We start from the raw sequence: 72,089 nt of genomic DNA on the forward strand, positions 1-72,089 counted from the left end.
TCGGATGGGCTGGGACAGGTACTCGGGTACTCAGGCTGACAGGTACTCGGGGACTCAGATGGGCTGACAGGTACTCAGGTACTCGGGTACTCAGATGTGCTGGGACAGGTACTCAGATGGGCTGACAGGTACTCAGGTACTCGGGTACTCAGATGGGCTGGGACAGGTACTCGGGTACTCAGATGGGCTGACAGGTACTCGGGTACTCAGATGGGCTGGGACAGGTACTCAGGTACTCAGATGGGCTGGGACAGGTACTCAGATGGGCTGGGGACAGGTACTCGGGTACTCAGATGGGCTGGTGACAGGTACTCGGGTACTCAGATGGGCTGGTGACAGGTACTCGGGTACTCAGATGGGCTGACGGGTACTCAGGTACTCAGATGGGCTGTGATGGGTGATAATAGGTACTTTGATGGGTGGTGACAGGTCCTCTTTATTGGGGGGGGCAATCAGTGTGGTTGGTGTGTACACTAGGCGGTAACGAGATGTTACCGCAATCTCCTCCTCACACACGATCAGTGTGTGAGGAGGAGAACCCGGTAACATCTTGTTACCGCAGTTTGTTTACATTCTGTGACCGGCTGTGACTGGACACAGAGGGTCACGTGGTAAAGAGCCAATTTCATTGGCTCTTTACTGCGATCGGGGTTGGGGGTGACAAGTCGCATCCCCGATCGCCGTTCTGCACGCGCCCTGGGCGCGTGCACAAGCCCTCTAACGGCACAGTATATGAGACTGGCTGTGATTGGACACGGCAGGTCACACGTATCGGGGGGGTGGGTGAGGAGGAAAATCCCACAGATAGGGGATGGGCTGTGTCCGAGGGACACACCTCATCCACGATTGCCGCTCTGCGGGCCCCTGGGGGCCCGCAGGAGCGGCAAAATACCGAGGCCATCATATGACGTCCACCCAGGATGGGAGATCCCATCTGTGGCCGTCATATGACTATGGCCCGGTATTGAAGTGGTTAAGATGTACAATGACCATGTAGATTTATGGGGCTTGATTTACTAAAACTGTAGAGTTCAAATCTAAAGCAGAGCTGCACAGAAACCAGCTTCAGCTTACAGTTGTTTTTTTCTCTAAACTTAATTGAACAAGCTGAAATTAGAAGCTGATTGGCTATCATGCACAGCTGCACCAGCTTTGTGACTCCAGTTTTAGAAAATCAACCCCATGGTATAATTTGTTCTGTACAGGCAATTTATAGTAGAATTTATATTCACACTCAAGTTATCAAAAGTTTCTGTTTCTTTGAAACATACGGCATGCCACATGGCACTGCACATGCCATCACCACACAATCTCCGAAGGCTAAAAACTGACACCTGCTAGAAATGGCAATGCATGCCTATGACCTAAAATAAGTTGCTTACCCTCTAAGGACAGGGTAGGTGGATCCATGGATGGGAATTAATTAGCCAAGACACTGCAAACTTCATCATTTGTGAATCTTCCATTACAAGGTAAGGCAAACAAATGACAATTGAAAGAGTAAAATTTAAGCACATCAGTTTGATGAAGCATACCCTCACAAATGGTTATCATAAAAAATTGTACGCAAACAGGAGATTCTAATCATGTTATAAGCAGAATACATACAAAGCTTGCTATATAAATCAGAAAGCTTAGATTTACAACCTCCACATTGTTAATGGGCTGAACTACCACAGAGAAGCCTTGCTAAGAGCCCAGTAACCTGAAGCAATAATCACAATGTACTTGGTTTCAGTTTATTTTAGGAACTGCAACTCTGAAAGTAAAGGTGGACCCCAATCTAGCCTGCCCAGGAGGCTTCATTGCTCCCTGCTGGCTTCACACCTTGATCCATAAAGAGGGATTCATTGGGAGGCTTACGTCTTCCACTCCTGCAGCCTGTACTGTTCACTGGCCCAACACCGCTCTGATGTCAACCCGGAGTGTGGACGCCCGCACTTTTAAATGGCCACACGGACGTGCACATTCAGTGCACTGGGAAGTGTGTCACCATCTGGTGCTAGAATGGAGCCAGGGCTATCTTGTCATTCTCAGCCTACCTTACAGGGGACCTTCCAAGAAAAATAGAAGGACCGATGACCATCACCACATCAGAAGGAAACAAAAAACTATGACATATCCTCCTAAATGGTCGGAAACACAAAACTACTGGGATGAGTGGGAGGAAGGGGCTTTTTAATCTCTTTCTGGTTTATTTTTTCCTGTTGAAGGCAGAGACAATCACCTTACAAGTAGCTGTCCTGGAAGATGATTTGGGAAAAACAACTTTTAATCCTAATACACTCTTGTAAAGATGAACATTGATGATGATCCTAACTGCATTTACTGCCAAACTTCCCTCATTCGAACCTAATCCCTCTTTCTTTCTTTCTTTCTTTACTGCTTAACTGTCCCTCTTTTTGGTCTGATACATAGAACTCTAAAAAATTATCATGGACCCTCTGTGCAGCCTGCACACATCAATGGCTGTGTGAAAGGCAGGTACACTAGCAAAGGTAATTTGCACCAGAGGAATGTTGGACTCACAGGGGGACAGGAGTATCTTGCAGAGCTGAAATACTGGATTTAATGAAAGGCAGGAGTACTTGCAGAAGTTGCTTACAGAACAAGGTGTCGGGTCACCTGAGACCAGGTGACAGATACACTCCGTAGGAGTCAGGAGTGCACCGCTAAGGTAGTGGACCCTAGGATTGACTGCTACAGATTGAAACCTGGGAGGTTCAGCAAGCAAGTATACTGGATCACTAACACAGATCCCAGTGGGAGCTAGAGCTTAGATTTACCAGGGTGTGGAGTCTAAGAGCCAGCAGGTGTTCACCAGAGCCTCTAGTGGTGAGGATGGACTGCACTGCAGTCTGGCTCCAGATCACGGCCCCTAGGGTCGCACAGCTCATGCTCATGGTAGACTACAGGAGAAGGAAGCAGCAGGCTGGAACAACAAGGATAGTAAGGGATAAGGCAGAGGTCAGGGCGACTAGCAGACAGGAACAACAGAGTACACGCCAAAGGTTCAGGGTCACAGGTAAACAGGAATAGTCAGGGACATGCCAATAGGTCAAGGTCACAAGCAGACAGGAATAGTCGAGAGCACGCTAAGGTCGGTAACAGAGACAAACGTAGCGCACACAGCAAGCAGGAACCAGGAAGTCAAACACACACAATGGTTGATCAGCACTGTTGGCTTGCAGTGCACAGGTTAATATAGTGTTCCCTGATAGGGCCTGGGGTGGAGCCATGCTTAGAGGAGAGGTTATAAAAACAGCCAGGTGAGAGTAGCTAGTCTCTTAGTCTGAACACATGAGGAGAGGTAAGCTGACAGAGAAAGATTACTGCATAACCATGACACAAGGGAGCTGGACTGGGATCTGGACTCCAGCTACAGAGTGGTATTGAGATGTGCATAGTGCATGGAGGATACATAGATACAGTTGGAATACATGAGGAGTTTCTGAATAAATAGAATGCCCATTGGCACCGCAGTGGAACCCAGTGTGCCTGCATGAAGGTAAGAGCCCTTAGAATGACAGACAGGGGTGTAACTATAGGGGGCGCAGCAGTCGCGACCGCAACTGGGCCCTGTGATGCAGGGGGCCCATGCAGCCCCCTCTACATATGGCTGGCAGCAGCATAGGCAGCTAGGGGTACCAGTGCATCATGCACATGGGTGGCTGGAGGTGGAGGGTGACTAGCAGAGCTCCATGCACGACTATCGCACTGGCTGCTCTTTAGTTGTGCATTCCCCGCATGACCTGTGTCCTCAGCCGGCTCCTCAGAGTACCCCTCTCCTGCTCCATGCATTGCGGCTTAGTCCGATGTCTGTTCTCCCCAGCCAGAGTCCCGCCCCCCCTGAGTCCGGCCCACACTGCTCTGCATACTTCTCCTGGGTAAACAAACTTTAAGCACACAGATGCAGTGCAGGCCTATGAGACACGGCTCCCCGGAGGACACTGCAGGCTTGTCTGCCAGCCCCCCTCCTCCCCCGTCATACACAGATGATGAAAGGTCTTTCTGGGAGATATGCTGATCGCCCGTCCAGCATACTGGATGGAGCCCAGGTCAACATGGATGAGTGCATGGCCTGCAGCTTGGTCATGGTGAGTGAGAGGACCCCATCCCCCACACACCATTACATACCCCCTCCATCTCCCCCTGGGGACAGGGACCCCTTCTCACGTGGGGACAGGGACCCCCACCTCCCCTGGGGACAGGGACCCCTTCTCACCTGGGGGCAGTAACTTCATCTGCCCTGGAGAAAAGGACCTCATCTCTTCTGGGGACGGGGACCCCATCCTGCCTAGGGGCAGTCCCCCTATGGGGCACCTAAAAATTAAAAAAAATAATAATAAAAAACTACTGATACCAGTGGTGGAACTACAGGGCTCACAAAGGTCATACCTGTGACCACGCCCTGGAGTTCCACCACTGGATTCGGAGAGAAGGGCCCTGGCTGGGGTTCGGGGGGGCCCTTCATGGTTTCTTGCATCGGGGCCCTGAAGGTTCTAGTTACACCACTGATGACAGAGGTGCAAAATCTAAGGATCTTCTTTGTCTTCATCAGAGCACCTGAAGATAGAGATGGGTTTTGCTGTGGGTGATTCCCAAGTTGGGGTCCTCTGACTCAACTGAGCAGACAGCTATTGGAAACTGAGTGCTGATATGCAGGTAAGTGTCACTTGCAGACACTGTGATCACTGGTCAGTAGATAGTACAGCCCAAGCTGGCAGGAGTGCATGGAACACACACAGAGGCACTGGGGCAGATGGGAGTGCAGAGAGACACAGGGATTACTAGAAGCAGGCTGACATGCAGTGGGACACAGAGCAGGGAACAAACTGGAAGTGAACAAAAGAAACAGAACAAAGTCCCATGTAGACTGCAATGCTCGGAGATTAAAACAGGTGCTGGGATTTGGATTGCAGGAGGGAACAGTCAGAGTCACTGAGGAAAGGCTGGACTAAATTGGGAAAGCTGGAAGTACTGAGATAACACTGGGAAACATTATCAAAGTCACTGTGAACATGTGATGTTCTAGCTATGGTATACTCAGAAACTCTGACTTTTGGGGCTCATTGGAAAACAGGTACACAAGGAAACTCAAAATCATATGGACATACTGATGGATAGAATGCTAGCTGTTGCTCAAACAGTGCCTGAATGAATGAGTCCAGCTTAAAGCAGAACTGAACCTAATATCCTTTTCAGCCAAGGAAGCTGCCATCTTAACTTCTGTTTGATCGGCAACTACCGTGCTGTTGCACATGTGATCAGGTATGACACCAGCCATTTGTTCGTTTGACAATTTGTTTGAGGACAGAAGAAAACATGACAGTTGGCAATCCTGGGATTCCAGGAACGTAACTATTTTTTTAAACTGTTAAAGTGTAAATTTAGTCAGAAAATTTAATGTTGGTTACCCCTACACTTCATATTCCTGATATGTGCCTCTTGTACCATGCCTCATACATGCCTTTTACTTGTATGAGACAGTATTGTGCTCTCTTTGTATTGCTTCGTTTGTGTGAAATCCATGGTGTTCCTGCCAGTCCCTCTGCATTCCTATTAAAAACCGACCACACTAAGCTAGAGAACACACTGTGGTCAGTTCTCTAGCTAGCTATGCTGGAAACTCAGTGTACTCTCCTCCAAAAAGGGAAAAAAAAATTAACAGTAAACTGGGCTTATATAGTGAAATGCAGTATTTAAAAACCCATCTGACTGTTTAGATGTTGAATTTTAGAAGCAGTGGCAAGCGTGCTCATCTCATAATCTGATAGAATACCGCTGCTTTGAAAAATCAACATCAAAACAGCCTGAGGGATTTAAAATGAGTGTATTTCACTATATAAGCTCTGTTTACTGTTAAAAATAAGTGTAAAATGCAAGACGCCACTGAGTGTAACAAGATTTTTTTTTGCCGCCTTCTCACTGTATCCTTTCTGGAGTGCAGGGTATAGCAAGATGGCAGCGATGAAATGTCACTTCCATTACAAATTCTGATGGGTTGCCTAATATGACGAAACACGGGCGTAACAGAAAAACTTTGCAAGTTAGAGCTATTGAACTACATGTACCTGCAGGTCCTATCAGACACATCGAAAACAGATGAGCAATTTTTTTATGATTGTAATAATTGTTAATCTACCAAAACCTTTCATCCAACCTGTAAATTTTAGCAGGTTATTTTGAGAAGCCAGGATAAGGCAAAGGATTGTTTAATTTAAAGTGCAACTTTACCCATAACAACTTGAAAAAAAAAAAAAAATCTTTAGCAAGGAACATCCATTCCTCATTAAGAATGATGGTACCAAAATTAGTGTGTACTGTCAATTGCCTCCAGCATTGCTCCTATTTCTTCTTGCTGGAGGCTGCCATTTTGCTGAAGCCCAAAGGCCCAGCAGAAATTCCTAAAGCAGAATTAAACCCATCAATTTGCCGTTTTTTTTTTTAAAACTACATTCCTGGAATGCTGGAAATGCAAACGGTCACATTTGCTTGTGTCCTCAACCAAACTATCAACCATTAAATGGCTGGTGTCATAACTGATCCCATGTGAAGCACCATGGCAGTTGCAGTCCATACAGAAGCAACTTCCTTGGCTGTAAAGGATAGGAGTGTATAATTCTGCTTTAAGGCTGTCAGCAGATTGGCCTCTACAAACCCAGCAGCACCTAAAAATTGAGAGCAACTGAGCACGTGCAGAGCAGGGTGTGACCGTGTATTAGTGGGTTTTACACAGTATAGGTACTTTTTGTAATGTTTTAGATACCTGCAAAAGGGGCCAGCCTGAAGTGATCTAGCAGGACTTCATTTTCTAAAATAAAGTTCCACTTTAAAAAGAAAAAAAAAACTAAGAATTTGTGGGTTTAACCCATTTTTTACATTTCATTAGTGTTCCATATAACTGAGAACATATCCCACTTTCTGTGACTAGGCCGTGTACCCAACAAATTCTCCCAGTTCTACAGAGCCTATGCTGGTAACACCATACCTCCCAACATTTTGAGATGGGAATGAGGGACACCTACTAGCAAATGTATGTAGGCATAGGACACACCTCCTGCCACACCCCCTTAAAGGAGAATTAATCTAAAAAAGGTTAAATAAATCCACAACGGCTTTTTTTTATTTTTACTACTACTATTCCTTTATATTGGCTTTTAAAATTTACAAATGCTGCAATTTATCATTTAGATTTAGCACTGGGAAACAGTTTTTGAAACATAAAAAGTGCATTTTATATACATAGATCAGACCAAAATGAGGGACAAATGAGGGGGAAAATTGACAGAGGGACTTTGCTCTAAATCAGGGACAGTTGGGAGCTATGAGTAACACTGGACCTCATAAATAAGAATTTCATCTATATGCAATGGGAAGAATAAATAAAACGGAAAATTGTATCATACTTACCTTAATTTTCCTTTCCTGGTGCCTATCCATGTCAGCATACTGGTGATAGAGATCTGCCTCGACTCCTCCCTCAGGACTAGTGAATAGCATAAATTAAAGTCATAGTCCCTTTCCCAACTCCCAACATTCTCCGTAATATAGAATACCAAGGGTGGGAGCATATGCTGCCATGGATAGGCACCAGGAAAGGAAAATTACGGTAAGTATGATACAATATTCCATTTTCCTGGTGCCTTCATGGCAGCATACTGGTGATAAATAATTAGCTGACACAGGTGGGATAATACTTAACAATAAATGTTTAATTACAAAGGGACATTGCCGCCTGAAATGCCCTCCTTCCAAGCTCAACAGTTGTGAGAGCTCCTGGGTCAATATGGTAGTGTCTGAGGAAAGTATTGTGAGAAGACCAGGTGGCAGCCCTGCACACCATCTTCAATGAAACATTAGCCCTTGCTGCCCAGGAAGTTGAGACTGCCCTTGTAGAATGAGCATTCACTAGGGATGGCGGCTCCATATTCTTCACCCTGTAAGTCTTCTGGGTTAATTTTGCAACCCAAGATGCCAAAGTTCTGATGGAAGCTTCTTTGCCCCTGTATTTACCGAATGCTACAATGAAAAGTCTTTCCGAGTTCCTGAAGGGTCTGGTGTCCTCTAGGTAGGCCCTGAGCACTGTGGATATGTCCAGCTCGTGACAAAAATCCAAATCTGTTTCAGTAAATACTGGTAGTGCCCAAGGTTCCAAAAGGTGGCTTGGAGTAGCGACTTTAGGTGTGAACCCCCAAAGGGGACGAAGCTTTACTCTATCAGGGAAAAAAGATGTCTTCATCACCTATCCCTAAAAAGTGAAGTTCCAAAATCCTTTTGCCAGCTGTAATGGCTAGCAGAAAAGCTGTTCTCAGTGTCAGGTTCCATATTGCTACTTGTTCCACTGGAGCAAAGGGATGGACAGATAAGACTTCCAGGACCAGGGACAGATCCCATTTAGGAAAGGACCGTCTGACAGGTGGGCGAATCTTTAATACTCCCATGAGGGAAGCGACTACTAAAGGCTCCTCCCCCCATCTTTTATTGTTGCGGCAAAGATTGTTGCTACTTGCACTTTGACGGAGCTTAGACCAAGCCTCAGATCAAGTCCTGTCCGGAGAAAACCTAGAACATTTGATGTAGAAAGAAGGATTGGATCAAATTAATTTGTGGTAGCAAATGACAAGAACGTGCCTCATATTCTTGACTATATGGTATTGGTTGCCGACTTTCTGGCTCTTAGGAGGGTTGTTATGACCCCTGGGGAACATCTTAGGGACTCAAACCTTCGCCTCTCAACCTTCAGATTCGGAGATTCAACTTCTGGGGGTTTGGATGAACTAGACTGCCCTGTGCCAGAAATTGAGGGGAAGGAGGGATCCTGAATGGAGAGCTCACACTGAGGCGCATGGCTAGAGGGAACCAGGGTCTCTTCGGCCAATATGGAAGTGCTGCCAGTACCTGGACCGCCTCTCTGAGAAGCCTTAGGAGGAACTTGAATATTAATGTCCAGGGAGGAAAGACATACGCCGTGGTGAACCTCTAGGGGCATGACAGGGCATCCACTTCCTAGGCTTGCATATGCGGCAGGGGAGAGAAGAATCTGGTTAGTTTGGCATTCTCCAGAGTGGAGAACAGGTCTACCTGAGGGGGATCCCAAAAGGTTCGCAATTTGATGAAAGACATGGGGATGAAGGGCCCACTCGTTGTCCAGGAAGTTCCTTGACAGCGTGTCCGCTTCCGTATTCAACCTGCCCGGAAGATACATCGCTCTAAGATCTAGGAGGTTCTTCCCTGTCCAGAGCATGATCGGCTCTGCTTCTCTGAGGAGTGACCTGCTGCGAGTGTTCACCTACTTCTGCAGATATCCAACAGCTGCCCTATTGTCCAGGCGTATAAGTATCCTTTGGCCTTTGATTTGAGATGCCAATGAAGGCAATTCCAGGAATGCTGCCCTCATCTCCAGGATGTGCTCCCCAGCCTTGTCCGCTTGCGTCGGACGTAATTGTGATCCAGAGGAAGGAACCCAGATGATGAGGTTTGGAGAGGTTTTCTGGAAAGGTCCACCAGTGAAGACCCCTGCGCATTGCTTGTGTCAGCAGGATCATCTAAGTTGTTGTTTCTTCCGCTGCGCCAAAAAACCCGTCCTGAAATACCTCAAGTGCCAATGGGCCCAAGGAATCATTGGTATGCAGGCACACATTGTGCCAATGAGGCTCAAACATTGAGAAGCCGTCAGATGCGGGCTCCAGATGATCTTGACCATTCTCTGGATGACGATCCTGATCTTCGGAGAAGGTAATGATACTGTCCCCTCCTGGGTGTCGAACATGGCACCCAGATAGATCATCTGCTGTGTAGGTGCAAGTTGACTTTTTTCAGAGTTTATCAGCCACCCTAGCTCCCTTAGAGACCAGAGAAGAATGTCTCTGTGGTATACCAACTGATCCGGATTGTTTGCTAGGAGGAGGATGTCGTCTAAGTAGTGGTATATCCTCAAGCCCCTCTCCCGCGGGGGAACCAGAGCAGATATTAGAATCTAGGTGAATACACTGGGTGAGGTGCACAGACTGAATGGCAGGGCTTGAAACAGCAGGTGAGTCTGTCCTACTGCAAATCTTAGATACTTTTGAAAGGCAGGTAGAATTGGAACATGTAGGTACGCATCCTTCAGATCTACTGAGATCATCAAATTCGATGGCTGAACTGCCTGGATAATTGTTTGCAGAGACTCCATCTTGAAGCTTTCGGAGTGTATATACCTGTTGAGCCTTTTTAGATCTATCACAGGCCTCCAACCACCTGTCCTCTTTGGGACTAGAAATAGGGTGGAGTAGAAGCCGGTGAAGCGCTCTGCCAAGGGAACTGGCACAGCCACCCCCTGAAGCTTGAGTGACGTTACAAAGTGTTTTAGGGCTTGAGCCTTCAGCGGAGAGGATGGAATCTCTGTTTTTTTTAAGGAATTCTGAGGTGGAGGATGAGAGAAACCCCAAAAGTATCCCCACTGAATTGTAGACAGGACCCAGGGATCCTGGCATTGATCGGCCCAGAGTGGAAAAAATAACTTTAGCCTGGCTCCCACCGGGAGTGTCTTGGCTAACCTGGCATCAAAAAGACTGCTTCTGCTCCTGTGAAGCCGAAGGGTCTTCATCTTTCTGTTCACAAAGGATGCCTGAGTGCCTTTCCAGGGTCTTCTGTTGTCTCTGGGTTGTCTTGATTGTCTAAAATCCCTAGGATTTGACTGGTGGAACCTATAAGAACCCCCTCTGGATCTTCGCATCCTTCTGTCCTGGGGAAGCATACCGGACTTTCCTCCTGACAACCTGTAGATAGCTTTATCCATCTTCTCTCCAAATAATGCCTTACCATCGAAAGGGATTTTGCACCAATTTTGTTTGGAAGTTAAATCAGCCATCCAAGGTTTCAGCCCCAAAGCCCTCTTAGCCATTACTGAGTGCAGCATGGACCTTGCTGAGCACCTAATCATGTCTATGGCCACTACCCCGACGAAGTCTGCCAATAATCTGATCTCTTCTAAGGCTTTAATTATATCCCCTTGGGAACATCCTGGCACAAAGCCGTCTCAATATTATCAGTCCAAGCTCTGATGGCATTAGACACAGAGGTGAGGGCGATTGTTGGCTTACACACTGCTCCTGCGTTTAAGTGGCTCCTCTTGAGGTCCAGGTCAATTCATCTGTCAAGGGGAGCCTTGAAAGAAGCAGAATCCTCCATTGGCAGTTATATTTTTTGCGAGTCGCACCAGACACATCTACTACTGGCATGGAGCTTAGCGACTGCGTTCCCGTCTCTGGTAAGGTATATAGCTTATTGAAACGGCCCAATGAAAGTTTTTTAATCAGTCTTTGACCACTCGTTTTGAATGACTTGAATAATTTCACCCATCAACGGGAAGAAAACCTGCTTCCTTTTGAGGAACGGGAAGTAGCTTTTGGATTCCTGGGGAGGTTCTTCTGTGTCCTCCCAGGCTATCGGAGTTCTGACTGCCTGGATGAATGGTTTAATCAAGGAATGACTCAAGCCAGAAGGATCTGACTCTTCTGAAGAGTCCCCCGAAAAATCCTCAGGTAGAGAATCTCTAGCCGGTCGGCCTGACGGAAGCAGAGGAGTACTGACTGCAGAAGGACCAGGAAGATTAGGTTCTGTATCCTGAACCTGGGACATCTGCGGGCCTGGCTAAATGGGAACCAAAGCCGCAAGCTCAGAGAAGGAGTCCTTTATTGTACTTTTCAGCAGATCCACAACCTGTTGACTTTCTAGCTCGTGGCTGGATGCATAGTCCGCAAAACAGTCTTTACAGACCACTTTGTTCGGCAGCAGAGTAGCCCCACAGGTCCAGCAATTCTTTGTATAGGTCCTAGGAGAGGGCTACGATTTAAGAGATCCACGTTAGGCCAACTCATGTATAGTTGGTCTCATACCTAATAGAAGTGTGAGGATCTTTGTTGCGAGATGAATGGCTCATTGTGGAGTTGGGCATAAGGATCAGCTGCGGAAATAGCAAGAAAAGGAAATAGAATGTTTCCTCCTTTTTTTTTTTTTTAAAAGAACGCATACCCTGTTTCCCCGAAAATAAGACCTAGCGTTATTGTCTGTGATGGCTGCAATATAAGCCCTACCACCCAAATAAGCCCTACCCTGTTTCCCCGAAAATAAGACCTACAAGGACTTTAACTAGGGCTTATTTGGGGAGTAGGGCTTATATTGCAGCCATCACCGACAATCACGCTAGGTCTTATTTTCGGGGAAACAGGGTAATATATATATATATTTTTTTTTTTTGTAAAAGGATACCTACCACAGAGCAGCATCGGAGAAACCTAGCAGAGTACAGGCAAGGAGACTCTGACAGCTAACCCTGAAGCTGACATTAAATACCTTCTAGGTGGGAGGGCTAATCCCATGAACCACCACTGAGAGTTAAAACTTTTTTTTTTGTTTGGAAGAAAGGACAAAACTGGCCCTTTTTCCAGAAACCAAGATGGCCACCGCATTGCCAAGCGGCCATGCATGCGCCTGCGCAGAAGAGCCAACACCAAATGGTTTGGAAAATAGACAGACAGACCTCCCCCTCGCCCCGGATCGCACATTCGCAATACGGCGGCGAGGACACCAGCCAGCTTTGTTACTTCTGCCGGGCTTTTCTAAATAGGGGAAGACATGGCACCCTCAGCCCCCCTGCTGTACAAGGATCAAAAGAAAGAAGGGAGCATAATGAAATAAGACATCGGCCAGCATCAAGCAGAACAGAGGTAAAAATAAAACTTTTCAAAAGGAAAGAAAAGGGGAGGTAAGGTAATGGAAAAAAAAAAAATAACATATGCTTCTAAAAGTGAAAACCACAAGCCTGGGAAAAATAGGAGCTCATCCTTTTGCGACTCCTCTGCATTCATCATACCCTGTTTCCCCTAAAATAAGACCTAGTGTGATTGTCGGTGATAGCTGCAATAAAAGCCCTACCCACCAAATAAGCCCTAGTTAAAGTCCTTGTAGGTCTTCTTTTCAGGGTATGAGGAAAAAAGGGAGAATGTTGGGGGGAAGGACTATGCCTTTAATTTATGCTATTCACTAGTCCTGAGGGAGGAGTTGAGGTGGAGCTCTATCACCAGTATGCTGCCATGGAGGCACCAGGAAAAAGCTTTGTCTCAGCTGCAGCGCAGTGAATCATTTTTTTTAAGCTGTAATGAACAAATAAAAGCTAGAAGCTGATTGTTTGCTATAGACACTGGAATGAGTTACAATATAACTTGTCACAGACACTTTTTAGTATCATCTCCAATATGTCAGCTTCTATATATGAATTACTGTACGTTTGCTGGCTGTTTTGGAACAGTGTGCCCACCCCATCACGTGAGGGAGAAAAAACAATTTACAGGGTCCATTCCTTTCCACCTTGAGAATATTAACCACGTGCCAACTAGCCGCCGCAGTTATACTGCAGCAGAATGGTACAGCTGGGCGAAACATTATGTAGCATTGCGTCACCCTGTGGCCACTAGGGGGCGCGTGCCCCCCAAGCCGATGTGAGTACCCGATGGTCTCGATCACCACTGGGCTCCCGCAATCGCCGCTAAGACCCCGGAACTGTGTGTGTATGAAAAGCCATATGTTATCTTCCCTACACAGTCCCCACCCCCCTTCAGTTAGAACACACATTAGGACACACTTAACCCCTTCACTGTCAGTGACATTTTTTACAGTAATCAATGCATTTTTAATTGCACTGATCACTGTATTAATGCCAATGGTCCCAAAAATGTGTCAAAATTGTCTGACGTGTCTGTCACGATAAAAAATTGCTGCTCGCTGCCATTACTAGTGAAAAAACAAAAAGGTTTAAATGCTATCCCCTATTGGTAGACACCATAACTTTTGCGCAAACCAATCAATATACTCTTTTTGGAGGATATTTATTACAGCAAAAAGTCAAAAATAATGTGTTTTTTTTTTCAAAATTGTCAGTCTTTTTTTTGTTTATAGCGCAAAAAATAAAAACAACTCAGGTGATCAAATACCAGCAAAAGTAAGTTCTATTTGTGGGATAAAAAGGACCTCAATTTTGTTTGGGTGCAACATCGCACAGCCACGCAATTGTCAGTTAAAGTGATGCAGTGCCAAATCGCAGAAAGTGCTCTGGTCAGGAAGGGGGTAAAATCTTCCAGGGCTGAAGAGGTTAACTAGCAATCCCTATACAAAATGGCAAACTAGTCTTTACTTGATGGTCGAGTGACCCTCGACACACTCCTTTACACCTATGTAAGTTACACAAAGGTGCTGCTATAACTTTTGTTTAAAAAAAAAAAAAAAATCGAACACTATCAACACAGAAAGCAGAAAACAAACTTCTTAGACTATGCGCACTAAAGCATAGTACAGGAAGCGGAAGGGCGTGTATGTACAACAAGGCCCGCCCATCAGCCTCTCCTGAAACGTGTCAGTCGGCAGCGCTGGATAGGAAAATTGAATCGTCAACTGCCATCTTTGCTGAGGTCAAGGCAACCCATGCAGACGAGTGACTAAAATATAGCATGAGAAATATTCAGTCAAAGTAGCTCAATCAGTTAATATACCTAAAACACTTACATAGGTTTAAAAGGCAAAGCAAAGCGTATCATATATATGGATAGTTATTTGCTGTAGCGTCGTTTCTGCCCTTAACAAACATGGAGTGAGCTGTTGTCGCGAACTTGACGTCATCATTATTAGACGTTCTCCCCATCGCTGCTTTACGTGCCCGTACTATTCCAGGGGCTGAATATGGCGAATTCCGGGGCCGCAGCGGGCTCCGGTGCCCTGGCTTCTCTGTGGAGTGATGTGAATAAAGCTGGACAGAACGGGGACTTCACGAGGGCTCTGAAGTCTATCAATAAGAGTAAGTGAGGGCAGCCTGCACTGTCCCATGTGTTTGTAAGGCTTGTGACAGGTAAACATTGATCTGTTGGTATGGGTTTGGGGTAGCACAAATTTTACTTCAGGGTGTTCAGTTATAGAACATACATTTAATAAAATAGAAAGGAGAATGTGTTTTACTATTTCATGTACTTCTGCTTACTGCAGAGTCATTGGAAAGTCACATCATGCCTAGACTGCCCTGCATTATGTGTCATGGTATGTGGATGAATTGTGCAGACTCTATGGAAGATAAAGCTTGGAGGTTTTTATTTACAATACCACCTTCACCATGTAATCAGCTGGAAAAAGCAGATCTGCCCCCGCAGAATGAATGGACCCTGCGTTGTCCACATTGTGCGTTGTCCACATTGTGCGTTGTCCACATTGTGCGTTGTCCACATTGTTTTCTCTCATAATGGTCAACAAAACAAATGCACTTGTACCTTTTTGGGTTTGGCTTTATAGACACTGATGCTGGACGCTGGCTTCTGCCTTTGAATGCAGTCTGATCACAGTAAGAGCTGCAATCGGCCTGCTTTTCTTTAAAATGGTTCTTAAAGTGGTTGTAAACCCTTTACAACCACTTTTATACTACAGGAAAGCCTATAATTAGGTTGACCTGTAGCTACACTGGATATCTCCTAAACCTGAACTTTTTGGGCTGTATCCCTGTATTTGCATGTGGACACATCGGACATTTTTGGGACCATTGTCAGTTATACAACGATCACTGCTATATAAATGCACTGATTCTGGTGTAAATGACACTAGCAGTGAAGTGGTTAACCAGTGGGTGGCAGTGTAGGGGTTAAGTGTTCCCAGGGGTGTGTTACTCACTGTGGGGGGGTTGGGCTTTCATTTAGTGAACACTGATCTCTGCTCCAATCACATGGAGCAGAGATCAGCGTCACTAGTTGCTAGGCAGAATGGAGAAATGCTGTTTACAACGGCATTTCTCCATTCAGCCATCCCGTGAGACGATCGCGGGTATGCCCGCGGCGATCGAGTCCGTGGGACCCGCGACTGGACTCACGGGGTCCCGATGGCGGCACGCTCGCGATGGAGATTGGACGTACCTGTACGCCAATATGCCTGCCATTCTGCCTACGTACATCGGCGTGCGCTGGTCGGGAACCGGTTAATGTACAGAAAAAAACGCGGTGTAGAAACAGATCAAAGGCAAACTGCATAGGTATGTACTGAGCCTTATGCTGGCCACACCGATCAATTTTGAGATGAGAATATTCATATGAAAAATCTTTTTACATTCGCTGAATGAAAGAATGTTTAAAGTTTTCACTTACTATTAACATTCTGTTTTACAATGAATGTAGTTTCTGAATGAAAACCACATACACTGTCTGAAAATTCCTTTGACCAAGAAGTTTTCGATTTGCAAATTTTCCTGTCACTCGTTGAAAACTAATGTCGATTTGACCCCACTAACCATTCAAAAATCAAAAAAAAATTCTTAAAATTACTTTATTTTGTATTTTTTTGCAGGAAGACCCTTTTTGTTTTGTTTTATGGCCAGCATATGATATATTACAGTTCTGTTGAAAATCTGCAAAACAGTCTTTGACTTCTCCTCCTTTTTTTTTTTTTTTAAAAGATTAGTCTGATATTTACCAGATTCAACCTCTAATAGTATATACAATATCTCTCTCCTAAAAGCATATACAGTATATATCTTTTCTCATAGTGTATCTCTTCTCATCATATATAGAGTATATATCTTGTCTGTTATTCTCAGAGCGGATTAGAGATTTTGTTCTCAAAAGATATAGTTGGTTATTTATATTTACCACTGCATATAAATATTTAAGATAAAATTGCCTTTTTTTTTAAATTTTACATATTAACTAAATTTATGCACCACACTTTATTATTATTTTTTATTGTTTTGATTAATCATTAATAACCTTAATCAGCCAACTAATCGATTATGAATATAATCGTTAGTTGCAACCCTAATGATGATCGCAAAGGAACAAAGCAGCAGACCTAGGTGATCTTGCTAGAGTCAAGTACATACTATTAGAGGGATATGCTTTGTTCATGTCCTAAGGTTTACAACCACTTTAAGGTAAAAGGCGGGGGGGGGGGGGGGGGCACTAAATGTCCTACACACACTTATCGGACTCCCCTCACTGCTCTAGCTCCATCCTGGCTGCAGAACCACTCTTCTATCTTCCTCTAGTCACATGAGACGCTAATGCCACGTACACACGATCAAATTGTCTGGCAAACAATCCAGTGGATAGTCCGGCGGACTTTCAACCGAACGGACTTGGCCACGCACGGAAAGTCCGGCGATTTTCTAGCGCGATGACGTACAGCACGTACAACGGGACTAGAAAAAGGAAGTTCAACAGCCAGTAGCCAATAGCTTCCTTTTCGTACTTGCTTCTGAGCATGCGTCATTCTTAGTCCGCCGGACTAGCATACTCACGAACATATTGTCCGCTGAAACCTAAGTCTGGCGGAAAGATTGGGCTGCATAACTACTTTCTAAGTCCGCCGGACTTTACGCTGAAAAATTCCACTGAAGCCCACACACGATCGGACTGCCCGGTGAAATGCGGTCTGGCGGACTAAGTACGCCAGACAATTTGATCGTGTGTACGCAGCATAAGAGTAGCAAGAGCCATAGGCTACTGTTGCTGTCAAACTCCTGTGGACAGCGGGCTTTGCTTTCCAGCACCGCGTGTTCTGTTGAGGCACACAGGCCAGCTCAGGAGTACACATGTGCCAAAGAGGTATGGGACCATTTTGTGCAATGTCATTGCACAGATGAGATTAGTATAATCCTCCTCCTTTTTTTTTTTTTTTTTGGTTCACACAGACAGCAGGAATGTTCAGCTGAACTTGCGTCTTTTCATTCCCGCATGTTGGTCCCGGTTTCTGGGATGATTTCAGGGGCATCTATGTGGGTTTCTGCACAGATGTCTATTGAAATTGCACCCCAAAGTTGCCAAAAGTAGTACAGAAACTACTTTTGGAATCGCTGTAACATGTCAAATCGCTGCAGTGTGAGCTAGGGCTAACTATCACTTTAGGTAGAAATTCAGGAATGTATTGCATACTTATATTGGTTCTGCTTGGTACAATGCATGTATACCTGATGAGCCACTGGGAAAGCTGCAAATTGCTATTAGTCGGTACTGCTGCAGCGAATGGTGGCAATCTTCCTTTGAGTGGCTGCCCCACTGCACACTAATCCCAGGGGATTTTAAAGAATACAAAGTGTTCTCTGAGGTAGCATTCCTGATTTCACCACCTAATTTCTACCTAATCCTAACAGAATGCCTTGTATTCATTGAAAACAATTCTAAGATGTTCTAATTGTTGTCAGTATGCAGAGGGGAAGATGCTCACACAGGACCCAGAAAATCGCAGCTATCACTGTAGTAGCAGTGACTATGACAGGAGTTACAGCAACCCTTTTTATTTATGAAAGATGCATATGAAATAGGATCTAAGAATGAAGGACGGGCAGATAATTGCTCCGCCCATTTATTCATAGGTTCTGTTTCATTCATTAATGGAAGTTGTAGTATGGCTTCTATGGAGAAGCTGGGAGGGAAGGGTGGGCATCGTGATGGGAGCCTCTGACAGCTCGTTGGTTGTAGTAACCCCTGCTGCACTGGAAGATTACGGGCGGTGGTTTTAAGGTGCAAAAGGATTTTCAGCAGCAGAGGAGGAATCAGCGCAAGGAACATCCCTACTGATTGTAATGCTAGGGAGTTTTTTCCTCCTTTTTTTTTTTTCGTTCAACCCATCATGTTAAGGAGGGGGGGGGGGGGGGGGCGGGTTCTGTGATGTTGCCGTACTAACTAAGTGATAGTGAGGCGATCTCCCCTGTTGAGACTCCTCCCCGGCAGAATAAAATGATCACAGCCACTTCAAGGGCTGATCTGATGCTGATTTTCCAGCTTGCTTGTTTGATAAAAGCTGATTGCTTCTGTTTAACCGGCAGATATTCAACCCGTGTGTACCACCCTTGACTTGTGGCCCTTGTGCTGATTTTTCTGTTTTGTGATTTTTGGCTGCACTTAATAATTCTAATGTACATATTGCGATTGTCTTTACTAACAACTATTTTGCAAAAAAAGTCTACATGAGTGAGTTATGCATTTGGAAGAAACTCCCAAATTTGTAACACCTTTCATGTCTTTGCTGCTTTTTTTATTTTGGTATGTTTTTGTCTTTTGCATTTAGTAGTAACTTATGAGTTTCTTACTTTTTGTTTCCTTCCAGTATTGCAGGTGGCAAAGGATGATGTTAAAGCGTTGCACTGTAAAGTGGTTTGCCTTATTCAGAATGGAAGCTTTAAAGAAGCCCTTACTGTAATTAACAACAACACTAAAGTGCTAACTAGGTAAAGTCTTACAGCCTTTGTGAACAGGATAAATAATATGTTTGTTGTAATAGAGCAGTTTACAGAGTTTTATTTTACGACAAGTCTGCATATCTTTGCTTTGTCACTATGCTGATACTATAGATCAGTGATGGTGAACCTTGGCACCCCAGATGTTTTGTTTTGGAACTACATTTCCCATGATGCTCATGCACTCTGCAGTGTAGTTTGGAGCAAATTTTATTTCCAAAACATCTGGGGTGCCAAGGTTCACCATCACTGCTATAGATAGCCTCATGTACCTTTTTTGTATTGTACTGTAATTGTTGCCCCCCCTATACATTGTAAAGCACTGCGTAAACTGTTGGCGCTATATAAATCTTGAATAATAATAGATGGTTAGTTTTCATCGTCTGTCATGGGAGACAGTTTGTTGCAAACTTTATACCACCAAATGTGAGATTCTAAACACAAACAGCTGCAGTGTGTAAAGTATAACTGAAATGTCACAAAATAAAATGGTGTGTAAACTAACAAACTTTTCTTTGCTCCTTTTTGGCCTTTTATAACAAAATCATTTTTAATGGTTTATTTATTGGTTTGATAACATGGTGTTGCCAGATATTTTGAGATGTCCTGTGTCTTCTCAACATTTCTGCATTATCTCAGAGGTCTTCTAGTTATCTTGGACTACAGGATTACCATCTTTTAATGTTGTAGAGATCTAAGAATAGAAATATTTGTGTAGTTTAGTAAAATATGCTGGGCAGACGACAACACTCAGTTCACTAAAATGCTTTTGTGTTGGCAGCCCACAGCAGAGCTTAGGAGCTGAGTGCATGTTTAATAGGGGAGTGGGTATTCTGTACTTGCAGGGTTTTTAAAGGATAAGCATGCTGTGCATTACCCCCCCCCCCTATCTCCCCACACCTACTGTAACTTTTCAGGAACTGCAAGGCTTTACCCACACAACAGCATCACTCATTCACTGCGATCTGTGAATGAATAAACTACAGGTCCCGACTGCCGCCACAGCAGACGGCTTAATTTTCTCAGTGAACTGCCAGGATGCTGATGAGTGCCCTTATAGTTCATTGACACCTCCTCCAGCTTTGTAACACTCTGCCTGTATGGAGGTAAGGGCAGGCAAGCTGGAGCCAGTGTCTGCAGGAGCCCTAATCTACTGATCATGGGTACAATGCTCTGCAGGCAAATGAGTGTTTGTTTATTTTCCTGCAAATATTAGAGAGAGAGATACTGCATTTTGTTTTATTTTGTATTGGCCTACACTTCCCCATTATAACTGCTGCTTTGAGTACATCTTTCCTTTTGTATACTCAAAAAAATAAAAAAAATACTCTCCATGGAGACAAGCTGCTCATTCAGTTCAATCAATTGGACTCTAGCATAAACAAAAAACACACTATGCTGTCCTAGAGTATAGCAGCATAGTGTGCTAAACCTACTTTTCTGCCAGGGCTCCCTTTCAGTTCAAAGAATATATGGCAAAACTTCATTAAAAATAAACCTTTTCAAAATCTTTTACAGCCTGTGATGGCTGGTTATTGTAGGCACAGAGCAGCTATTCGGACCAGCGCTCCTTAGTGCCACTGGAAGGAGCACTGTCCTGTTCATTTGGGCTGCACGTACAGTGTGCACTCTTTCATGCCGCAGCCAGTGATGTAATTATAGGCAACAGGTTGTTTCACCCTCCTAGGGGGTGCTAGTTGCAATGCCTGCTGTATGCCAATAATAAATTGAGACGGCCATCTTGGGCTATGGAAGACTTTGTTTTTGGCCTACGTCCTTTGAACTAATGGAGTCCTTGCTGGAAGGTAGGTTTAGCACACCTTGCCACTATACCCATATGGGGCAGCGTAGTGTGATTTTTTATTTAAGCACAGGAGGACCAATCCTTTACAGAATAAGCTACACAAAGCCCAGTCATGTTGCCAGCCTTATTACGGCATGCAAAAAGCTCCTTACTTTGAAATAAAACTCTCTAAGCCCCTGTACACACGGTCAGAGATTTAGACAACCAAATCCGTCGGATTTTGTCCGTCGGATCTTGTCCGAAACTGTTGCATACACACGGTCGGACAAAGTTGTCGAAAAATCCGATCTTTCAGAACGTGATGACGTCATTTCGTTACGATGGGACTACATTCAGGTTAGTAGCCAATAGCTTTGATGTAGGAATTTTGATCTGAGCATGCGTGGCACTTGGTCCGATCAAAATTCTCTGCACATGATCGGTGTATGTCCAATCGGACCAGTTTGTCGGAAAATATTTCCAACAAGTTGGAAAATTGGGTCCGACGGAATCAGTCCGATGCATACCACACACAGTCGGATTATCCGACCTATTTATTCAATCTACATGCAGATTTCTCTGAATTGATTACAAGAAAATGTTAAATAGTGAAAACTTATGTCAAGCTGCAATGTGTGTAGTCATCAAACTACTATTTTTTGCAGCCTGTCTATAAAATATGGCCAATTTAAAAAAAAAAAAAAATTTTTTTTTTCTTTATTTTGTAAATTTTCTCTAGTGACATAATAGCCTTTGAAAAGGCCTACTGTGAGTACAGATTAAACAAAATCGAAAATGCTTTGAAAACCATAGAAAACTCCCCTCAGAAGACAGATAAACTAAAGGAACTCCAAGGACAAGTAGTAAGTGTCCTTTTTTTTTTTGTGTGTGTGTGTGTTTGTTTTTTTTTTTTATTTATTTTTTTTTTTTTTTGTGATTTACCCACGTTATCCTTTATTCATGTATTTGAATTTAAATATTTACATGTATAGTAAATATTTTTTACTATTAAGCTGTATAGGTTGGAACGTTATGAAGACTGCTTATCCGTTTATCGGGATATCATTCGTAATTCACAAGATGACTACGATGAAGAAAGACAAACAAACCTTTCTGCTGTCGTTGCTGCTATGAGTCTTTGGGAGAAGAAACCAACTGTAAGAGGCTTTCTAACTGTGTGTGTGTGTGTGTGTGTGTGTGTGTGTGTGTGTTCAGTATATTTGGACACTGGCACAATTTTTTTGTATATTTTATTTAATTTTTTTCTTCAATTATTTACCAAAGCATATTCAAGCTATAGTTATATAATGGAAATGTGCTGAAAGAGCACACTCAGGTTTAATTTGAGGGTATGTACATCCAAATCGGAGGATGGGTGTAGGAATTACTGCTCTTAAGCATAGCCGCCACCCTTTTATCAAGGGACCAAAAGTAATTGGACAATTTGAATCAAAAGTTGTTTCATGGCCAGGTGTTGGCTACTCCTTCATTATTTCTTCATCAATTGGGCCCCTTTCACACTGGGGCAGTGCGGCTGTCGGCGGTAAACCGTCGCTATTTTTAGCGGCGGTCTGCGGGCGCTAGTGGGGTGTTTTTAACCCCTGCTAGCGGCCGAAAAAGGGTTAAAACGGCCCGCAAAGTGCCGCTTTGCCGGCGGTATAGCTGCGCTGTCCCATTGATCTCAATGGGTAGGAACGGTGAATACACCGCTCCTTTCACCATTCCAAAGATGCGGCTAGCAGGACTTTTTTTTTTTACCGTCCTGCTAGCGCACCGCTCCAGTGTGAAAGCCCTGGGGCTTTCACACTGGAGTGAAAGGGGCCGTTTGTTTTTTGTTTTGTTTTTTTCAGGCGCTACACAAGCCGATCTGGAAAGGCAGCCTAAACCTTATGGCGGTTAGTGATCCTTGATGGGAGTAGTAAAAAAATATCCACAATAAATGTTATGATGTCTGGATTAGTAAGGGAAAAACCTCCCATTAACCACACTGCACAGGTACCCGCTGTATAAGATTCCCAATTTGTACCTGGGGTAGGTTCCCTGGAGAGTCCTACTCGGGTGACAGCGACAAATGTGGTGGAGACAGCTCTATCCTGAGCACTCTGGTTAATGGGAGATTTTCCCTTACTAATCCAGACATCATTATAACATTTATCGTGGATTATTTATTTATTTTTTACTACTCCTGTCAAGTATCACTAACCGCTATAAGGTTTATGCTGTTAAGCTGCTTTTTTTAGGTCGCCTTAGAAGTGATGTAAAGACATGTTTCCCTGAATATCCAGCTGAACTGTGCTGTATATTTTCTGCTCATTTCCCCTTTGTTTTTCAACTATAATTATAATGCCATAAGCTCCTGAAGAAGCGTCTGTTAAATACACGCAACCTGTAAAGCGGAGTTAGACTTTGACTGATCATGAGTTTTAGCAACGCTTTTCGGCTGCTAGTAGGCGAAGAAACACGCTTTACAGGCACTTCGGAAGCGCTGCCAATTAATTCCAGTGGGCAGGGGCGATGGAGGAGTGCGGTGTATACACAGCTCCTCCACAACCCCAAAGATGCTGCTCACAAGACCTGCCCCAGTGTGAAAGAACTCGGCTTTTCATGTGGGAGGCAGTTTTGAGGAGCTTTACAAGTGTTGTTTTTAGGGCTAAAACGCTTGATAACTGTCTCAATGGAAACAAGTCTAACATTCGCTGGCTCATTCCTGTAGATATTTCAATTTGTCGCTGCCATGGTGGGCCCATAGAGTTCTATTGCAGTGACTACTTTTCATTCAAAAGGGACCAGAGGCAGAGAGCTGTTACTATTGCACTCTCATCTGAGTTTTGGAGGAGCTTTATGCTGTAAAGGACAGCATAGCAGTAAATGTGGCAACATTACATTTAGCTCCCACTTTCCTTCCCAAAATGTTCCTGGAGTTTTATAAAAGAAAAAAACGAATCAATTTTTTTTTTTTTTTTTTCTTTTAAGCAGTATTTGCCTGTTTTTAAAACTGCAAAAACCTTTAATTCTAAAACACATTTTTTTTTTTAGGAAGACTACGGTTTGCAAGAGACCTCTTATGAACTATGCTTCAATGCTGCCTGTGATTTAATAGGGCAGGGAAAGCTGAACGAAGCGCTGGCAAAACTTCGGGAAGCGGAACGTAAGTGGTTTGTAAACCTCAGCATGCTGTGTAAGTTTGGGCTGGAAATGTACAAAAGAGTTTAATGGGCAAAACATTTTTTTCTTATTTTATTTTTACACTGTCCCTTCTTCCATCCCTTGTAATAGAAATAAGGATGACAGGTCCTCTTTATGGAGAGATCTGGGGTCAAAAAGACCCCAAATCTCTCCTTACCTTTTATTAAAAAAAAATCGAAAGATGAGAATTTTTTTTATTTTTTGCAAAAGATCAAAAAAATTGTTTACTTCCACCCTGGAGACTGGAAGTGGCATCATGACATTGCTTCGGTCCTCCAAGGCCATCAGAGATTATCTGATCTTTATCTCCTCTGTTACCAGCCAGTTTCACAATCGGATCGCTACTTGGGCGAGCAGAAGTGGTAAGCCTGAGAAAAACCAGTAGGAAGGGTGGGACGTCCCCTCCTGCCATTTCTGAAAGTGTTCCAGGAGCTCATGAACCACTTAAGCTGGCCATACACCTATAGATTATCTGCAGATTCTCTATGGTTGGATGGAAAAAGTGCAATAGATCACTCCATGTTCGCTAAACTGTGTGGATGGAGGAATCTCCCACTTTTTCCATCTAACCATAGAAAATCTGCAGATAATCTATAGGTGTATGGCAAGCTTTAGAGCACTTTTTGTGAGAAAGCCAGCTGAAAAAAAAATCGGGATTAGGACTGATAGCTTCAGTCGCAATATGTGTGTGTATATTATGTGTATTGCGGTCTTCAAGTGGTTATCCTTACAGGGAAACAATCCTCTCTTGTATGCAGGCAGGGGAAAACCTGCACGTACCAATCTGTCTGATCACAATGGCTTGCCTTATAATAAAAGGCCTGAGTGAGTAATTTTGTCGCAGTGCAGAAGCAATAACCAATCACAGGAGTTGGTAGTCATAATTTACTTTAGTGGGTAAATGGAAATCTGCAAGGACCAGAACATTCCAAATGATTATTTTGGCTCCAACAGAGGTATGGCAATAACTACAAAAAAAAAAAAATCCCAGGAATATATTAAAGCAATAACTAAAAAAAAAAAAAAATCCCAGGAATATATTAAATTTTTATGCCAAAAAACAGCATGAATAACCCAATTTTTTTTTGGTAAAAGTATAAAAGATGATGTTGCACAGAGTAAATGGATATCAAATATGTCATGCTTTAAAATTTGCTCACACCCATACAACAGTTACAATTGCCTTAAGTTTTACTATCCAAAGCTTTTACAGGTTACCACTTTCGATTTACACAGTCTACTGCTAAAATTTACTGCCCATGATCTGAGGATCGTGGTGATGCTGCACATGTGTCGAATGATCAGTATTTGCGTGTGTGACTACTGCCTGCATTCGCCTATGAGCACGAAGGGATGGAGGTGCTTTAAAATGTGTTCACTTTTTTTTTTTTTTTTTTTTTACTGCTGTCACTAGTAATGTAAACCTCCCTTGTGACAGCAATAGGCAGTAACGGGTACTCCTTTATGGAGATATCCCTCCTATGCCCTTTAAAAGCATTTGATCACACCATGGTCGGTGTAATCAAATGCTTTCCGTTTTAAAAAATGGCTACGGGGAAACCAGAAGTATTGTATGCTCATCGCTTCCAGTTTCCTATATCGTAGAGGCAGACAGAGTGGTTTCTGGTCTTTGTCCACCTCCTATGATCAGCCAGAGGAAGCCCTGGCTGTTTGCCCAGCGTTCCTGTGGCCAGTTAGCTGCTCAGCTTGCTTTTACAAGAGAGCCAACTGTTGACTCTAAACCCTGCTGCTTTCCTGCCATGGCTAAATGGGGGGGGGGGGCGCTGGTGGGCAAGAAATCTTGCCTGGAACTGCATGTCCCATGCATCAAGGTGATAGGAATTTTTACATATACCATCCTAAGAAATATATATATAAATATTTTTTTTTTTTTTTTTTTTTTTTTTTGGGGTACAGTGTAGCATAACCGAGCAATTGTCATTCAAAGTGGGACATAGCTGAAAATTGGTCTGGCAGGCAGGTGTATAAGTACACGGCATTGAAGTGGTTAATCGGGATCAGACACACTTTACCAAGCAGAGAGCTGATGACTGTCAATCAGCAGCTCTCCGCTCTTCTCCTCCACATTCACTGGAACGCTGAGCTGTGGAGGGGCGGGGAGTGGCCGTTTCAGGCTCTCTGTGACTCGCTGAGAGCCTGAAACGGGTGTGAGTCCAGGCACGTGGTGGATCCAGACTTGCATTGTCGCGGTGCCTGCACTGACTCCTGTGACTCGTTTTCAGCAGAAATCACAGGAGTGCAAAACGAATTGCACTCCTGTGACCCATAGGTGAAGCCCAGCCAAACCAGCTTAGGCTGGACTTCTCCTTTTTTAATCATTTAGCACTGAATAGTAAAATTGAACATCCTGGACATGTAGAAGAGGGGAAAAAAAAGTAGAAGATTGTGCTGCTATATTACAACCGTTCTCAAAGGGTACGTAGAATCTAGTTGATGGTGTTAAGCACTTAAAGTGGTTATAAAGCGAAATATTTTTTACCTTGCATTCTTTGCATTGAAGTAAAACATTTTAAGGCATCAGTACTGCCCCCTTTTACTTACCTGAGACCTCATTCAATCAAATGCTGTGCATGTCTGCAGCTTTTTCTTCCCTCCTCTCCATTCCGGGTCTCGCTTTGCTTAGGCAGCGGGAGCCATTGGCTCCTGCTGCTGTCGGTCAAATCCAGGTGGGGTGTGAGAGCAGAGCCAATTTGCCACTGTCTGTGTCTATAGACACAATGAGGCTTGGGGAGCAAGCCTGCACAAGTGTCCCCATAAAAAGTGGCTTTCTTTTGGGGCACTCACTGGAGAGAAGCCCGCAGCAGGGTGGGGGAAACCTGGGAGAAGAGATTCAGGGCCTCTCTGTGCAATTCCATTGCACAGAGCAGGCAAGTATAAATCTGTTATTTATTTATTTTTTAAAGTGTTTTCAATCCCTAATATATAGAGAGATTATATCATATCTATCGACATTAACTTTGTTTGCTCCATATTTCATAATTAAGTCTGTATTTGTTTCTGTATTATACATGTGTATGAAAATAATTTTAGCCAAGACTGAAACTGATCTCTGTCTGTATAAAATACTAATGTATTTTTTTTCTGCTTTTCAGAGCTCTGCAGAGAGTCCATATCAGAAGACACAGTAAGTATATTATTTTAAAGACTCTATTACATTTTGAAATTCGGTAGCGGTTGAAAGATCTAGGTATGGTAAACTAAGACATTCTCACAGAAAAAAAAAAGTGTGGTACATAAAGTCTTGTAAATTGATGTCTACAACTTATACATTGCCATTAGGTACAAAGCTTTCTGCCCTCTTGTTCGCTTAGGAAAATGAAGATGATATTGCACTTACCTGTAAGATGAGCAACAGTCCTCTACATTCATGCTATTGTAGTACCTTCTAGAGACAAATATTAACTCAATATGCAGTAGTCCGCTATTGGATTGTATAGTATGAAAAGCTGTCCTACGGATACCTGCTTTGAATGTCAGAGATTGTTAAAATTAAGCTGTTGCTTTGTCATGATAAAATCCAAATCCGCTAACCTGATTGTGAGACTGAGTCTCATTACAGCAATAGCGCTTTTGTTGAGCAGTACTTTTCGCCTTGTATTTAAGTGATTATGGCTTATAATAATTGGAAAAAGTTGATTTACGACAGACCACAATCCTGTTAACATTTTATGAAGAAGTGAATAGTGTAGATAGAGGCAAGTTCGTAAATATAATTCATCTGGGTTTTGGAAAGACATTTGACACTGTACCCCACTAAAGCCTAAATGGCTAATACTATGGTCTGTTAACATGGGGGGAAATCTTGTATACGTGGATGGATGGGTATAGAGAGTAGTGATAACTGAATCCAACTGAAGTTGTCAGTGGTGTACCCCAGGGTTCTGTCTGGGTTCAACTTAATTTGATCTGTTTTTAAATGACATTGGTGTTGATATTAGGAGTTCAGTATTTGCAGATGAGACCAAATTATACAAGGAAATAATCTCGGCCATGTGGCAGATGAGGCTTAATTTTTAACAATGTCAAGTTATGCATTTGCATGCTAAGGAAGGTGTTGCACTGAGGGAATCTGTGATGAAGAAAGATTTGGGGGTCCTTGAATACCACAGACTTAACTGTAGCATTCAGTGTCCGTTCATTACTACCAAAGTAATTGGAATACTGTTGTGTATTTAAAAATGCAATTTTTTTTTTTTTTTTTTTTTTTTTTTTTAGAAGCACTCGCACAGATTAAACATGACTTCTCTAGCCATCTTGGCAAAATAAAATGTGCAGTTGCACTCCTTTTCCTCCGGGCTTTGTAAATCTAGTCTACTTCCCTTTAGTAAATTAACCCCATTGTCTCAAAACCAACATAATGTGTTTAAAAAAAAAAAAAATTGAACCATTACCAATATGTCTATTCAATTGATGTATCATGCGAATGGTCTTTAGGAGTCTGTTGTGTGATATGTTACACATACTCTTTAAGATCAATAGTCTAAATCAGTATCTTCACCCTGGGGAAAAAATAAATAAATATTAAGGTCAACCTCTCCAAATCGGCTAAAAAGCTGTAGCTGCTGACTTAAAAAGAAATGACGCCAATCCAGGGCTTTCCCCATCTGGGCCAGTTGGTTTTCATGTCCCTGGTGCAGCCATGTTTACTGTGGGAAGCCAGCTATGACTCTCCACTTGTTTTTCTTGCATCTATCTAGCACAGTTACTTTGCGGTATAAGCAAGGAAGCTGAGACCTGCAGTGTATAAATGTACTTTTACTCAACAAAAATGCTGTACATACAAAACTATTACAATATTCAGAATACAGTTTGACTGACGGATATCTATAACAAGCAAAATGCCTAGCAAATAAACAGCCTATGGTCTCTAACAGTAGAAATACACTTAATAGGTACTTGACTATGGTTACTGTGTTTGTAATCTGCGGTGACGGCGAGGACTCAGTTAGTAATTATCAGGCGAAAGCATCTATTTCTTCAATGGCTGGTTACAGATTCTTCCTCTTCTGGTCTTCCAGACTGTCCTTGGTTCTAATGCATGATGAAGTCCCCCCCCCCCCCCCCCCCCCTAGCTTATACGTGACAACCCCTTTTTTTTTTTTTTTGTGTCAGGTTGTTTACCATGGTTGCAAACTGTAGCTGAGGCAATAGACTGCTAAAACTCTCAGCAGTTCCTACTGTTTGAGGACAAACCTATGTACTTGTTACCAAAACATTAGTTTGAGAGCCATCCTCAAACTCAACTAGTCTGCGAAAAGTACTAATTGAATTATAAATATATACACGCACGCCCTCCCTCCTGGGACCTGTTATGTGTCCCAGCAAGAGGTTGTAGGCAGAGAGAGATTATCACCTTATTGCTGTCTGTATAATCTTTCTGTGAAAATGTTTTCACTAAACACATATTCAACTAAAACTGCTGCATGCCGTCCTCAATGGGCACAATGTACAGGGGTACATGTAGTCTTAGACACTAACTAGGCAATTAACTAAGCAGCATAGCAAACTGGCACAAGTACTGTGCCCCACATGAAGGCCTTGTTTACGCTTGCATTGCTCTTTGAAGAGTGATCAACATTCATATTGCTCTCTGGAGCGCAATTAACCACTTTCAGACCGGACCATTTTGCTGGTCAATGACCAGAGGTCTTTTTACAATTTGGCACTGCGCTGCTTTAACTGGTAATTGCGCGGTCATGCAATGTTGTACCCAAACAAAATTTTTTTATTTTTTGCGATATAAACGTAAAAAGACCGCAAATTTTGAAAAAAATTATATTTTCTACTTTTTGTTATTAGAAAAATCCAATAAACTCAATTTTTAGTCATACATTTAGGCCAAAATGTATTCAGCCACATGTCTTTGGTAAAAAAAAAAGTCAATAACTGTATATTTATTGGTTTGCGCAAAAGTTGTCACATCCAAATTGGTTTTACTATCCAAAGTTAAGGACAGAGGATTTAATAGATGGACAGCCCACTTCCTGTTTCCTGTCTGGTCATTAGCCTAGGCTTATGACATCATGCTCTCTCTTGTGAAAGTTTGCCGGGGGGGGGGGGGGGGGGTGTGAGTCATAAGTGGGCCAATGAAAGCTGGAGGTGTGTCTGTGTAAATCCAGGAAGTGAACAGGCAGCAGCTTCAGCTGCCCACAGTTAAAATGGATGTGGCCAGATTCAGCAGAGGGAGGTTTCTGCAGCATATTTGGCAAGTACAGAATCGCAGTATATATAAAATATGCAAAGTGGTTGGAGGGAAGCTTCATAAGGGCAAAGATGGTTTTTATTACAAATTATGTGAGCAGACTGCAGTTCCTCTTTAAGGTTAATATTGATTTTCTTTCCAAAACGTGTTTAATGAAATCTGTAAAAACCATGGTTGATATAGGGGTGTGTTAGGTTTTCGTTGGTGTGTTTGGGTTTTTTTTTTTATTTTTTTTTATGGCTAGTAGCTTGGTTCCCATGAGATAGAATTGGCACTTTGATATCTGCATTGCACATTTGTGACATTATAAAGTGGACTTGTTTATGTTCCTATCAGCTGTGTTTAATTTAAAAATTGTGATTTGGTTTTAGGTTACTGTTGCAGTGTTCACCATATTATTAATTGAACTTCTTTTTATTTATTTTTTGGCCCCTTTCACATGGGGCTGGCTGTATTTAGCATCCGCTTGCTCTGCGGGGATCGCTCCGTTGATTCTCGCTGAGCCGGTGGATGACAAGTCCGTCCCTGCACTCTGTGCAGGGACAGACCTGTCAGAGCTCCACTCTCCCCTATGGGGGGATCGGATGATTACAGACCGGCTGTCTGTCTGTTTTTCATCTGATCCACCAGACGGATGGGAAAATAGGGTTTCCATCTGTCTGCATTTTGCGGATCGGGGGGAACGAATGTCAACGGACATGTCACCGCTGACATCCGTTGCTCCATAGAGCTGTATGGAGCGACTGTTTAGATCTGCCTAAGAAACTGACAGGCGGATCTGAACAGTCCGCATGTCTGAAAGGGGCCTAAGTGATCATACTAATTTAGTCTATATTTTTTTTTTTTTTTTTATGGTTTCAGGACTTGACAGAAGAAGATATAGAGTCAGAACTGGCAATAATTCGTGGACAGATGGCTTATGTCAAGCAGCTTCAGGGTTCTGTAGATGATGCTCTTCAGCTTTATAACCAAATTATCAAATTAAAGTAAGCTGTTTGAATTCATTCAAGCTTGTCTGCTCCGTGTGCATTTTAAACATTTTTGTGTTTGCTGTGACCTTTTCTTTCTTACAGGCCTACTGATGTCGGTCTGTTGGCTGTTGTGGCGAATAACATCATCACAATTAACAAGGTATCTACAGTTTTAGAACTATTCAGTTAGCTCTTGGATGAATGATTGCATGTATTTACATGTGTGCTTTTGTTTTAAAAAGGACCAAAATGTGTTTGATTCTAAGAAGAAAGTGAAACTTACAAATGCTGAAGGAGTGGAGCATAAACTGTCCAGGAAACAACTTCAGGCCATAGACTTTAACAAGGCTTTGTTGTCAATGCATACAAATCAGGTATGGTTTCCTTTTATCCTCCATCCTACGAACTTATTTAGTTCAGTGCCTTTGCTTTGTGGTGTGCAGTACCTTTATGTAGGTTGGAGTGCAATAAACCTTCAGCTTTTCTTTTGGCTTCAGTGCCCATTCAGACACATGTATTCTTCATATGTTTTGAATAGCAAATTTTGCATGTTCTTGAATCCATTTTGTTAGTATGTGTGGTGCGTTTGTGTTGTGTATATTTTTTCCAAATCCAAAAATCTGTGAGCTCTTGCAAAATAGATAGATATATAGATATAGAAACCCAAAACAGAAAACATGCATATTGAATGAAAAGACCTGCAGGACCAATAAAGACCTAAAACGCTACATATTTTTTTTTAGATTGTGTACTGTAAGCCCCTGTGCGATGGGACGTATACAGTGCTGATTTGTAGGTGACAGGTAATTGAGCTAATAGCTGTAATGTAGGGGTGAGAACATTAAAGTGGAAGTCCACACGGACACTAAAATCATTACATCTACAGACATCCACAATTTAACACTAACCTATCTAGCCCTGTAAAGAAGAAATCGGTATACATACCCCTTTTGACCTGTCTCCAGCGGCAGAAGCTCTACAGAGAAGAGGACACAGCCGACAACAGCTATGAAATGAATTGGTTGTGACAGCGCCCATAGATGTCCAGGACCACAAATTATAATGGTCAAACAATGGCAGCAAGTTTTATCCAGGAGGGTAACCACCGTCACATGGATCAAAGATCTTATAGTCCTTTTTAAAAAAACTATTAGATAAGCACCTGAATGACTGCAACATACAGGGGTATACAATGTAATACTGACATATAATCACATACATAAGTTGGACTTGTATCTTTTTTTCAACCTCACCTACTATGTATAGAGGAGACTCGCAATAAAAAAACAAGGAAAACTCCCATAGTGAAGCCCATCATGATGGCTACAATTACCTTCATACAAAACATGGATAGCGATTGTTTTGCATAATAGAGCAGCAGACTGTTGGCTTCGAACACTATTGCTGGTTAGTGGTTGGGCGTGTGTGATGCCACTGGTAGGCCCATAAAACGGGCACTTTTGTGGAGCTTTATCGCCGTTTTTGCAGTGGTGTTGGTGCGATTTTTTTTATTTATTTATTTATTTATTTATTTTTTTTTATTTATTTTTTTTTCCACATGGCCTTTGGGAAAAAAATTATTTTGCGGCGCTTTGGAAGCACTTCCCATTAATGTCAATGGACGGGTGTTTTTTGAGGTGCTTTTTAACCACTACAATACAGGGCACGTTCGCCCCCTTCCTTCCCAGCCCAATTATAAGCTTTCATCGCTCTCGCTCTTTCAGTGACCATTGCGCGGTCAAGCTACACTGTACCCAAATACATTTTTTATCATTTTGTTAGCACAAATAGAGCTTTATTTTGGTGGCATTTATTCAAGACTCAGTTTTTTGTTTTTTTTTTTTTTGCGATATATTAGCGCAAAGAGTGGAAATTTGGGGAAAATAACAATATTTTCTTGTTTATATTTTAAAAGAAATCCAATAAAATTAAATTTTGTCGTAAATTTAAGCCAAAATGTATTCTGCTACATGGTTTTTGGTAAAAAAAAAAATTCCGTTAAGTGTATAATGGTTTGTGTGATCACGGACATATGTGCGCAAATAATCATTGGGACATGTGATTTTAGTGGGACATATGTGGGGGACATGTGTGTTTTATACTAGACTGGTGATCAGTGAGTGAAAAGCTGTAAAAACAGCTCATACTCGCTGATCACCAGCCGGCTGCAGCGATCTACTCTCCTCTCCTCAGCGATGACTTCCGTGTGAGGAGAGCTGATTGCCTAGCAACCGGCTGTTTGTTTATATCGCATGATGGCTGTGATTGGACACGGCCATCATGTGATCAGGAGGGCCAATCGCAGAGCCCTCCTGCCGATCTGAGATGCGCCGTGTCCGGGTTACACGAGCGCATCGTGGCTGCGCGGGCACACACGTGCGTGTGCTTCCCCCTCCTTCTGAAGTACGTTCCTGAACATCCAGTCAGAAGGAGACTCCCACCCGGCTACATACATACATACATACATACATACGGCAGGTGGGAAGTAGTTAAAGCGCTCCAAATATGCCCCAAAGATTCTGCTTGCAGGTCTTTATGTACTGCACCACCCCAGTGTGAAAGCATTCATTGAAATGAATGGGAAGCTATTTTCAGGCACTATTTTTAGTGCCTGAAAAAGCACCTCAGTGTGAAAGGGGTCATAGACGAGGGGAGCATTTGAAACCTTAGAAAGTATAGCTGGGGGAAAAAAACTGACTTACAGCTGGGGAGAGAATGCCCTCCATGATATGCAGTAGCTGTCGGTTTTGATGCACACTTCTTACCAGCCTGTTGTCTTCTACTCATAATGTGCAGTGTTTGTTTCCATTTATAAATATAAGTATACATGTTTTAATTTGATGTTTTCTAATGTGTGTAATGCATGTGTTGTTGTGGTTTTTAGGCTGAGCAGTGTCGCAAGTTGGCTACCGCTTTACAAAATCAGAAACCTGAACATCTCCTTCCTGTGCTCATCCAAGCTGCCCAGCTGTGTCGGGAGAAACAGCATGCAAAAGCTATAGAGTTGCTGCAGGTACAACTGGTGTTTTCTTTATATTCTCCCAGATTCATATGCGTTTGTTTAACATGGTCAAGATTAGCCCTGTTTTAAAGGCATTTCTTGGAGGGTTTTATACTTTGAATGTATATAAAAATATATATAACCCACGTCCTATATAATTTCTTTGAAAGATCACAAGCACTCCAGCCTCAACAACGACTTTGAGAAATGTTCTCAGAACCACCTCTCCTAGCATATCAACAAACGCTACCTTAAACAGCTTATTGTGAGAAGTTCCCTGAACAGCCCAGTACTAAATGCTACATTTGTCTGAATGCAGAAAGGATGTGAAATCTGCATAAATATCCACAGCACTAGATCACAGCAAAATAAGACACCTTTTTTTTTTTTTGCAGATTCTCAAACTTGGTATACCTGATATTGTGTGCAAAATACCTTCATGGATTCACAATTGACAAAATTAAAAATCCTCTTCTGCAGCATAAACCATTTTAAGATTAAGGCCCCTTTCACATTGTCGTCAAAACTGATAGGCGGACCTGAACGGGCACTCCATGCTGGTCTATGGAGCGACGGATGTCAGCGGTGACATGTCTGATCCGCCAAAAGTAGACAGATGGCCCTACGTCCGGATCCGTTGCTATCGGATCGGTTGAGATCTGATGAAACGGACATGCTTTCTGTTTTCATCTGATCTCTCCGTAGAAACCAGCGGCGCTCGACAAGCCCCTCCCCGCTCAGTGAGCAGAGAGGAACCTGTCATCCGCTGGCTCAGTGGAGATCAACGGCGAGATCTCCTGCTGAGCCGGCAGACTCCGAGGCGGGAATGAAGCCTAAGGTACTGAAGGAAATTTCAAGACACAGGCTGAAATAGGAATGTAAATGCAAAAAAAAAAAAAAAAATTCTAATTTGTACACTGGTCTACATATAAATTATGATTTAGAATTATTATTTATTTTTTTGACCTGTGCCAATAAAGCCTGGTTCTTCCCATGCCTTTGATTAAAGTTGTATATGGATGGATAGTTCCAAAAAACTCTCAGGGTGGGGTAATTATAGTAACTATGGCAGACATAAATATGTGTATGTATAATATAGTGATCTGGCGCAGTGGTGCCACCCTGTAGCAGTAAAACCTTAAGTGGTTAATAAATGGCTAACGTAGATGCACAATAAGGAGGCATTTGAAGAAAGATGGGGCGCATGGTCGAGCCGCCAGAAGAAAGCCATTACTAGGCAAATGCCACAAAGTATCCCGCTTACAATACGCCAAACAGCACAGAGACGAGCCTCAAACCTTCTGGTACAAAGTCATTTGGAGCGATGTGGCCAAAAAGCTCAATTTTGGTCTCAACCATAAATTATTCATTTGGAAAGGAGTCAACAAGGCCTATGATGAAAGGTACCCCATTCCTACTGTAAAACACGGAGATGAATCCCTGATGTTTTGGGGATGTCTGAACTACAAAGACACAGGAAATTTGGTCAAAATTGATGGCAAGATGATCACACTATGTTATCAAAAAATACTGGAGGAACGTTTGCATTCATCAGTCAGGAAGCTGTGCATGGGATATACTTGGACATTCCAACATGACAATGATCCAAAACACAAGGCCAAGTCGACCTGTCATTGACTACAGCAGAATAAAGTGAAGGTTCTGGAGTGGCCATCTGTCTCCTGGCCTCAATATCATTGAGCCACTTTGGAGAGATCTCAAACGTGCAGTTCATGCAAGACAGCCCAAGAATTTACAGGAACTGGAGGCTTTTTGCCAAGAGGAATGGGCAGCTTTACCATCTGAGAAGATAAAGAGCCTTATCCACAAATGCCAGAAAAGACCCTCAAGCTGTCATTGATGGTAAAGAGGGCAATACACGGGTTTTAACTGCTAGTCGCCCACCAGCTGTCAAATGATGGCCAGGCGGTGCGGCTCTCGTTCTGGGAGGGTGTCATGACGTGCTCCCTTTTAAACAGGGAATGCACACGATTGTGTGTGCACATCCCTGTTCCTTCGCTGGCGGCATGTCACGTAGACACTGCTCGCCACCGAGGGGGGTGAACAGCCATTGGGCATGGCTGTTTACCTCATTATAGTGCCTGTCATCAGGCCATCAGAGTACCTGAGTACCTATTTGCAGCCCATGCCTCATAGAATATACATTGGGGTATTTGCTTTCCAACATGGGGTCATTTTGTGGGTAATTCCACTGTCCTGGTGCTCCTGGACCTTTTAAAAAGTGTGATGGGTAGGAATGAAATGAGATGTGCAATTTATGCTCCTAAAATGCCTGAAGGTACTACTTCAATGTTGGTCCTCTGTATGTGGCCAGGCTGTGTAAAAGTCTCACATTTGTGGTATCGCCATACTCGGGAAGGGTAGCAGAATGTATTTTGGGGTGTAATTTGTTGTATGCATGTGCTGTGTGTGTGTGTGTGTGTGAGAAATAACCTGATATGACAATTTTTGAAAAATAAATTTATTTTAATTTTGCAAAGAATTGTGGGAAGAAATGATAACTTAAAATAACTCACCATGCTACTTAATACCTTGGAATGTGTTCTTTCTAAAAAGGGGTCATTTGGGGGGTATTTGTACTTTCCTGACTTGTTAGTGTCAAGAAATGAGATTCACCTGATCAGATGTGATCAATTTTCAGTGATTGGCAACATAGTGTGTAGACTCTATAACTTTCACAAAGGCCAAATAATATACACTAATTTGGGTTATTTTTACCAAAGATCTGTAGCAGTATAAATTTTGGCCAAAATTTATGAAGAAAAATTACTAATTTTCAAAATTTTATGACAAACGCCTTTTTTTTCACTATAGCAAAAACAAAACACAAAAAATAGTGATTAAATACCACAAAAAGAAAGCTCTATTTGTGTGAAAAAAAAGGACGCAAGTTTCATATTACAGTGTTGCATGACTGAGTAATTGTCATTCAAACTGTGAGAGCGCTGAAAATTGGTCTGGGCAGGAAGGGGGTGTAAGTGCACTGTATTGAGGAGGTTAAGAACTGGGGAATGTAAACGTTTGATCAGGGTCATTTGGGTAGCTGGTTGTTGTTTTTATGATTTATTTTTTTTTGGTATTGAGTCTGTAAGCTTTCTGAATATAGAATTAATTTATGATTATTGATATATATACTTCTTTTACAGGAATTCGCTGACCAGCATCCTGCTTTTGCAACACAAATCAAACTTACAATGGCACAACTAAAACTTGCACAAGGTTTGTGTTAGGGGTGTGTGTTTGGGATTTTTATTTTATTTATTTTTTTAACCACTTTGCGCCCAGGCCAATTTTTTGCTAGAGAATTACATAGAACCCCCCCCAACGTTATATTTATTTAAATTTTTTTTAGTAAAGACCATAGAGAATACAATGGTGGTTGTTGCCACCTTTTTTATCTCGCATGTTATTTGCCCAGCAATTTTGCAAACACTTTTTTTCAGAAAAAAAAAAATCATGCTTTAAAAAAAAAAAAACTATAACGTTAGCCCAATTTTTTTGCATAATGTGAAAGATGAAGATACGGCAAGTAAATGCCCAACATGTCACGCTTCAAAATTTCACGCGCTCGTGGAATGGCGCCGAACTTTGCTATTTAAAAATCCCCATAGGCGACACTTTAAATTTTTTTTCTACTGGTTACATGTTTTGCGTTACAGAGGAGGTCTAGGGCCAGAATAATTGCTCTCGCTCTAACGTTCGCAGGGATACCTCATGTGTGGTTTGCACAGCATTTTCATATGTGGGCGGGACTTACTTATGCGTTCGCTTCTGCGTAAGAGCACATCGGGACAGGGGCGCTTAATTTTTTTTTTTTTATTATTATTTTTTTTTTTTTTTTTTTTTTAGTTTGACAATTTAAAAAAAAAAAAGAAAATTTTGATTACTTCCTATTACAAGGAATGTAAACATCCCTTGTAATAGGTCCCGATCATGCCATATTCCTATTTACAGTGAGATGTGGGGTCAAGAAGACCCCACATCTCACCTCTAGGTTGGGAAGCCTAAAATCCCCCCCCCCCCCCAAAAAAAAATCACGGCTTCCCAGCTGAGGCGGCGCCGTTATTTGAATGTAGAGGCCGGGCGTGACGTCATAACATCACGCCTGGCCTCCGAGCTATCATAGAGACTCCGGCGACCATCTTGTCCACCGTAAATCTCTGATCACCATCCGGGGGCCGGCGGATCCTGTGTCCGACTCACCGATGGAAGCGGTGAGTCGGTAGAAGCACTGGAAGGCAGCGGGAGGGGGGGGTGACGTCCCTCCCACCGCCCATAAGAACGATCAAGCGGCGGAACAGCCGCTATGATTGTTCTTATGGTGCAGGTAATCGCCGGCTGAAAAAATGCCAATATCTGAATGATGTCTGTAGCCTCAGGCATCATTCAGATATACCCCTGGAAAGTCAAGGACGTCCACCTGGCACAAAGTGGTTAATGAAGTTTTGGAGTATGTTTTCTCTTTTCTTCCATTTATTTTAACTTAGTGTTTCTTGTGCAGGTAATGTAACCAAGGCATGCATAATCATGAAAAGTATCAAAGAACTGGAACATAAGCCTGGCATGGTGAGTTTAAATAAAGCTATGTTTCATCATCATTCTTCTTCATTGCTAGACATTAAAGTGGTTGTAAACCTAGTTATACCACTTTTATCTACAGGTAAGCCTATAAGAAGGCTTACCTGTAGGTAATGGAAATCTCTAATAAACCTGCACAGTTTAGGAAATATTTGCCATACAAGCTTGTGCTGACTCCATCTGCGCATGAGCACTGAAGAGAGGGCACAATAGTGCCTTTTTTAAAGGACCCACGCTGTGACCAGCGGCTCTGCGTCTGTAGTAGGTACACTGTAAAGCTCTGGTGCCCAACCTGTGAGCCACATGGGGTCCTTTCGTATATGATGTGCAGCCATTGGAGCTTAGCAGTCTGGAGTGAGAGCATTGATTGTGGGTAAAAGCACTCATCTCTACTAGCCTCATGTAACATGTTCCCAGTTTTGTATTGTCGCAGCATTTCCACACTCTGACCATTTGTTTTGTATGTGTTTGTTTGTTTTTGTGTTTTGTTCTCTTATTGAATGCATTACTAGAAGTATGTTCGATGAAATTCTATGTTATGATTATGAGATCTTGGTGAATTTTTTCTTATGTAAAATTCTTGTGACATCATATGTTCTGTGGCTGTTTTTCATCGTAAAAATGTATTTGTTTTTTGTTTTCTTGCCCTAAGTACTGAAACATTTGAAAACGTTTCTTTGTTTTGTACCCATATCCAGGTGTCTGCCCTTGTTACTATGCACAGTCATGATGAAGATATTGACAGCGCCATTGAGGTCTTCAACCAAGCTATTAGCTGGTATCAGGAAAATCAAGTAAGACCTTTGTTCATTTATGTCAAAATCATAATTTAAAAAGATTTGTGCAGAGGAATAACTGGTCACCTTTTTAATTTATGTATTGAGCACCAAAAAGAATGTAGGAAAAAGTTTGAACAAATCTCCAATACATAAAGTGCCAACACACCAGAAGATCTTTTTCTGCTTTGACCTGGGTTTCAAGTAGACAGGAACTTAAACAGATTTGACTTTGTAAGCATGTGGTCAAACTTGAAAGAACCAGACCTTGGGCTCCCAATCTAAATGGCAGTTTTCAGAAACCAGTTGGTTGATGCAAAACAGGAAAATTATGAGAAACTGTTGTCTAAAACTTGAGTTTACTGTAGGTAATGGCTAATCCTTCACCGGTGATCTTTAGACACAAGTGTAAGATATTATTGGAGCAAAGTGTGGTGCTCCGCATTATCAACCTACCCTGTGTTTGGATAACTTTGGAATGCAAAAAGCCAAAATCATTCCTGAACAGTATATAAAACTGGTGCACATTTATGCCAAAAAAGCTCTTATGTTGATGGAAAAGTTATCTCCCTTTCATTGTGATCTTTTAAAGCATTTTATTACTATATTTTTTACTTTTTAAATGTGAAGTCCTGTTTTACAGGCAGGAACTAGAAGCTGCCATGTATTTGATGTTTAGTCAGAAAACACTCCTATAAGCATCTCTAAAACTGGGTTCACTTTGTCAGCTTGATGTCCTTGATTTTGTAACTCCGTTATCTAATGGGAACAGGCAGAAGAGTTTATTGGCTTACAGGAGTAATATCAGCAACTTTTGTTGGTATGTATGTATGTATGTATGTATGTATGTATGTATGTATGTATGTATGTATGTATGTATGTATGTATGTATATTTCAGTAGAAGTTGGCACCATGACCTCCTATATACAACTGACTAACATGGGTTATTGGTAGTGTGGTATGGGTCATGTCATCAAGGGTGGAGGTAAGCTGTTTAACATAAAGATTTGTACAAAACTTCATATTTTTAAGTTTTTAAGGTATAGCTTCAAGGAAAAAAACTGTAAGACCAATGTCACGGAAGCAAAAGTGAGGAGAAAACCCTCAATGTTTTCTCCAGAATTGGAGATGAGAAATCTTTTAAAGAGGACAGATTTGCCTCCTACGGCTGTTCTAAGAGGGGCATTCCCCTCACTTTTGGAGAAATTCCTCTATCTTCCTCTTGCATCTCTGGCACAGGAGGTGATTGAAAATGTCTCCAATACACAGACAGCAAAAGCCCCCTTCCATACTCTATCTACAACACTTTAATAAAAACAGTGACCTATCGGCTATTTTAAATGTAAGTCTACTCAGGGGAGCCCATGAAATTGTTGGTGTCCATTTAGTAAAAATAATGGACTGTCTCAGCATTCACATAGATATTGCAAATAACCCCCACCCCCGTAATGCATCTAATATACAGTGTGTGTGTATATGAGGTATGTGTATAATATTATAATGTGTGTATGTGAAATGTCCTTTTCTATTTATTTTTAAGTGGCAGGTCCATCTAGTGGCCATAATGCGGTATTTTAGGAAAATGCCTTCTGGTCCCTAGCTGAAGCTGATGATAGGAAACCTAAAATGATCTTTCAGACATATTATAGACACATTTTTCATGACAGCTGTGTAAATGTCTCAGCATTAAATCCCTGTAACCTTTTCTTTTTTTTTTTTTTTATGGACCCTTGGTTTGTTGTATGTTAAGAGTAACCTTTGCTAAGTGTTGCTTTTCATCTGTACTTGTAACAAAATTGTTCCTCCATTTGGAAACACATTTGTTCTTGTAATGTAATTGTCTTCTTCTTTTGACAGCCAAATTCTCCAGCTCACCTATCCTTAATAAGGGAAGCTGCTAATTTCAAATTAAAACATGGACGAAAGAAGGAAGCAATCAATGATCTTGAGCAAATATGGAAGTGGGTGTTTTTGATCTGGTATATATTTTTATTCTATAATGTATGCAAGCTATAACTAACTACTCTTGTGCATCACAGGCAAAACCCCAAGGATATCCATACTTTGGCTCAACTCATCTCTGCATACTCACTCGTGGATGCTAATAAAGCAAAAATGTATCCTTTCCAAATTTTATTTCATTTGTGAAGTTAATGTAATTTTAGTATTGTGACATGTTCTCATCTATATGTCCCTCTTTTCATACATGAACTACTTATATTCTATCCTTACATTAAAAAATGCAGTTTAAGCAAGCATTTACCCCCTTCGGACACTATGCACCTAAAAGTGGATGTGGATGCCTTAGAAAACTCAGCTGGAGTCACATTTATTCGAAAGAAGCCTGCTAAAGTGGCTGGAGAGCAAACTAAGGAACAAGGGTATGTTGGTTAAATTAAAGGACAAAGCTGCTCTTTTTATACAGGCTCGCCATTAAGTTTAATCAAAAGCTTCTGACCTATGCCACACCCTCAAGCATGTTTCACCCCGATTGGGCTTATTTGTAGAGCTACGATTGAACTGTACATAGAAGGGTTGGGAGCTTGCAAATGCTTTTTTGGTGACTGTTCATATACAAAATGTTTTACTCCTATACAAAGTTCAACAGGTTTCTATTAAATTGAGGGGAAAGCTGTAGACTTCCCTTGCATAACTTTTTAAAGTCTTAACCTCCATTCAGAACTATATTTTTCAATGCACTTTAACACCCATACACAGTAGACAGTCCTTGCTTCTGTAATATGAGACGGCATATACATTCTGTGACAGGTGTTGTGTCAGTGACAAACCATTAAAGCAGCTCTCATCTAGCTGAAAAACAGGTTCTGCTGAATAAAAAATGCTTTCTAATTTTTCAGAAGTGAAAATACTATATTGTATTTCCAGCAGAAGTATCTGTTTAAATAAATTAGCAGAATATGGGAGAAAGCATCACTGCAGTGACATGGAAGAGTGTTTCTCAACCTTTTTCCAGTCAAGTTGCCCTTGGCGCAGCACGAGGCTGCAGCATGGTGATGTTGTATTTAGGGGGTTAAAACAGGAATTGATATATTGCCTTTTAACTGCCCATTAAATTGGAGCAGCAGGATTTGCTCCTATTGTGAATGAGCCTTATAAAGCAGTTCTGTTTGTACAGGATTAGGGGTTAGAATACATATGTACATTATTACAGGTACTTGCTGTATATAGTGTATTAACCACTTAAGGACTAGCCTAGTTTTGAGATTTGGGTGTTTAAAACTTTTTTTTTTTTGCTAGAAAATGACTTGGAACCCCCAAATATATTAAAATATATTTTTGTTGTTTTTTTGTTTTTAATAATACCCTAGAGAATAAAATGGCGGTCATTACAATACTTTTTTTCACACCATATTTGTGCAGTGGTCTTACAATTGCACTTTTTTGGGGGGAAAAAAATCACTTTTTTGAATACAAAACAACAACTAAAGTTAGCCCAATTTTTTGGGCTAACTTTAAAAGATAATGTTACACCAAGAAAATTGATACCCAACATGTCACGCTTCAAAATTGCGCCCGCTTGTGGAATGGCGTCAAACTTTTACCCTTAAAATCTCCATAGGCAACGTTTAAAAAAAATTCTACAGGTTACATGTTTTCAGTACAGAGGTCTAGGGCTAGTAGTATTGCTCTCTAACGATTGCGGCGATACACCACGTGTTTTGACCACCATTTTCATATGCGTTCGCTTCTGCGCGTTAGCTCGTCGGGACGGGGTGCTGTAAAAAAATGTTTTTTACTTAATTTTATTACATGTTTCATTGTTTGTTTTAAAAAAAAAAAAAAATCACTTTTATTCCTATTACAAGGAATGTAAACATCCCTTGTAATAGAAAGAAGCATGGCAGGTCCTCTTAAATATGAGATCTGGGGTCAAAAAGTCATCAGATCTCATATTTGGACAAAAAAAAAAAGAAAAAATTAATCTGAAAAAATTTGCCTTTTTAAGAGCTATGGGCAGAAGTGACGTTTTGACGTCTCTTCCGCCCTGCTATGGTATGGAGACAGGTGGGGGCCATCTTCCCCCTCACTCGGCAAATCTGCCGCAGAGACCACCATAATCGTGAACACGACCGTCTCCTGAAGAGATGGTTATCTTGGATGTGGCAGCAGCTGCTGCCGTTACTGAGATAGATTAAAAATGCCGACCTATATGTACAGGAGCCGGTAGGCAAGTGGTTAAATTTAAGTAGCACTTTACATATAATGTACATTCGCCTCAGTCCGTGCCCTCAAGGAGCTTACAATCTAAGGTCCCCTACATTTATACATACTATAGCTAATTTAGACAGAAGCCAGTTAACCTACCAGCATGTCTTTGGAGTGTGGGAGGAAACTCCCACAGGGAGAACATGCAAACTCCAGGCAGTTAAGTGTTGTGTTTTGGATTCAAACCGGTGACTCCAGTGCTGCTAGGCAGAAGTGCCAACCACACAATCTGAGGGATGTGCAGAAAGGAGGAGAGGCTGAGCATGAAATTTCTGACCTCTCTGCCTACTTCCTCCTTCCCATTGTAGGCTCTAGAGGCCAGTCAGTCTATTGCCCACTGGGGGCTCCGTGCACATTGTGAATGTGTTCTCGGGTATGGAGGAAGAATTGCACACTTCCAGGCTGAGGGGAGGAGGGAGGCCAAAAACGGAGACGCCCACCACTTCTTCTATTATTACAGACTAAACTTTCAATGCAGCAGCCATTTTCTAGTCCAACTTCCAAAAGTATTCTGTATTTTTAAGAATATGCATTTTATTTGCAATACAACACTACTGTGTTTTTATCACTACTCTCTCCTAAACGTTAGATCTTTTGATTATAAACTAGGTAAGAAACTAAAATTCCATTTTACTTCTCTTATTCTTCTTTTACCATAAGTATAGTGTACTCTTTTAGCTTATTTTAAGGTTTTAGTAGATATATATTCACACAAACTACTAATACAAAGAATGACTAAACGGTGCAGATTTGACAGTTTTTTCCTAACTTTTTTTATTTTATTTTTTTCTAAACAGGCAAGTGGAGCTTAAGAAAAAGAAGAAAAAGAAGAAAGGTATTTAAAAAGAAAAAGGGAATTACACAAAAAGTAATAAAATAACTAGGTGCAGTACCTTGCTTTGATCTGTATTTTACTTCAATAACACAGGTAAACTACCCAAGAATTATGATCCCAAAGTCGCTCCAGATCCAGAAAGATGGCTTCCCATGAGAGAGCGTTCATATTACCGTGGTAAGAAGAAGGGAAAGAAGAAGGAGCAGATCGGAAAAGGGACCCAGGGGACCACGTCAGCTGCAGCAGCTGAACTGTAAGTAATCTGTGAACTAAATGGGACATGAGAGCATTTAAAAAAAGAAATATCCATGTTCTAACACATTTGCATATTTTAGAGATACACTTACTTTTGGTAAGCTTTACTTAACCAAGACCTTAGTAGCTGTCTTTGGTTTCATTTTATCGTTTTTTGTTTTGTTTTTATAATGGAAAACCTAGGAAGTGAGAAGGGATGGCTTGCTACTTCCTCTTTCTCGCATCCTGGGCATTTGGAAGAATGGCAGCTGGTTTTGTGAATTTTGTCTGCTATAACCCGGAGCCACCAATTTTTAGGACATGCTGTTAAAATGGTTTTATAGTAATGGTGGCCACAAACAGTTTGAATAGTACATGTTCAGCAGATCTACACCCAATACTTCTTGTAGTTCTGATGCAGGTGGAGGTCAGTTTCCTTTGGTGCAGAGCTGGAAGTGACCTCGCCTGATACTGGATTGTCAACCTGAGCACTGTGCTGATTGAGCTGTTTGCCTAAAGCCTGGGAACTTGTGAGCCTGCATCACTGTATGCATGCCCATGCCTGTTTGCACCATATTTCTTCTAAACTTCAAATCTACCTCACAGAGCATCTCTCCTGCAAGTTTCCATTGACCTACCTTTTCAAATCCTTGCAAACTTGCATGCCCCTTTATTGCATGGCACATACCTCCCTGCAATGCTGTACACTAACACACACTCTGCCACGGCTCTGAGGTGTGCTGGTGCACTCTGTGCCACTGCCCTACCACACACACTACCACGCTCTCTGCCTCTTTCCCGCTGCACAACGCACTCTTTGCCACTGCCTCACCATGCACCACTATTTTCTCTGCCACTACCCCAATGCACACCATGCTGCTCTCTGCCCTGTCCTCATGCACTTTCTGCTGGGCACCACAATGTGCTCCACCACTGCCCCACACTACCACTCTTTGCCACTACCCCACCGTGCACCATTGCTTTCTCTGCCCCACCACACACTGCACAGCACTCTCACTGTACTGCCATGTGCTGCACCACTCCCACTCACCTCTGAAGCATTCTCCTGCCCTACTGAACACCAGAGCACCCTTTGCTATAGCCCCATCACTCCGCATTCTGGCACTGTGGAGCCGAGCACTACCCCATTAACCTCCAAACTGCTTTGCATCACCACACTCTCTGCACATGTGTACTTGCACTTCACTGCCACACTGCCTCTGAACATCCCAAGGACCACTGCTCTGTCTGCACACACCACATTCTGGCACTGCCCTACTACACTCCACCACACTCTGCCTCATCCCCACAATGCACCATTGCATTCCCTGCCACTACATCATTGTGCTCTCTGTCACTAGCCTGACATACTCCATTGCACGCAGCCACTGCCCTGCCGCACACCTCCACACTCTGCCACTTCCTCACTGCCCATCATTCCATTTCTTTCCATTGCGTTATTGCGCTCTCTTCCACTGCCCTGCCAAGTTTACTATTCGGTGCTGCCCTGCAGCACACCACCACAATCTGTCTCTGAACCTCTCCACACCACTGCACTCTCCGTCACTTCCACCTTGTGCATCATTGCGTTCCCTGCTACATCATCATTGCGCACTCTGCCAAGCAACACTGTACTCTGTGCCACTGCCCCACCTTGTGTCCCATTGTTTTTTACTGTTGTCCTACCATGCATGGTCTGCCACTGCCCTGCTCTTGATACCAAAGCATTTTGTCACTACCCCACTATACACCCCTACAATCTCACTGCCCTATCGCACACCACTGCGCAGTGTCTGCCACCCACCACATGTTCTCCCTCACCCTCTCCACTTTCCACCACCACACTCTATATCGCTGAACACTCTGCCCCTGAACTGTCACTCAATACTGCACTCTCCCACTAAACTACCATGCACCATCAGTCTACCACTGCACACCATTGCAGCCTCAGGACACTGACCTCCACCACTGCATGTTACCATAATCTCCTTTCCTAGCATCACTTGTTGCCTCTCACTATTGCACACTTGCGTGTCTGTCTTGGTCAGTGAATGTGCACACTTTCTGCTAGTTAATTTGGTATAATAAATTGCCATTAATGACCAACTTTTTCTTATGGAAGTCTCTCAACACATTTTTAATTATGAACTTTCCAGTACAACCCTGTTCTGTTTATATAAGCTAATACAATTATGGCAACTGCAATTGCTGTCTCTTTCCCTGCTTGTTTTCTGTTGACTTTTCTAAGAATTCTGTTTATTCCTCCTAGGGATGCAAGTAAAACGGCTAATAGTCCTCCAACCTCTCCAAGGCCTGGGGTGGCAACAGCAGGAGCCAGTTCATCTTCTTCAAGCAACGTCATCCCTCCCAGACAGTCGAAGCCTGTGGGAGCTGCTGGCACAAAGAAAAAACAGCAACAAAAGAAAAAGAAAGGAGGAAAAGGCAACTGGTGATGAAAAATGGCAAATGATTCAAAATAACTGTTCCAACGACTGACACCAACCCTTATTTATGTCTTACCATGTGCTATTTTGAGGCACATTTTATTGCATTAAACAGGTGGATCATCCTTTTGGAATTGTATTGCATATGTTTTATTTTTATTTTTTATTTTATTTTTTTCCAGTTTTTCAAAAATCATAGGCAATTAATTTACCTGATGTTTTTTATTTTGGCTTTGTTTTACCATGATTTTCCTCTGGTCAGGTTTAAAAATTAGGACCACCTCTCGAGAGACACATCAGTTGCATGAAGGTGTGTTTAATTTTATGCATTAAATGCAAACCTTTCTAAGTCTCTCTTGTACTGTTTTTAAGGCATACATGTTACGCTGTGCATGCTTCAAAAATATATGCGTGATCAGTGGCATTCTGGGTCATTGCTGGTGGCCAGACTCTGTACAAACAGCTAAAGGGCTTGATGTAGGTTTGTTTTTATATGTAGTTAAGCATTGTTGGTGATCATCACATTAGATAGAATCCGAAAAGAATTTTTTTTTTTCTTTGACTGATGCACACTGAAAAGCAGCCTTTTTAACAAATAAAGTATCCTTTTCTGCAAAGGTCTCACTTATAAATGTTTATAAAACTGTAGCCACTTCTGCTTTCAGAAGGTGAGACAAACTGCTTTATACCACAGGAACCAGTTGCGTTTTATTGCAGCAAGATCTGTGAAGATTAAATACATTTTGTGTGTATACACCAAAAGTATTGGGCCACCTGCCTTTGCACACACATGTATTTTAATAGCAACATAGTCTTAGTCTGTAGGGTTCAGTATTGAGTTGGTCCATTCTTTGCAGCTTCAGCTCTTCTGTCTGGCTGTCTACAAGGTTTACGAGTGTGTCTGGGAATGTTTGACCATTTTTCCAGAAGTGAATTTGTGAGGTCAAGCACTGATGTGGATGAGAAGGCCTGGCTCGCAGTCTCCACCCTATCTAATTCATCCCAAAAGGTCTTCTATCGGGTTGAGGTCAGGACTCTGTTCAAGCCAGTCGAGCTCCTCCACCCCAAACATACTCATCCATGTCTTTCTTGACCTTGCTGTGTGCACTAGTCCAAATAATTTGGTGGAGGGGGGATTATGGTGTGGCGTTGATTTTCTGGGGTTGGACTTGGCCCCTTCAGTTCCAGTGAAGGGAACTCTTAAAGTGGAAGTAAACCCTCCTATCGTCTTCAGTCAAAGAAGCTGCCATCTTGGCCTCTAATATTTCTTCAACTGCCAAAATGCTGTACATGTGATCAGTTATGACACCAGCCATTGGCTGGTTTGAAAGTTTGGTTAAGAGCACAAACAATGTGAAAGTTAGCATTTCTGGCATGCCGAGAATGTGTTTTTTTTTAAACTGGGTTTACTCCCGCTTTTAAGGTGTCAGCATATCAAGAAATTTTAGACTATTTCATGCTCCCAACTTTTGTGGGAACAGTTTGGGGATTGCCCCTTCCTCTTTCAACATGACTGCGCACAAAGCAAACTCCTTGACTGGCCTGCCCTCAACCTGATAGAACACCTTTTGGGATGAATTAGAGTGGATACTTCGAGCCAGGCCTTCTCGTCCACATCAGTGCTTGACCTCACAAATTTATTTATTTTTCTGGGGAAAGGTCAAACATTCCCATAGACACACTCATAAACCTTGAATAGCCTTCCAAGAAGAGTTAAAGTTTTAGCAGCAAAGGATGGGCTAACTCACTTTTGAACCCACTAAAACTGGGATGCCATTAAAGTGTGTGTGTTTGTGGTTTTTTTTTTTTTTTTGTTACACCGATTGTATATCGTAATTGTACAGGGCACAGACTGAGTATTTATAGACCCTTGGTTCTAGGCTGGTACCTTCAGGTGACTGGACACTAGAAAGTTTTTGAGGATATGCCCCCATAGAGTCCTACTCCACTCTGCGAGTCCTCAGTTTTTGTTTTAAGGTGATGACCCTCTTGTCCCTCACAGAGAAATAACTCTTAGCCCCCTGTTCACACTGAATCTGAGTTGATGCTGTCTATGCAAGTTGCACCTAAAATTGCAAAAAATAGTGCAGGAACTCAGACACTGAAGACCACTGTAATGGGCAAGGGCTAGACCCTATCAAGGACCCGCACACTGGTCAGGGTCACCCTGTATCTCCCTATAGTTGTAAAATGAAATGGGGCATCAGAGTGAAAATCTTAAAAAGTTGGTACTAACATTCAACCACTCAGATCTTAGTCTCGGGTAGGACCAAGTGTTACATCTTACCGCAGGTTGCACACTTGATGGGAGGAAGTGTCTGAGCCTGTCAAAAAAATAATCAAGACACTTCCTCCCATCGTTTTGCCATGAAGGCTTTGCTACAAGACAGTCTGCATCTGTGTTGCTGATTATCCACCTGACACATTTACCCACCCAGATCCGTGCATACCCCACAAAGTACTCTCAACCGTAGCAATGGAAGAAACCAATTGAAAGGGAGCTACAGCAAAAGCTCAGGCTAATAAATGAGGAAGAGAACCACAGAAGAGTTCTCTCTCAGGCTCCTATTCTTCTGATGTTACAGCTTCACCCAATATGCTTACTTTGTTTTGTGTGCAAGCCTTGGCATTGTCTTCATCATCCTGTCATTACCCATTGACCTAAAAGAGATCTTCTAAATCTAAAAAGACATTTGCCGTTCATGAACCAATAGATTGAGCAATTTATTTTGGGTCATTCCAGGAAAGATTTTTACCCTTCCAAAAATCATTGGTGAGCTCTATCTAGTGTAGAAAATTCCAACTTAAGATGTTCCTTCATTCAAAGATCCTGCAGATGGCCTTTAAGAGCATCTCATACTACCTATCTTTACAGTTGCAGGCTCAGCTCTGCACCCAGCTTTTGCTGCACTTTCTGTTTGCATAAGGGCCGGTTCACACTGCAGGCGAGGCGTCTCCGACTTGCCTCGCCGCAACCTGCGGCGACCTCAGCGGCGACTTGCAGATGACTTCTGTATAGAAGTCAATGCAAGTCGCCCCGAGGTCGCCCAAAAGTAGTACAGGAACCTTTTTTCTGAGTCGGAGCGACTCGAGTCGCTCCTCTCAGAACGGTTCCATTGTACAGAACGGGGGTGACTTGCGGGAGCGAGGTGAGGCGAGTCGTGTCGCCTCGCATCGCCCGCTGTGTGAACCGGCCCTTAGTCCTGTTATCTGCAATTTGACAATCAACATTATCCTGTTTTCCAGAACTGTACTTTTAACTGAGCAATTACCCTCTCCTCTTTTTTTTTTTTTTTTTTTTTTATGTGGCTGATGTAGTGTAATTTATGAGACAAAGCTCCCCAAATGGCTGATTTCCCATCACATGCAGAAGAATCCTGTGGTCTGCTGAAGCTGGAGGAAAGGTACTTTTTCCACAGCAAAAAAGTTTTAAAATCTCCTTCCTTGGGAGTCTATCTCGATTATTCTATCCAGATTTCAGCTTCTAAGTCTAAGTTCAGCCCTTCTTTTTGGCACAATCTTTAGCCCACCAAGCCCATCAAGTCTTCTACAAACGTCCTCTTCCAAAATAAGGGGCACCCTCACTCCTAAGAGTCGGGGGGCATCTCTATTTTACAGATATTTTAGACCTGTGGGTTTAATCAGTGGTTTCAAATTTGTACAAAATATATAGTAGTTCAAAACTATACCCCCTCATTGCTTTCTTCTTTCAAATTAGCCAAAATATTGTCAAGAACAGTCAGATTTGCAGAATGCCCTGAACCATCTGTTGTCTTGGCGAGTAGTTGTGCCAGTATTCCTACAGCACAAGTTGAAAGGATTATATTTAAACCTATCCACGAAAGTATAGCTGGCCATACACCATACAATTTTCTTATTCAGCTTCAACTGTGTAGTACAAGGGCCTGCCTGATTGCACACAAACTGAAAGTGTTTAGATTTGACCTCATATTATATGGTTTTGGTAAATCCTAAAGAAAATCTGTAGAAGTAAATTGTATAATGCATGCCCAGCCTATCTGCCTTTTCCTTTTTTTTTAAACCAAATACCTTCACATTTTGCTTCAATCTGCAACAAGGGGAATATTTCGTACCTGTGGACATACAAGATGCATAGTCCCATTTATCTGCGTTTTCTACACTTTGTGGTAAAAGACAATCCCTTCCTGTTTGTTGCGCTGCCATTTGGCCAATCCCCTGCTTCCACAATATTCACAAAGGTCATTTTACTGCTTGCCCTTCTGAGAACATGGGGCATCTTGACAACCACCTTCTGAAGGACTAATCTCCCTTCCTGTCAGTTGGGTGATCAATTTACTAAAAACCCACTCTCCAACCTTTTTTTTTTTTTTGCTTGGAATATTTGAGCTCGATTTGTAGAAGCAACCCTAGCAAAAGTCTTGCTTCCAAAGAAGAAACGGTTGTCTCTCAGAACACACACTTGAGATCAAAGATACACCCCCTTGAATGTTCTCCACAAGACTTCTGGATCTCATGGTGAGCTCCTTCTAGGCCATTCCATTCACCAAATTTAATTTGAGACCTCGAACACAACATTATGCTGGCATGAAACAAGCAGGCTCCTTCTCTTGACCTACCCATGCTCCTGGTCAACCAATCAAGGAATCTCATAGCTTGGTGCTTCTCCAGCCCAGCCTTAACAATAGGGAAGTCGTTCTTTCCATTTCACAGCAGATGCCTGCATTTCTTGCTGCAGAAGGAGTGTTCCATTCCCTCACAATTCAAGGCACATAGACATTGGTGGAAGCCAAGCCACTCAACATCCTGGATCTAAGAGTGATAAGGATGGTTCTGGAACTCCCCCTCTGCAAGGACAGACAATTGGTACAATCGGACAATGCCACAGCTGCAAACTACATCAATCATCAAGAGAGCACAGGAGTCATGCAGCCTTGAAGAAAGCAAGCCAGATCACCTTGTGGATGGAGAAACACTGTCCAGAGATCTCTGCTGTCCACATTCTGTGAGTGGACAACTGGAAAACGTATTACTTCAGGACCTTTACTGCCTGAACCCTTCACCCCAACATTTTCAACCAAATATGTCGCAGATGAGAAACTCCAGACGTGGCTCTCATGGTCTTCAGCCAAACAAGTTACCTCCTTTGGGTAGGACCAAGATTTCCCTAGCACGGCTATTGGATGCTTTGATAATTCTTTGTCTCAATTCAGGCTAATCTTTGACTTCCCTCCACTGCAAATTCTGCCTCACAAGCTCCACAAAAATGAGCAATAGTAGAAATTGGTGATTCTCCTTGCACTAAGCTGACTTAAAAGAACCTGGTACACAGACATACTCGGACGACTAAAGCCGCGTACACACGTACCTGTTTGTCCGACGTACTTAGTCTGCCACTTATATAGGGACAAGGGGCGGTGTCACATGGTGACCCCGCCCCCTTACGATGTCACAGTCCCGGAGGATGCTGGGACTGTCGCCATGTGACATCAACCCATTTGACACCGCCCCTTGTCCCTATATAAGTGGCAGCGCAGCGCGTCCCTGGCATTGCGGCCGGAGAGAACGTCGAGTGAACATCTCCAGGAGAAGAAGAAGAAGAACGGAAGGCGGCGGCGACAGAAGACCGGGCCACCGCCTGTAAAAGAGCTATAAGAAGGCGCGGTGGCCCGGCAGAAGAATCGAAGAGGGGGACAAGAGCCCCAAAGTCGGAAGAAGAGGCCGCGGTGACGAAGAAGAATGCCGGGCTAATCCGCTAGTAAAAGAGCTACAAGAAGATAGCGGAGGAGTCCGGCGAGAAGACCCCCGAAGATGGAAGACCCCCAGAGCTGTGCAATAAATTATTTTATCTTGTGTGTTGTGTTTTTTTTTTTTGTACTTTATTTGACAAGTGAATGGGTAGGGGTACATTGTACCCCATACTCATTCACATAGGGTGGGGGGGGCCGGTATCCGGGGGCCCCCTTATTAAAGGGGGCTCCCGGATTCCGATAAGCCCCCCGTCCGCAGACCCCGACAACCAACGGCCAGGGTTGTCGGGAAGAGGCCCTTGTCCTCATCAACATGGGGACAAGGTGCTTTGGGGTGGGGGGGCCCCCCCTTCCCCAAGGCACCCCCCATGTTGAGGGCACGCGGCCTGGTACGGATCAGGAGGGGGGGGGCGTTCGCTCTCCCCTCCTTTCCTGGCCGGCCGGGTAGTGTGCTCGGACAAGGGTCTGTTGTGGACTTTGGGGGGACCCCGCGCTGATTTTTTTTGGCGTTGGGGTTCCCCTTTAAGTCCATACCAGGTGGCGGATCCAGCGGCGTCTCCTTCACGGGCCCCGCCTACCTGCAGACCCGCTCGAAATGAGCGGACTTTTCTCCGGGCGGGAAAAGTCCGCTCATTTCAAAAGTACGGCGGACTGGCATACACACGGCCGGAATGTCCGCCGAAATGCGAGTCCGGCGGGAAGATTGGAGTGCAAAACTTCTTTCTAAGTCCGCCGTACTTTCGGGTCAAAAAATATGCCGGAGGCTACACACGGGGGGGATTGTCTGGCGGACTTGAGTTTGCCGGACTTTTCCACCCGCTTGTTTGATCGTGTGTACGCGGCATAAGAGACAACCCCCTGGCCTCTTCCCAACAGACTCCCTCAGGGCCCTATATTCTATCCTGCTTCTCCGCCTCTAGCTTTAATGAAATAACTGTTGAAGCCCAGGGGGATCTCTGAGTCTGTAATTCTGCATTATTACAAGAAAAGACACTTCCAAAAAGATCTATTGCTGTAGCTGGAAATCTATATTTGCCTGTTGTGAACACAGGCACTTTAGTCCCAAAGATTACTCTGTGTCTCCCATTCTGGCCTTCGTACAATCAGGACTTGGTATCAGAACTTGGCCTTAAAGTGATTGTAAAGGATCACTTATAAAACAACCCATTAAGTTTAAAATAGAAATGAAAGGCAAAACATTTTTGTATAGAGCTAAAAAAAGACAATATAAAAAAGGTATTTATACATGATCACATTCCCTTTGTTCTCAGCTGTGTAAGAGCTGGGAGGAGGAGTTGTAGCAGCAGACTGAGCTTCCCAGTCAACGGCTGTGCAGTTGGGGCAAGTCAAGACAAGTCTGATCATTGAAGAAGAACATACTGCTTTCCCAGCATAGCTAGAGAACTGACCATGATGTGTTCTCCTGCTTAGCGTGTTCAGTTTTTAATAGGAAAGCAGAGGCACTGTCAGGAAAACCAGGGATTTCACACAAAGGAAGCAATACAAAGAGGACACAATACTTTCTAATACAAGTACATGGTACCGCAGGCACATGTCAGGAATATGAAGTGTTGGGGTAACAAGTGCTTAACCACTTGAGATCCGCGCTATAGCCGAATGACGGCTACAGCGCGGACCTCCTTTGCCGGGACGACAGCCAATGACAGCTGATCATGTGATGCAACGGAGCCGGTAATCGGCTATTATTCCTCCTCGCGCTGACAGAAAAAAAAAGAGCCGATCACCGGCGGCCGTGATCGGGACATCAGTCCCGATCACGGCCAGCCCTGCCAGTGCCCACCTGCCCCCTGCCAGTGCCACCTTAATAAAACATAAGTGCCCCCGTCAGTGCCACCCAGCAGTGCCCACAGTGCCACCCAACAGTGCCACCCAGCAGTGCCCACAATCTGCCTCAACAACGGTGCTGCACCCCAGTGCCACATATCCGTGCCCATCAGTGTCATCTACCAGTGCCCAGCAGTGCCACCTATCAGAGCCACCTATCAGTGCCCATCAGTCCCATCTATCAGTGGTACCTATCAGTGTCCCTTAGTGCCACCCATCCGTGCCCATCTTTGCCCATCAGTACTGCCTTATCTGTGCCTATCGGTGCCACCTTATCTGTGCCTATTAGTGCCGCCTTAACTATGCCTATCAGTGCCCGCCAGTGCAGCCTATCAGTGCCCACCAGTGCAGCCTATCAGTGCCACCTCATCAGCGCACTTCAATGAAGGAGAAAAATGACCTGTTTGCAAAATTTTATAACAAACTATTAAACATGATTTTTTATTTTTTTGCATCTTTTTTTGTTTGTTTAGCAAAAAATAAAACTCCGAGCTGTAATTAAATACCACCAAAAGAAAGCTCTATTTGTGGGAAAAAAATGATAAAAATTTCATTTGGGTACAGTGTTGTATGCCCGCGCAATTGTCATTCAAAGTGCATCAGCGCTGAAAGCTGAAAATTGGTCTGGGACTGAGGGGGGTTTAAGTGCCCAGTAAGCAAGTGGTTAAAGCACCGTGAAAGGACGAGTTTTGACTTTGTCTATTCTTTTTCAGAAATCTCTGGCTTTGCTCTCCCTTGTTGGAACCTTTATTCAAGATGTGTCTTGGATCAGGCTCCATGTGCTTCCTTGGGACCTTTATCTGGTTCTCTCTGCCCTGCATAAACCACCTTTCGAATCCATGAGGTTACGTAATCTCCCTAGATCAAGGGTGCCCAACCTTTTGAAGAGCGAGGGCCACTTAAGTGACTTAGTAACCAGTCGGGGGCCATAATGAGCAGATGACAGTTTTGCGTCCACTCTGCGTATGCAAAGCGGACACAAACACAGCCCATTCTACTCTACGGGCCCTCTCATCTGATCAAATGGAAGGGGACGGATCCACTTTCCATTTTTTTAGCAGATCGGATTGGAAGGAGGCAGGTGTAAACGGACACAAGTCTGTTTACATGTGCTGCTCCATAGAGGTGAATGGAGGGTCCGATTGGGTCAGACAGATCATGTTAAATGGGCCTAAGGCTACTTTTACACAGGATGGTCTGTGGTCTACCTGTGTTGAGGAATCCAATGTACATAATGATAATCAGAAAATGTCTATTTGCTTATGTGTATACATGTTCCCACTCTCCTTACTTATTATGTAGTATACAGATTGACCCTGTTCTGCGGGAAGATGGCGTCTACACCCTACATCCCACGCGTGCAGAAGAATGCATTCGAGATAACAGAACCAGCTTCAACCAAACTTCAAGCATCAAGTTTCTTCATTTCTCTTGTATTGTAACCAATAAGATGTACCAATTAGACTGACATAGTAATGACATATCTTTCTGTATAAAATATTAACACCGCCCACTAATAAATCAGTATTTAGAAGTAGCCTGAGCTGAACATATCTCAGAGAGTGTTTACTTCTAATGTGCATGCACATTTATACTTTTAATTAGGAATAGCAGCAGATAACCAAGAACTAATTTATAGTTCTAATCCATCACAACTGGCGCCCGTGTGTGGGGGCTTCAGGCCACAATCGAAGGGAGACCGCATTCCAGGACTGAACGGCTGGCCAGATCAGAGAAGGGGGTTAAGCGCGCAGCCCTAACAGTATGGTAAGCATTTTTATCCTTACCATTTGTACTACTTCTCTGGTTGGGCCGTTTGATTTTGTCTTGTTGGCTCCTTTTGATTGTTCAAAGAGGCAGGTAACTTATTTCTCGCCTGAAGCCGTTTTAACGAACCTGCAAATGGTTTTCTGCTGACTATTATCTGTTAAGTGTCTGTCATTCTGAAGGATTGCAAATTTAGCAGACTGAAAGTGCAGCTGCAGGCGTGTGTCCATCCTCACCCCTAGATTCTACCTCTAGTGGTGGGGTGGAATTCTGCAGGCATTTATAGACGGGGTTACTCGAGGTTGGCTGTGTAGGACCTCTGAGGGTTAATCTCAAGCTGTGAATTAGGGCAGTTTGAAAGAAGGCTAGCTGGAATTTGGCAGTCTTGTGACTCAGGTGAGCTTTTCCCGAGAGCTATCTTTGCAGTTCAAAGAGTGTCAGGGGTAATGTCCTGTACTGAGTGTGTTTGTGGTTTACTGTTTGCTATACACGAGAGGGGTTGGGGATTGGTGAAGGTGATAGAAGGTGGCTACCTGAAGGATCAGTTGGGCCATAAGCCACTGCTCCACACCACCCCTGACCTCCTAGTTTTGAGATTAAATGTACATTATCCGGTGAAAGGGGGGTTTGGGCAGACCCTCGAAGAGATAGAACAGAGAGCCACGCAGGAGGGTTATCAAGCTATCAGTTGTCCTCACTCCCCCCTCAAACCGTCGGCCGAGACTGCTGTAGAAGAGCAGAACAGAGTAAAAGACAGTGGTTACGTGTTGGGAGGCCCAAAGAGGGGAGGGGGAGATGGGTCAGAAGAACACTAAGCCGGAGAAAGGAATGCTAGCTTGTGATATTGTGAAGGGGAGGGAGGGCAGTGAAGCAGTTAAAAGGTTGTCCAAGATAGCGAAGGTTTGTGATTTAAAAAACTGTGCTGCTAGACTACAAGCAGAGGAATGGCGTGTGCTGATAAGAGAACAAAGGGGCACTCTGTGTGATAACGGCTTATTGGATGTGGCAGAAGCATGGTACAGGACGGCAAGGGCATTGCACAAAGAAGGTTGGATAGAAGAGGAAATCAAGAAAGATGCAAATTGTACTATGTATGTGTACCACAGAGTTGATAATGTGGCTGTACCGTCCCCATATACAAAAAACTGGAACGAAGGAGGGGAGGGGCAACCCTGCTATCCGCCTAACGCCCACCCCCTTCTCACCACCCCAACCCGAGCACAACCCACTGTGACCACTCCCAGTGGCGGCCATCTTGGTACACCCAAGCCCACGCTTCAAGCACAGCCCAGTGCACTTCCTGCCGGCGGCCATCTTGGTACACCCAAGCCCACGCTTCAAGCACAGCCCAGTGCACTTCCTGCCGGCGGCCATCTTGGTACACCCAAGCCCACACTTCAGGCACAGCCCTGTGCACTTCCTGCCGGCGGCCATCTTGGTACACCCAATAGGCCCAGCCATGGCCTATACCCAGTTCTTCCTGTTTTAAACCAGGATGGTTCCTACCACACACCTGTCTTCCCTAATATGGAAGCACTACCTTCACTTGCCGGATATGTTAATGATGAAGAAGCATCCGAGTGGGAAGACCAACAACAGGCAGCAAGGCCACCTGCTGATTTAACCCCTAATCCGGCTCCAGCCTCACAGTTCCGGGAGGATCTCAAACGTATGCTGACAACCATAAGGAACAGTGCCCCTTCCCTGCCCCAACACCAGTCTCGGTTACCAGAAGGGGCACCGGTGATGTATGTCGCTTTTACCCCATCACAAGCAGCAACCTTAGTGACAAGTCTGCCTGACCCAGAGAAACAGCCAATGCCCTTCTACCGCAGGATAGTGCAGATACAGGAAACTTACTCAGCTGCCTGGAGAGACTTGATCAGCCTATGCCAAATTAAAGCAGGACATGTCTTTTGGCCAGTCATGCAGACAGCCTTCAATGATGCCTGCCTGGCAAGTGCCACTTCTTATACCTCAGGCTTGGAGTTCTGTGCACAACTCCGCGACTGGGCAAAGGAGAAATTGGCAGATCAAACCACCACAATCCAAGATATTGCCCAAGATAAAGGGGAGTCTGTGGAGAAGTATCATGCTAGACTCATACAGGCCTTTGATGATCTGGGCTTCTCCCTCTATGAAAAGACACACACACACATGTTATCATCTGCTTTTGTCTCAGGACTCAGAGAGGATATCAGAAAAAGCCTGATGGTGGCCCGCCCTGAATATCGCGCAATGAAAATGTCCGATTTATTGTTGGTGGCCAGAGGGATAGAAAACCAAAAGGGGAAAAAACCAACGCCCCTCATGGTAACACAAGATGAAGATCCCGCCTACACTCGTCCTCCACCACTGCCCAATACCAGGGAGAAGATCATCTGTTACAACTGTGGAAAGCGGGGTCACATCAGAAGAGTATGCAGAGCCCCAAGATATCCGGGACAAGACAGGGATCCCCGCGAAGGGCAACGTGGAAATGAACCTCCACCACCATGCCCCAACTCACGCTAGGAAATGGGCAAACCCGTGTCACCCCTTATGACAGTGTCCTCAAATGTGACTGGAGGACCCCTAGCAAAGGTCACGTTACCTATACAAGGAAAACCTACCACTTTTCTCATTGACACGGGTGCAGCCAGGAGTGTGTTGAGAGCTGAGGACCTGCCTGATAATTCTTTCCTTTCCACTATTGATGTTTCCTGCGTGGGAGTGGATGGGGTGCCCCGCTCCAGTCCACTCACTGAGCCTCTCCAAGTGGGGACATTTCCCGATTTGCTTACCAGATTTGTGGTGTCCTCTACATGTCCCTTGAATCTACTAGGAGCTGATGTGCTGTCCAGACTACAGGCGTCAATCATCTTCACACCTGAAGGGGGGGTGAAGTTACATACTCCCCTATCCTTGGAAGACTCATCTGCCTTGTGTTCTCTGCCTCTCCTGATGACACTTCATGAAGCAATAACTCCAAGTTCAATACCACAGGAAGTACTTGACAGAATTCCTGTGTGTCTATGGTCCACAGGCCCGGAAGACATTGGTCACTTAAAAGTGCCACCAGTTTCAGTCAAGCTCAAAGAGGGCGCATCATTGCCCCGGAAACCACAATACCCACTTAAGTTGGCGCAATCAGAAGCTATCTCGAAACATGTAGCTGCCTTGGTCCAGAATGGGGCCTTGATCCCCTGTACCTCACCATGTAATACACCTCTTTTTCCTGTCAAGAAGAAAACACCTAAGGGAGAACCTGACAGATACAGGATGGTGCAGGATCTGCGAGCAATTAACGAAGTCACAGTGTTGGACACCCCAATTGTGCCAAATCCACATACTATATTATCAGCTGTACCTCCAATGGCTGAGTACTTCACTGTGGTGGACCTGGCAAATGCATTTTACAGTGTACCCCTGCATCCTTCCTGCAGGTACCTCTTTGCCTTCTCCCACGAAAAGAAACAGTATACCTGGGCAGTTATGCCACAAGGGGCGCAAAATTCTCCAAGCCAGTTTGCCAAAGCCATAGCCTCCATACTTGATACATGGCAAAAAGAACACCCTGCAGTGACTCTCCTCATATATGTGGACGACCTTCTCCTCTGCGCAGATGACCAATATGCTGCAGAAGACAATTCAGAAAGTCTACTATGCTACCTTGCGGAACAAGGCTGTAAAGCCTCCAAAGACAAACTGCAGTGGTGTTGCAAGACAGTCACCTTTTTGGGCCACTGCATTTCCAAGGGAGCAAGACATCTCACATCGGACCGAGTAGCTGCAATCCAGAAGATTCCCCAACCAAAAGCAACTAAACAACTGCATGACTTTCTTGGACTCATATCTTACTGTAGGGCATGGATCCCGGATGCATCGATCCTTATGCAACCACTCTATAATGCCCTTAAGTCTGTGCCATTTACCCTGTCAAGCGAGGCCCTGGACAATTTTATTCTGCTGAAGCATGCAATATCCACGGCTCCTGCTTTAGGCCTTCCAGATTATGGGAAGCCCTTCAAACTGTTTGTGTCAGAAAAGAAAGGCCACGCCACAGGGGTCCTAGCTCAAGAACATGGAGGACGAACTAGACCCATTGGGTACTATTCTTGCCACTTGGATCCCGTGGCTAGGGGTGGCCCATCCTGTTTAAGAGCTGTCTTTGCTGCCCAAGCACTGCTGGACAAAACTTCAGATCTTGTTTTAGCACATCCCTTGCTTCTTCTGGCACCGCATGACATTGCTGCCATCCTGAATCAGGTGCAACCCCGACACTTGTCCACAGCCAGACACCTGAGATTGCACATCTCCCTCCTCCTTCCTGACAATGTGACCCTTCAAAGGTGTCTCACTCTTAACCCGGCCACCCTTCTGCCATTTTTTGAGGGGGGGCATGAAGAAGATGAAGAAGGAGACCCCTGTACTACTCCACATGACTGCCTTGAAATGATGCGCATGGAAACCACACATTTCCCTACAGTGAGTGAAACTCCACTGGAGAACCCTGATTACACACTTTTTGTGGATGGCTCCAGATATGCAGATGAAGGAGGCAAGTACCACACGGGTTATGCTGTGACCTCTGAATTTGAAATCCTACAAGCAGGAGCATTACCACCAACTGTATCTGCTCAGGAAGCAGAGATCCAAGCCCTCACTACAGCATGTAAGATAGCGGAAGGTAAAAGAGTCAACATCTATACAGACTCGAGGTACGCCCTTGGAGTGGCTCATGACTTCGGTATCATCTGGAGGGCCAGAGGATTTCTGACAGCGGCCGGAACACCGGTGAAACACGGTCCAGCCATCAAGGAGTTAATGGATGCACTACTCCTGCCCGACCAAGTGGCTGTCTTGAAGGTTAAAGCGCACGGCAAACTGAATTCTCAAGAAGCCAGAGGGAATCACTTGGCAGATATAACTGCTAAACAAGCAGCAAAAAGCCAACAAAAAACGGCTGAAGTGGCCAAAGAGGAGAATGAATCGCCAGCCCAAATGCCCTTGGCAGTGCATGTGCCATCTGATAAACAATACCTAACCTCTATGCAAGGTGCTGCTCACACAGAAGAAAAGTTGGGATGGATTGACAAAGGAGCGGCCCACGATGGAGATCTGTATTTGATGAGAGGGAAAACTTGTTTACCAAGATATATGTATCCAGCAGTTGTCCAATGGGCGCATGGACCTGCGCATCTCTCTAAGAATTTAATGAATTCACTGATTAGTAAATATTACTGGGCCCCAGGGATAACCATCTTAACCAGAAATGACTGTGCTTCCTGTGCAGTATGTGCAAAATGCAATCTGGGGAGAACGGAAAGGACACCACAGAAGCATTTGGCAAAACCCCTCTATCCATTCCAGAGGATACAGATTGATCATATACAGATGCCAAGAAGTGGTCGATATGAATACGCTTTAGTAGTGGTGGACATGTTCTCTTGCTGGCCAGAAGCCTATGCCGTTACAAACATGACAGCCAAGACCACGGCTAAGAAACTGCTGAATGAGATAGTATGTAGATTTGGGGTCCCAGAGGTGATAGAGAGCGATCAGGGCCCAGCTTTCACAGCAACCCTTACAAAAGAGATATGGGCAGCACTGGGGGTTCAGTTGGCTCTACATACCCCTTACCACCCTCAAAGCAGTGGGAAGGTAGAAAGGATGAATGGTACACTAAAAAACAGGATGTTAAAGATGGCCCAAGAGACTAACATGAGTTGGCCAGACAGTTTGCCCATTGCCCTGTTCAGTGTCAGACACACACCCCGGGGGAAACATGCCCTATCCCCTTATGAAATTTTGCTTGGATCAGCCCCTAGACTTGGTTGTTATTTTCCACAACAGTTACAGTTGCAATCTGATGTGTTAACTAGCTATGTCACACGTTTGTCCAGGGAATTAACCAATATCCATTCTCGAGTATTTTCCTCCATTCCAGATCCAGAGGCAGACTCGGGGACGCACAGTATTCAGCCAGGAGACTGGGTGTTAGTAAAGAAATTCTCAAGGAAAAACTCACTTGATCCAAGATATGATGGACCATTTCAGGTGCTGCTGACCACAGCTACATCAGTCAAGCTAGAAGGGAAAAGCACCTGGATACACGCCTCTCACTGCAAGAAAGCCCCATCTCCTGAAGATAAGACTCTGCCTGCACCACAATGACCGTGTTGTATATCCTTTTCCTAATAAGTTTAATTAAAGCTCAGCAGATAGTTATAACCAAAACAGGTACTCAACAGGCAGCCATCACAAAAATGAATGGCATCACCACATTTTGGTACAATTCATCCAACACACAAGTGGTTGCGTTTACCTTTGATTTCTGTAGTATAATACCCAGATATTGCAACAGGTATGGAACAGGTTGGGCAAAGCGGGCTTGCATGGCGATCAGCTCAGATCAGATATACATATGTATAACGGATGACTTTTGGGGGCAAAACTGTGATTATTGGGAATCAGTGGGGTGGAGTACTGGAGCAGGCTGGGGGTATCAACCACAGAGCGCTTTAAAAAAGAAAGATCACATGGGCAAACCCCTCATTAAACGTATGTCTATATGGAAGTCAGGGTGTAGTGATGACGGAGAGAGACTCGTTTTAAACATTGAGAATCCCAGCCCTGGTGATGCAGGACTTTACTGGTTGGGCAGGTACCCATCAAAAGGTGTTCCTATAGCAAAGTTTTACCTAAAAGACATGTATAACGTATCAAAATCAATAACGAATCCCCTCAAACCTTCCACCACTGCTATAAAAGACATGATAGCGATGGCAAACCCAACCTTTGAAGAGACAATGGCAGCTGAAACTGGGTTCTCTGACACTAATCTGTGGCTTGAGTGGATGAGATTCAGTGCAAACCAACATAACAGAAGCAATTGCTATGTTTGTGGTAGTGCTAGGCCACATTTGGGGACAGTCCCTCTCCAGATCCCACAAGACAGTGAGGAATGTTTCCTTAGCCTGTTCACCAATACCTCCACCAATCACTCTGCGTGTGAAATGTGGAAAAAGGAGTATCCTATAGTTACCAAAACCCCGAAGCCTGGAGAGGGCATCACCATATATCCCGGGAATTACACCTGTTACTCTAATTACCAGGGTAAGGGAAGGTTCTTGGGTAATTTCACCGAAGGATACTGCTCTACCTACAGTGAGGTCCTGGGGAAGTTAACACAGAACCAAATCCAGTCACTTGGTGATGTGTATTGGATTTGTGGGGACCTAAAAATCAGGACCAGATTGGAGGGAACCTGGACAGGTGAATGTGCCCTTGCAAAGGTCATTATGCCCCTTCATATCTTAGCAGAAGATACTCCTGATACACATACTGACCCAGCACACAGTCAGAGGAGGAAGCGGGCAGCTCTCTCCGGAAGCTTTGACCCTCATGTGTACATAGATGCTATAGGAGTTCCAAGGGGGGTCCCTGATGAATTCAAAGCCAGGGATCAGGTAAAAGCTGGTTTTGAGTCTTTGATCCCCATAATAACTGTGAACAAGAATGTAGATTGGATCAATTACATATACTACAACCAACAAAGATTTGTGAATTACACTAAAGATGCCCTCCAGGGAATTGCTGACCAGTTACCCCCCCACTTCCTACATGACATTCCAGAACCGGATGGCCTTAGACATGGTGTTAGCTGAGAAAGGAGGTGTCTGTAAAATGATAGAAAAAACGGGAACCTGTTGCACCTACATTCCTGATAATACCGGCCCAAATGGTAAAGTAACTTTAGCTATAAAGAAATTAGAGGATCTGTCATTGGAGTTGAAGAAGAACTCCGGTATTACAGACCCATGGGATCAATATTTTAGCTGGATGAGTGGGTGGCAGAAGGTGCTCGCCCAGATAGGGGTAACGGTACTAATAATCCTGGTTCTTTTAGCCCTGATTGTATGCTGTATTCTACCTTTCGTAAAGAAGTTAATGAGCAAGGCTGTGGACAACAGCACACCTACATTTCTCCACCAAGAAGAAGAGGACCCTCTTATGATGGAGGATAAAAAACCCTTCACTCTTCTACAGTCACTCCCTGTCCAAAATCTCACAATCCTCTAGGGTTATAGGGATAGATAGCACCTGATTGCCCTTCTCCAGCTGTATCGAGGGGGGTAGTGAACTAGTTGCTGCCCAACTCTATATACAGCTTAAAAAGAGTTGCTGAGGAGAATGGGCCAGGTGAGGAGGACCTTTAGATGAGGGACAGAAGAAAATAGCCATTTTAGGGGGGACTGTTGAGGAATCCAATGTACATAATGATAATCAGAAAATGTCTATTTGCTTATGTGTATACATGTTCCCACTCTCCTTACTTATTATGTAGTATACAGATTGACCCTGTTCTGCGGGAAGATGGCGTCTACACCCTACATCCCACGCGTGCAGAAGAATGCATTCGAGATAACAGAACCAGCTTCAACCAAACTTCAAGCATCAAGTTTCTTCATTTCTCTTGTATTGTAACCAATAAGATGTACCAATTAGACTGACATAGTAATGACGTATCTTTCTGTATAAAATATTAACACCGCCCACTAATAAATCAGTATTTAGAAGTAGCCTGAGCTGAACATATCTCAGAGAGTGTTTACTTCTAATGTGCATGCACATTTATACTTTTAATTAGGAATAGCAGCAGATAACCAAGAACTAATTTATAGTTCTAATCCATCACAACTGTAGCTTTCCTGCAGGTTAGCTGTACTTTGCCATAAAATTTCTTTCTGAAAGTGCACCAAACCCACAGGTAAGACGAGAAGTCTGGCTCAGTGCAAATCAGTTTAAAAGTAGCCCAGTAACCACTGAAGAACAGATATGTCCATATATACACTGATTTTAGTAATAAACTTGCTGTCCCAGGCAGAGTGCATTTGGCACCACTCTACCTATGGCAGGAGCTGGTGCTATACAGGAAGCATTGGCTTATGCAGCTCTACTCCACAGCTGCTTTCTTCCTCTACCGCTGGCTTCATTCACAACTCTGGTGCTCTGGCATGGCGGGTAGACAACCTGCTATCTGGGCTTGCCAACCCACCATCCCAGAGCAGGAGGTCGCGGGCCACATGTGGCCCCCGGGCCCCTGGTTGGGCACCCCTGCCCTAGATAATATATCCTGCAATGTGGCCTTCTTGGTTGCTGTCATATCTATCAGACATGTCTCTGAGCTAGCGGCTCTCTCTTGTAAAGATGTCATTATTCATATAGACAAGATAGTCTTTTACCCAAGACCATCTTTTCTTCCTAAGGTGATGTTATTCTTCCACCTCAATAAAGACACAGTCCTTCCAACTTTGTTCCCTGCTCTATGGTCTAAAGCACCCAAAGAAATTCCTATTTGCTACCTTGATGTAGTCAGAGCCATCAGCATCTACCTCAATGCAACAGATTATATCAGGATGACACTCTTTATTCATCCTACCCTCAAGACCTCACAAGGGGGACATCCTGTTTTCAAGTCCACCATTGCTAGATGGATAAGACAATTTCTGGTTTGCACTCTAAAGGACAAAGTTCATCCTGTACATTTACGTGCTCACTCCATCAGGTCTATGTGTTTGCCCAGCTTTGTAAGGTCACCATCTAGTCAACACACATTAATGTATTAACTCATGGCAACAAAAGTGAGTACACCCCTAAGTGAAAATATTTTGTGTGGCCACCATTATTTTCCAGCACTGCCTTAACCCTCTTGGGAATGGAGTTCACCAGAGCTTCACAGGTTGCCACTGGAGTCCTCTTTCACTCTTCCATGATGACATCATGGAGCTGGTGGATGTTGAGACCTTGCACTCCTCCACCTTCCATTTGAGGATGCCTCACAGATGCTCAATAGGGTTTAGGTCTGGAGACATGCTCGACCAGTCCATCACCTTTACCCTCGGCTTCTTTAGCAAGGCAGTGGTTGTCTTGGAGGTGTGTTTGGGGTCGTTATCATGTTGGAATCCTGCCCTGCGGCCCAGTCTCCAAAGAGAGGGGATCATGCTCTGCTTCGGTATGTCAGTTCATGTTGGTATTCATGGTTCCCTCAATGAACTGTAGCTCCCCAGTGCTGGCAGCACTCATGCAGTCCCAGACCAGGACACTCCCACCACCATGCTTGACTGTAGGCAAGACACACTTTCGTCTTTGTACTCATCTCCTGGTTGCCACCACACATGCTTGGCACCATCTGAACCAAATAAGTTTATCTTGGTCTCAGACCACAGGACATGGTTCCAGTAATCCATGGTCTGCTTGTCTTCAGCAAACTGTAGGCTTTCTTGGGCATCATCTTTAGAAGAGGCTTCCTTCTTGCAGACTGGGGTAGGGCAGCCTGTGCAGCTGTAGGGGCAGTGATTTCTATAGGGAGAATTTGGGATTTGGACCAGTTCATCTGGAGTCCGGAGAAAGCACCAAAGCGCTGGATCAACTGGAGGGCTTCCACAAGGGAGGGACTGGCGTCTTCCAGGTAGAGCAGCATATCATCAGCATAGAGGCTGACCACCTCTGTCACCTGAGCCAGACGGAGGCCCCTGATGCCAGGGTGCACTCCGATGGCAATAGCCAGGGGTTCTACAGCCAATGCATACAGCATGGGCGAGATGGGACAGCCTTGGCGGGTTCCTCGGGACAATGGTAAGGAGCTAGACGTTTGCCTGTTCACCTGTATGCGAGCAGTGGGGGCTTGATAGAGAAGCTGGTGCCACTTGATAAATCTGGGGCCAAAGCCAAATCTGCGGAGGCATTCTCAGAGGTGGCTCCACTCTACCGAGTCGAATGCCTTGGCGGCATCAAGGCTGACTACCACCCTAGTGCCAGCATTGTCAAGGGGCTTGGAGGTTCATGAACAACCTTCTAAGGTTGAATGCCGTGTTTTTGTTTAGTCTGAGAGCAAGGATTTTGGCCAGGATTTTAACGTCCAATTGTAGGAGAGAAATGGGGCGGTACGATTCGGGATACAAAGGGTCCTTGCCTGGTTTCGGGATGAGAACAATTAGGGCTTTACTCATGGGGCGTGGGAGCGTGCTGGTTTTAGATATGTGGGAGTATAGCGCATGGAGCCTGGGGAGTAGAGTTTCTTGGAATTGGGAGTAGAATTCCAGGGGAAGGCCGTCAGAGCCCGGGGCATTGGACGATGGCAGGCATGCTATGGCTTCCGCTATGCATTGCTCTGTAATGGGGGCCTCGAGAAGGTCCGCCTGAGAGTCTGTGAGGGTTGGGAAGTCAACGCCTTGCAGAAGGGCCTGTAGCTCGGTCAGGGGGCGGTTGGCCCTAGAGGTATACAGGTCAGCATATAAGTGTTTAAACTCCTGGGCTACCAATACTAGGTCTGTAAGGATGGTCCCTGTTTCTGACTGGAGTTGGATCACTACTGGGGGACTGTGGTCTAGATGAGCCATATACGCTAAAAGCTTCCCCGGCCGCTCTCCGTGTTCGTATATTTTTTGTTTGAAAAAGATGCCTTTCTTGGCTTGTTCAAAGTGTAAATGGTCTGTGAGTCTGGTTTGTAAGCGTAGTATAGCTGAATTTGAGGCCGTGGGGTTTGCAAGGAACACTTGCTCAAGAGAGTCAAGTGTTTCTTCGGCTTGTTTTAGGATATGTTTGGAGAAGGCTTTGTGTCTATTTATGCGATTTGACAGTATCATGCGGGCATGAAGTTTAAAGGTCTCCCAGATCAGGCCAGTCGAGGCCGATCCCGCATTAGACTGGAAATAGTGGGTCCACTCTCGCTGGACGGCCTCCATATCAGTGAGGACCGTGAACCAGAACGGATTCAGTCTCCAGATGCGGGTCGGCGGGGCAGAGGGCAAACATAGGGAAGCCCAGTATGGCGAGTGATCCGACAGGACCTGGGCGCCGAAGCCAGCATTTTGTAACAGTGGGACTAGGGTGGGGGATAGTAAGATCATGTCTATACATGACATGGCAGTCTGGGAGGGGGTGAAGCAGGAATATGCCTTGGCGCTGGGGTGTTTGAGCCTGCATGTATCAGACATGGCAAATTCCGAGAGGAATCTGCCAAATCTCGTTGGCGTGGGCTGGGTCAACGGTGCAGTGGGTTGGTGGAGTCTGTCAAGGTGAGAGTCTGATACTGCGTTGAGGTTGCCCATCCAAATGGCAGGCACTGTGGGGCGTTGTGTCATAAAGGCTATTCCCTCTTGGAGAGGCGCAAAGTGGAAACGCGGAGGAATCTAAAAGGTCAGGAGGAGTATTTCAAGGCCTCCCACTGATGCGTGCAGGAAGAGGAATCTACCCTGCCTCCCCAACCCAAGGCTGTGTAGGCGAAATTGGACTGTCTTAGCAACAAGGATGGCGATTCCCCTGGAATTATTTGTGTGGGGGGCTTGGTACAGCCAACCCACTCACATTTTTTTAAGGGACATCTGTAATTGACCCGTTATGTGGGTTTCCACTAGTATAGATATGTCTGCGCGCATCTGTTTGAGATGAGATAAGACAGCCAGGCGTTTAGGTTTGGCTCTCACTCCCCTCACATTTGGTAAGAGTAGAAGTGTACAGCCCGGTCGAGCCAATGGGGGAGAACACACACACAAACACACACACACACACACACACACACACACACACACACACACACACACACTCTGCAGTCAGTGAACATACAAATGCACAGAAGAATATAGGCATCACCGCCCGCCCCTGAGGCGAAGTCGCACACGGGGAACCCACAGCAAGGTGCGCCGGGAGGCGGGCAGACGTGCAGCAGCTTCATTGCACAAAGGGTCAAGCAATACATTCTAGCGCTTGACAGACAGTACAATATCGAAATAAAAGAATACAAAATAGGAGAAAAAAAGAAAATAATAAAAAACAGAACTGCAAAAACTGATAGAACCTTGCCTACGCTGGACCAGCTTGGCATAACAAATTTGAGCCAGTCCTCCACAGCCGTGGGGACGGAGGCTGGCCAGGGAAACAGCTCTTGTAGCAGCAGAGAGAAGCACAGTCGTCCACGGATGGGGACAGCATAGCCGTGAGGCTGTGGTAGGGGTGGAAGTCCAAGTGTACTCTTGTTTGCTAATGGGGGTGAAGTTTTGCTGAGGTGCACAGCGGAGCTAGTGAAGCCAGCATTCGGATGCAGCAGGGGAAATAAGGTAGTCTGAGAGAGGCTGTGGTCTCTTTATGCATGAAAGGGGGACATTGTGTGTCAAACAGTGCAGCGTTAGTGGCAGTATGGCAGCAACAGTGAGCGGGTGATGTGGGTAAAAACGCAGAGTGTTCGTTCTGAGGGGTAACGGTAAGGGCCATGGTAGAAGCTAGACCAAGGCCTACTCACAGTTTGTAGCATAAATGGTGGCGATAAGAGATGTTGGGCCTCGGTTCAGCAGGCATTAGCGGAGACGTGCGGGCATCTATGGCGGTGCGGGTGCAGCAGCATCTCACCTCTCCAGCCACAGAATAACTGCTGAAGGGTCCTCAAAGAAATACGCCTTGCCGTCCCAGATGACCCGGACGCGTGCCGGGAATAGCATTGCGTAGGCGAGGTGGTGATTCCGGAGTTGGCGCTGGGCCTCCACAAATTGTGCCCTTTTCTTCTAGACTTCTGAGGAGAAATCTGGGAATACAGCGATGTGGGAGTCGCAGCTTCGTGATGAACGTGCGCGGCGGGGCACCAGGAGGGGGAGGTCTTGATGCCAGGCGATGAGCACGCTCCACCACGAAAGTGGTGGAGAAGGCCTCCCTGCCAAGGTTGTTGATAAGCAAGCGTTCCAGGAATGTGGGGGGTCCGAACCCTCCGACCTCTCCGGCTGCACCACAGAGCGGAGATTGCATTGGCAAAGCCTGTTTTCCATGTCGTCCTGTTTGCTCATGATGGTACTCAGCTGGTGTTGAAGCCGTTCGGTGGCGACCTGCAAGGGATCCATTCTCCACGTGCCCAATCCGGCGCTCCGTCTCACCGACCCTCTCTTGCAGTTTGTGCAGGTTCTGGCGGATTAAGGATATGTCCACCTTGACCTCTTCAATTCTAGAGGTGAGGATGGTTTGGCAGAGGGAAACAGCGTCCAGTATGCGGGCGGTATCCCCGGAGGGAGGAACCTCCTCAACCGAGCCGGGTCCAGCGCCATCTTCCTCCGCAGGGTCCGGATCATCATCTCGGTATTTACTGAGCTTAGCAACCGCTGACAGGGTTCTTTTTGGCAGCGACATGGGCTTGGCGTGTTCACCCGTGGAAGCCGCTGCTTTTGTGGGTGAAAGGGTCAGTTTTGGTCCCAGAGGATCAGATAACAGGATACCTTGTAGCCGGAGCTCTCACCCTGTGCGTCCTACGCCATGCAGCTTCAGGCCACGCCCCCTCAAAATAACTTGTTATACAAGCTGTACACTCACTACTTTACATTGTAGCAAAGTGTAATTTCTTCAGTTTTGGCAAATGAAAAGATATAATAAAATATTTACAAAAATGTGAGGGGTATACTCACTTTTGTGAGATACTGTAGATAAGCAATAGGATAATAATAATATTATTATTAAAAGTTTTGGGAATAGTGATCTCAAACCTCACTTCTGTAGCGGATTAGGAGGGGTGTTGACAGGAAAGAAGAAATCAGCCAAGAAGAGGGTCTTTATTAAAGTGGTTATAAAGCTTCAGTTTATTTTTATTTTATTTTAATAAAAATAACAAACATGCCTATACTTAAATGATCTGTGCAATGGTTTTGCACTGAGCAACCCTGGCCCCCTTCTTCTGGGGTCACCCGCCAGTGCTCCAGGCCCCTCCTCATAATCAGACAGTAATTTTTTTTGTATAGGATATAGGATTGCAGTGGACTGTGTGAGTAGGAGAAAGGTTGGTATCAGTAGAGCAGTGGATGGTGTCAGTAGATCAGTGCACAGTATCTGTAAAGCAGTGGATGATGTCAGTAGGGTAGTGCACAGTATCTGTAAAGTAAAGCAGTGGATGATGTCAGTAGGGCAGTGGACTGTCAGTAGTTTTTTTATTTTTTACAAGGTAGCAGGTCTAGTTCCTGACTCCCCTTGCGATCAGCAGCAGTGGGGGCTCACAGAGCAGCTGGTAGTGTGTGAGCTCCCTGAAAATGCAGCTCAGCGGCTCAGCCGAGACAGTCCAACCTTACTCAACCTCCCAAATCCCAGCTAGTGTCAGCACTGCAGACATTGGACACCCCTCAAGTTGGCACCTGGGGTATATGCCCCCCCCCCCCCCAGTTTTGGCCCTGGCTGTTGCCCACCCTTCTCCTTCATTACTTGTGGATGTGGGAG

At 44.1% G+C, this 72,089-nt stretch overlaps 2 protein-coding genes across 2 annotated transcripts; both read left to right on the forward strand.

Annotated features, from left to right (window-relative positions):
- The first annotated feature begins 14,646 nt into the window (after positions 1 to 14,646).
- Positions 14,647 to 47,875, forward strand: SRP72 (signal recognition particle 72). Its single transcript, XM_077475404.1, has 19 exons — positions 14,647 to 14,833; positions 19,114 to 19,234; positions 21,766 to 21,889; positions 22,040 to 22,183; positions 24,063 to 24,174; positions 27,326 to 27,357; positions 31,297 to 31,421; positions 31,509 to 31,566; positions 31,649 to 31,780; positions 34,291 to 34,419; positions 37,575 to 37,647; positions 38,930 to 38,994; positions 39,705 to 39,800; positions 41,641 to 41,744; positions 41,823 to 41,900; positions 42,030 to 42,164; positions 44,808 to 44,845; positions 44,939 to 45,098; positions 47,349 to 47,875. Exons 1-19 carry the CDS (start codon positions 14,719 to 14,721, stop codon positions 47,530 to 47,532), a joined length of 2,025 nt encoding a protein of 674 aa, XP_077331530.1. The 5' UTR covers positions 14,647 to 14,718; the 3' UTR covers positions 47,533 to 47,875.
- Positions 47,876 to 58,913: 11,038 nt separating this feature from the next.
- Positions 58,914 to 63,020, forward strand: LOC143975860 (uncharacterized). Its single transcript, XM_077478417.1, has 2 exons — positions 58,914 to 62,370; positions 62,794 to 63,020. The coding sequence occupies exons 1-2, from the start codon at positions 59,382 to 59,384 to the stop codon at positions 63,018 to 63,020; spliced, it is 3,216 nt and encodes a 1,071-aa protein (XP_077334543.1). The 5' UTR covers positions 58,914 to 59,381.
- The last annotated feature ends 9,069 nt before the right edge of the window (positions 63,021 to 72,089 follow it).

Source organism: Lithobates pipiens, unplaced genomic scaffold (assembly GCF_037356315.1).
Source record: "Lithobates pipiens isolate NorthernLeopardFrog02 unplaced genomic scaffold, aLitPip1_a1.2 Scaffold_13, whole genome shotgun sequence".
Lineage (NCBI taxonomy): Eukaryota > Metazoa > Chordata > Amphibia > Anura > Ranidae > Lithobates > Lithobates pipiens.

What these genes read in the sequence shown, in the direction of transcription:
- SRP72 (XM_077475404.1), top strand. Translation starts at nt 14,719, where the DNA reads ATGGCGAATTCCGGGGCCGCAGCGGGCTCCGGTGCCCTGGCTTCTCTG. An exon ending in TTTGGGAGAAGAAACCAACT is followed by an intron (nt 22,184 to 24,062) that starts GTAAGAGGCTTT and finishes TTTTTTTTTTAG; the next exon opens with GAAGACTACGGTTTGCAAGA. An exon ending in TGGAACATAAGCCTGGCATG is followed by an intron (nt 38,995 to 39,704) that starts GTGAGTTTAAAT and finishes ACCCATATCCAG; the next exon opens with GTGTCTGCCCTTGTTACTAT.
- LOC143975860 (XM_077478417.1), top strand. Translation starts at nt 59,382, where the DNA reads ATGGGCAAACCCGTGTCACCCCTTATGACAGTGTCCTCAAATGTGACT. An exon ending in ACTGCTGAATGAGATAGTAT is followed by an intron (nt 62,371 to 62,793) that starts GTAGATTTGGGG and finishes CCTCCATTCCAG; the next exon opens with ATCCAGAGGCAGACTCGGGG.